The sequence below is a fragment of the Phaseolus vulgaris genome, chromosome 2 (genome assembly GCF_051622355.1).
Source record: "Phaseolus vulgaris cultivar YP4 chromosome 2, ASM5162235v1, whole genome shotgun sequence".
NCBI lineage: Eukaryota > Viridiplantae > Streptophyta > Magnoliopsida > Fabales > Fabaceae > Phaseolus > Phaseolus vulgaris.
The window spans coordinates 19,030,473-19,102,561 of NC_143499.1; the positions used below are offsets into that span (position 1 = coordinate 19,030,473).

Consider the following 72,089-nt stretch of genomic DNA (forward strand, 5'->3'; position numbering starts at 1 on the left):
TTCTTGTTCCTCCGCTTCACAGTCCCCTGCCTGATTTCGCAAATCACGCCGCAACTCTTCATTTGTTCGGTATAGTTCTTCGTTTCTCGCTTGCGACGCAGCCAGATCAATCTGGATGCATTCTTGATCAGCTCTTGATGCTGCCATCGCTTCTTGAAGGCCCTGCATCATCTCCATCACTTGTTGTAGGGTAAGACCTTCGCCCCCAATTGGCGCAGCATATCCTTGCCTCGTATTCCTCATCTTGATCGATTCTTGATGAATCTTGACGGATCTTTTCTGTTATTGCGGTTGGGACAATCGTTTTAGATCGTGACCCACGGTGGGCGCCAAATGCTCCCGCCGGTTAGCCCAAACGTCTTCGTGCACTCACAACAACCTTTGGGTCCAAAACTCCCTCCACTCTAACGGTGCTTTCCTCCTAGTGGATCACCTGAAAAATAAGAGACAAAGGGCGCCCTCGCATCCGTTTGCAGTTCGATGCTCAAGTCAAACTCTGGGCAATGAAACACTAAAACACTCTAAACTCTGAGAGCTCTGTGTGTGTCTTCGCATTAGAATTGCGTACCTTATTATGTTGGTTGTTACCCTTTATATACTTTTTAGTGTTTCTGCTTCTTTCGCTAGGTGTGAATTAGGCTTACTGTAGGTGCGTCTTAGCATCACTATCACCCACTCTTAAGGCATTTTAGTGTGCAAGACCCCTTTACTGGAGTGCAACCTCTGCGGGATGACCACAAAGTTATCACCCACTCTGCACGGACCCTCTGTGACCTTGACTCCTCCCTTACTCAGTGCTGGAATGTGGCTTGGAAACCACCTTTGTTGGCTCATCTTCACTGTTTGGGTTACCGAAGTCTGAGGCCTCCACGCCCCGCGCCTTAATGCCACCACCTCCTCGGCTACCCTCACCCGCGAGCTCCCAAGACTCTGGCCCATCCGTCCAGCCTCCAAGTGGACCCAGTCTTCGGGGCCCCACCATGACTTTGGTCAACACCCAAGTCCGAGGACTGGTCGGTACAAAAGATGAAATAAATAAACTCATAGAATAATGTTTCTAATAGCAATAATGATGGAATCCCATCCAAGCTACTATACACAACAATAAAGAAGAACTATTTGTATAAATAAGTAGAATACACTTGTATAGGATTGGTATTTTCAAATCAAGGTTATCAAACTCTATGGTTAACTCGTAAACCCTTACGAGTTTGAGAGTCTGCTGCAGGGTAGCGAGTCGACTTGGGAGTAAACTCGGAGCAGACTCGTTCAAACTCAGTCAAACTCGCGAGTTCAAGGTCGAGTCAGCGAGTTGTGAAAAAAAGGTTCAAAACAGTGTGTTTCATTAAGATTAGGTTAGATTTTAGGGTTTTTTACCTGGTTCCATATTGTCATCTCATCTTCCTCACCGCACCGCTCGTCACACTTTGTTGTCACCCCTGCACCACTCGTCGCACCGCACCCTCGCTGTCGTGTCGCTCATCATACCACGACTTCACTGTCGCACAGCTCATCGCACCGCGCCCTCGTCGTTGCACCGCTCGCGAAGCACCGTAGAGGTATGCGCGGTTGCTATGGGTTTTTTGTGACTCGTGGAACTTATTAAGGTTGTGAAATAGGACAAATTAGGTTTAGGGTTAGGAGTTTTAAACTTAGGTTGGGGCTTTTTGTTCTCGCCGGTTGACTCGTCTATCGGTTGACTCGAATGACAGACTTTGGTTCACTCATCTCTGCTTGAGGATCGAACTTCTTTGGTTGAAGAATCTCTCACCTACAAAGACAAAGGGCGCCTTGGCGGCCGTTTGCACTCCGACGCTCAAGTCAGTACTGGGAAAAGAAACAGTAAGTGTATAAATTAGTTTCAGTCTTAGAAACGGTGTACCTTGTTAGGGTTCTTAGTGCCCTTTATATAGGTTGAAACTAGGGTTTACCTCTGTTCTGTTACCCATGTCTAGGGTTCCTTGGAGAATGTCCCTGCGTTGCTATTACACAATCTTAGCGTAATCTGGCACATAGAACTTTCCTTTACTAGAGTGCAACGACTAACAGAATGGCCGCCAAGGTACCAACTCATGCACCAATGTTGCGGGGCCATCTGTTCTATGGGTGCCCTAAGTATTCACGTGTCATGCATGCGTTCTATTTTATTTTCATATATACATAATTAAATAAAAATATAAATGTTATTTTACTGGCTAATTCATTGGCAGAAAATAAACAATTACATTTAGTGACCAAAGAAAAATCGATGATTACAAAACAAACATAGTGGGTGGCTGATTCAGTGATATAAGTAAGCAATTACATTTAACGAACGAAAGAAAATCGGTGACTAAAAAATAAACATATTTGATGGCTAATTCGGTGGCAGAAAAATAAACAATTCCATTTAGTGAATGAACAGAAATCGGTGACTAAAAAATAAACATATTCGGTTGCTAATTCAGTCACGAATATATTTTTCCCAATTTATTCAAAACAACCACCACTTTAGCGACCAATGGTTTTGTCACTCTCATGTTCAGTCATTGATTTGATAGTTAAACTAACTAACATCATTAACAATTCATTTGGTCGCTATTTCGGCCGCATATTTGACACTGGGGTATTCAGTGACTATTTTGGTCGCAAATTGCGACTAATCATTTTCGATCGTTGAATTCGGTGACTAAATTTTCTTGTAGTGCATGTTTTTTAACTATGATTTTTGCTACAATTAGCCACTTATCACAATGCCATTAAGGCTTGATATTGTTGTGAAGATAAACAAATGTATTTTTCTCCTAAATTTTGTGAGAATTCAATTTTTGTTTCTTTTTTAATTAATTCCTCACTCATGTTGAAAAGAGAGTAACAAAAAAAACTACCATCTTAAAACTGACTTAGTTGAAAAATAATTTGAAAAACAACCTTCATGGTTACCTTAATTGAAAAACAAAAAGAAATTAAAATACAGAAAACACATAAAGAAGAAGAAAACAAAGTAAAGCAGAAACACATGTTATTGCGTAATATGTTATCAAAGAACATCAATAACAACATATATATACATAGAACACATGTAACCGCCAGAAAAATGGTAACCACCAAACCAGAAAACACAAGAAAGAAAAATAAGAGATAAACAATTTGCACGCTAGATGGTTTGTCCTGAAACACACACGAAATGATGACTCAATTAAAGGTATGGTCATAGATAACAAGTAAATAGAGATTAGCTAATCTTTACCTATATATAAAGGGGATTCTCCATTATAACCATTTTTTAGTGTACACAAATTTTTTTCGATTTTAACCTTATTTTATTAATACAATGGAGTGTTTTGTCATTTCATATGAATTACTTAAAAAATAAATTTTTTTTTTAATTTTTTAAATTAATATTAATGTACAGTTTTAATATGACTCCCCACTTTTCACTTAGTTCCTTATTTTAAGGCAATAACAGGAAGAAAGAGAGAGCATACTCTCACACATTTCCACACTAAATATCACATAAAATAAAATAACCTCCATTTTCAATCACTCTCTCCACTCTAGTTTTTGTTTTTCAATTTCGACTCATCTAAAATTATACCCTTATTTAATATATCTTATTTTATGAATACATCTTATTTTATTAATACAATGGAGTATTTTGTCATTTCATATGAATTACTTAAAAAATAAAATTATTTTTTAATTTTTTAAATTAATATTAATGTACAGTTTTTATATGACTTTCCACTCTTCCCTTGGTTCCTTATTTTAAGGTAACAACAAGAAGAAACAGAGGGCATACTTTCACACATTTCCACACCAAATCTCACCTATAAAATAAAATAACCTCTATTTTCAACCATTCTCTGTACTCCATTTTTGCTTTTCAATTTCAACTCATCTAAAATTATTTTTCTATGTATGTTGCATTTCTATCATCATGAAAATTAAGTAAAAGAGGAAAATGTGGTACATAATGGACCCTATGACATGTCTAAAATTAGTATAAAGAAATGATTTCATAAGTGATGGTATTTTATGGAGAGCTTAGGTATGAAAGGAGGGTCAGATGTAGGAAATAATCAGTTGGGATATGAAGAAGGTTTAATCTTCTTCTTAGACTCGATCTTTGATAAGTTGAGAAAAAATCTCATATAAGTGACAACAAGAACCAAAAGGTAGAATTTAGGGAAAGGAGACAGTAACTCTACATTTGATATCTTTGTTGGCAGCAGAGATCTCGGGATAGCAAAACAAAAACTAAGGATTTAGTGGATTGTTTTCTGGGCTATCTGGTCTAAAGGAAAAAGGAATGATTGATGTCAAAATTTCATGTTATTTGTACCGCCCTGGTGGACGGGTGTGATGACGTGGCATCCTGCTACAGTATAGGCGTGTTGACAAGGCGCCAGGTTGGCAGATGGGAAGGAAGTCGGGAGGCACGTGTGGTCGCCGATTGTTAAGTTGGCGTGTTCCGATTTCCAGTTTACCAGAATAGGCGATCGCCAGGTTGAAGGTGAAGTCGCCAGATGTAGACTCAGGCGACCAGGCAGTCGGAGATCGCCAGAATAATCACATAGCCGAAGATGAAGGAGAAGCAGATTATGAAGGCGGCCGGCGAGACCACAGGGAAGGTGTATGAAGGCCCTAACTCGCCAGTTTCAGTAGAGATCGCACTCATGAGTTAGCTATGCACTGGGCAGTACCATGCATAGGTAACTTAGCCAAAATGAGAGTAGAAGCAGCGCCAAGTCAGGGAGCCTCCAGATGATGGCACGTGTACGGTTGGATACGAGTCACGTGTCCAAGTCTGTAACTGCCAGGAGAGAGAAAATCACCAGGTATATAAGAGCTCTTAACGAACTTTCTGAGGTACGCACGTTCAGTTGATACACTTTACGCTTGCGAGTGACAGAGCTGTTGTGAGAGAGAGTTTTTGCACGGTTCTCGTTCTCAGTATTTGGTGATACCGTCACTGACTTGAGCGTCGGAGTGCGATCGGCCGCAGCGGCGCCGTATCGTTTCTTTGCAGGTTCTTGAGATAGATCCAGAGGAGGAACAGAAGTGAGAAGCGGCGCGCACGTCGATCCTTGACGAGGCATTCTCCAGCGCTCCGGTCAACAGGCAGGATCATCAGGCGCCCACCGTGGGGCCGTGTAAAACGTGCTCCCATCCACAGCGTGAGTTCGTGGAAGTTTTCGAGGTTTTCTGCGCGGTTGTGTGCTGGTGCAACCGTCGTGTGCAGTTTCTTTGAGTTTCGTTCGGTGAGTTTGTGTTTTGTACCGTTTGTTTGGCTTTCAATCGGTGGAGTGAGGTCTTTTGTTGCTTGCGCGCAATCTGTCTGGGGGAAGTTCGAGTTCTTTTGTGGTTTTCTGCGAAGGTTTGCGGTGTTCATGGTTTCTTGCGCAGTTTCTTGAGTTCTCTCCGATTGATCGTTTTTTCGATCGTGGTTGAAGTGTTGGTTGCTGTATTCTTGTGGTTCGCTGAAGTTGATGAGAAAGATGAGAAGCAATCGTTCCAGTCCTGTGGCTCCCGTCGCTGCTGAAGGGGACGCCGCCATGACCATGGCGCAGATGGCAGAGATGATGCGCTCGTTGCAGGCGACTGTGGAAGCCTCGCGCGTCGAGCAGGCAAGGATACATGAGGACCTGGTCGCCTCTCGCGCCAGGAACGAGGAGCTCAGCAAGGTAACTGAGGAGCTGCGACGAGCTCTTCAGGAGCAACAGGGACGTTCTTCTGCTGAAGAGGTGGCACCGTCGACGCCGCCTCGTGTGTTCCCAATGCCTTTTATCCAGGCGATTACCGACACGCCAATCCCCACGAGCGTGGTTCCGGTTAAAGCTGTTTTTACTGGCGTGGAGGATCCAGAGGCTCATCTGACCACGTTCCACACACAGATGATGCTGTCGGGAGGGTCGGACGCCGTCTACTGTAAGATGTTCGTGAGCACGCTCCAGGGAACGGCGATGGAGTGGTTTGTGAGCCTGCCTAATGGCCACATAACCAATTTTCAACAATTCTCGAAAATCTTTGTCGAGCAGTACATTGTGAAAAAGGCACCGCCCAGGGTGTCCTATGATCTGTTTGATATAAGGCAGTACCATGGGGAGTCCCTCAGAGACTACCTCAATCGCTTCGGCGCGCAGATGGTCAGGTCGCCAGCCAAGGATGAAGAAATGCTGGTCTATGCCTTCAAGAAGGGCGTGCAGCCAGGGCCATTCTGCGAGGCCTTGATCAGGGCTCATCCAGCGACGTTTGCTGAAGTCAGGCGACTTGCGGTGGCCCACATCGCCGACGAGAGTGAAGTCGCCGAAAAGAGAGGCAGCGTGGCTCCCGCCAGGCCACACGCCCAGACCAGGATCCAGCCACAGAGGGTGCTGGAAACGGCGGCGGCGGCCAGAAAAGACCAAAGGACCCGCTATCCTTACGATAGGAGAAATAAGGGAAGAAGCCAAGCGCGCCAACCACCAGCACGCCAACAACCAGCACGCCGAGAGTACAATCGCCCGCCTAAGCACAAATTCGTCATGGGACTAGCGGACCTGATCGCTATCCCTAACATATCTGCTAGGTTGAAGGCGCCCGAGAAGGTGGGAGACAAGGTGCTGGGGTCAAAGCCGGACGTTTGGTGCGAGTTTCACCAGTGCTTTGGCCACAACCTGGACTCGTGTTTGTCTTTAGGATACCAGCTCGACGATCTGGTTAAGAGCGGGTTCCTAAACGACTATCTGCTGGACAGAAGGACCGGAGGAGCGTCGAGTTCCCAGCCGGCAGGTGGAGAAGCCCAGCAACACGAGATGCCTATCCATGGGGAGATCCACACCATTGCAGGGGGTTTCTCAGGTGGTGGATGCACCGCATCGCAGAGGAAAAAGTACGCGCGATCGGTGATGTCAGTGGACATGTTTGAAGATCACTCACCGGAAGTGGACATTACGTTCACCAAGCAGGATCTTCGGGACGTTGTGCCTCATGACAACGATCCCATTGTTATTTCGTTGATCACGGCGGGAAGGAAGGTCCATAGAGTTCTGGTGGGCCAAGGAAGCTCGGCAGACGTAATGTTCTGGCCGACTTTCACGCAGCTGGAATTGCCCCTTGACCAGCTAAGGCCCTATGGAGGGTGCTTGTATGGGTTCGCTGGCGACCAGGTGGAGGTCAGGGGGTACATTGAGCTGAGAACCACGTTTACCAATGAGGCTGGGTCGAGGACGGAGAAAATCAAGTACCTCATCGTAAACGCCCCTTCAGCATATAACATCCTGTTGGGAAGGCCCACTCTTAACATGATAGGCGCAATTCCATCGACTCGGCACATGAAGGTGAAGCTGCCGTCCATGGAAGGGGTGGTGATCACGATAAAGTCTGATCAGAAAGAAGCGAAAAAGTGCTATGAAAATAGCCTGAAAAATAAAAGATCAGTGAGCTATGTAACGACCACCCCGCCTCCCGGTGTGAAGCCCAGACCGCCGGTAATAGAGGAGGCCGCCGGAAGGGATGTAGAGATGGTAGATGCTGAGCTGGGGGAGAGGAATGCTGGCCTGGAGGAAGAAGAGGCGCGGAATCGCCCTGAGGAAGCAAGGGAACTGGGGATCGCCAAGGCGGTGATCGCCAGAGAATCCAGGCCCAAACCCGTCGAGCAGTGGCTCGAGAAGGAGATCGGGGGAAAGTTTTCAAGCTCGGAAGATCTCTGGAGGTCGATCTCCAGGACCAGATCGCCAAGGTGATTGAGCGGCATCTGGACGCGTTTGCTTGGTCCGCTTCGGACATGCCCGGAATCGATCCCGACTTCTTGTGCCATCATCTGGCGATGGACAACATGGTGAGACCGGTGCGACAGAGGAGAAGGAAATTTAACGAAGAGAGGAGGCAGGCGATCAGGGACGAGACCCAGAAACTCCTCGCTGCAGGCCACATCAGGGAAGTCCAGTACCCTGAGTGGTTGGCAAATGTCGTGCTGGTAAAGAAGAGTAACGGGAAATGGCGCATGTGCGTCGATTTCACCGATCTGAACAAAGCTTGCCCGAAGGATTCGTATCCTTTACCAAGCATTGATGCCCTGGTCGATAGTGCTGCAGGGTGCAAGCTGCTGAGTTTCCTGGACGCCTTCTCGGGCTATAATCAGATCAAGATGCATCCCATGGATGAAGAAAAAACAGCCTTCATGACGGAGAGGTCGTGCTACTGCTATAAGGTGATGCCGTTTGGGCTGAAGAACGCGGGGGCCACGTACCAGAGGTTGATGGATCGAGTACTTGCACCGATGCTGGGAAGGAACGTGCAAGCCTACGTCGATGACATGGTCGTGACCTCGCAGGAGAAGAGCAAGCACGTAGCAGACTTGGAAGAGTTATTCACGACGATCGCCAAGTTCAAGTTGAAGCTCAACCCGGAGAAATGCATTTTCGGCGTGGAGGCTGGAAAGTTCTTGGGTTTTCTTTTGACTGAAAGGGGAATAGAGGCCAACCCGGACAAGTGTGCCGCCATCTTGGCGATGAGAAGCCCGGCTACAGTGAAAGAAGTCCAGCAGCTGACGGGTCGGATGGCAGCCCTATCTCGCTTCGTGTCAGCGAGCGGAGAAAAGGGACATCCCTATTTCCAATGTCTGCGGCGCAATAACAAGTTCGCTTGGACGAAAGAATGCGAGGAAGCTTTCGTCAAGCTGAAGGAATATCTGGCGAGCCCGCCGGTTCTGTGCAAACCACTGGCGGGAATCCCTCTCAGGTTGTATTTCGCTGTGACTGAGAGGGCGGTGAGTGCGGTGCTCGCCCAGGATCAAGATCAGGCTCAGAAGCCTATTTATTTTGTGAGCAAGGTGTTGCAGGGCCCAGAAACGAGATATCAGGCCCTTGAGAAGGCTGCGCTGGCTGTGGTGTTTTCGGCGAGGAGGTTGCGCCACTACTTCCACAGCTTCACAATACTGGTGATGACTGACCTGCCCATCCAGAAGGTCTTGAAGAAACCTGACGTTGCGGGAAGAATGGTGAAGTGGGCAGTAGAATTGTCAGAATTTGACATTAAATATGAGCCTCGAGGCCCGATCAAGGGGCAAATCTTCGCAGATTTTGTAGTCGAGCTCTGATCAGAGGCAACGCGGGTTGAAGGTGACGACTTCCGTTGGGTACTCTCGGGGGATGGATCATCGAACCAGCAGGGTAGCGGTGCTGGAGTAATATTGGAAGGTCCCAACGGCGTGCTGATCGAACAATCGTTGAGATTCGCTTTCAAAGCCAGCAACAATCAAGCAGAGTATGAGGCGCTGATCGCCGGGATTCTGCTGGCCAAGGAAATGGGAGCCAGAGTACTGATGGCTAAGAGTGACTCGCTGCTAGTCACAGGGCAAGTAACAGGCGAGTTCCAGGCTAAAGATCCACAAATGGCGGCTTACTTGGCGTATGTGCAGGAATTGAAGAGTTCCTTTGCCTCTTTTGAAGTGGTACATGTGCCCCGAGAACAGAATGCCCGAGCTGACTTGCTTGCTAAGCTCGCCAGTTCAGGCAAGGGGGGTAGGCAGAGGACAGTGATTCAAGAAACTCTGAAGACGCCGAGGGCATTTGTAGCAGATCACCTGGTCCTTCAGATAAGCAGGTCGACGGAGAGAGCAGCGAGAAGCCACAAGTCTTTGACGCAAGAAACTCTGAGATCGCCGAGAGTTAGAGCTTGTCGAGGAGAGAAGGTGGACGTGATGCAGGTCTGCGCCACCCATGAGCCAGACACTTGGATAACACAGTACAAGCGGTGCCTGGCAGATGGCCTCCTCCCGCTAGATCCAACAGAAGCTAGGAAGGTAAAGAAAAATTCCAGCAAGTATACCTTGATTGATGGCGATCTGTACAGGTTTGGGTTCACTCACCCACTCCTGGAATGTATACACGGCGAGAAGTGCACGAGAATTATGGCAGAGCTCCACGAAGGAATATGTGGAAGTCACGTCGGGGGTCGAGCTCTGGCCGCGAGGACTCTCCGTGCAGGCTACTATTGGCCATCCATGAGAGAAGATTGCAAGAAGTATGCCCAATGCTGTAAACAGTGCCAGCAGCACACCGATTGGCATAAGGCACCTCCCGAGGAGTTGAAGTCGATCTATAGCCCTTGGCCGTTTCATACTTGGGGAATCGACATCCTGGGACCTTTTCCACTGGCGATCAGGCAGATGAAGTACTTGGTGGTGGCGATTGAGTACTTCACCAAGTGGATTGAAGCAGAACCAGTGGCCCAGATCACCGCGCACAAGATCGAAGGCTTTGTATGGAAGAACATCGTGTGCCGGTTTGGAGTGCCTAAGCGCCTGGTGTCAGATAATGGGACTCAGTTTGCAAGCCACCTGTTGAAGAAGCTTTGTGAAGGGGTTGGAATTCAGCAAGTGTTTGCATCCGTCGAGCACCCTCAGACGAATGGCCAGGTGGAATCAGCTAATCGGGTGTTGTTGAGAGGTTTGAAGAGAAGGCTTGAGAAAGCCAAGGGAAGTTGGGCTGAGGAGGTGCCCCGTATAGTCTGGGCGTACCACACCACCGAGCAGTCCGGAACCCATGAGACCCCGTTCAGCTTGGTCTATGGGTGTGATGCCATGATTCCGGTGGAGATCCAGGAAAACTCGCCGAGATTCCAGAACTTCGTAGAGGAAGACTCGAATGAAGAGAGAAGGCTGAACCTGGATCTGCTGGATGAAGTCAGGGAAGAGGCAAGGCTGAAGGCTGAGGCGGTGAAGAGAAGGGTCGAGCGAAGGTACAATTCTAAGGTGATGCCAAGGCAGTTTAGAGAAGGCGATCTGGTGATGAGGAAGGCCCACCAGTACGAGATGGAGAATAAACTATCACCCAAGTGGACTGGACCGTTCAGAATAACCGAGGCGCTCGGGAACGGAGCCTACCGCTTAGAGACGCTGGAAGGAGGGGCGATTCCTCGTACCTGGAACGCCACACACCTGAAGTTGTACTATAGTTAAGAGCTTTGTAAGTAAAGACAAACACAAATGTTATATTGCAATGTCTCTGCTAAAACAGTTTCAAGGGGGCACTCTTTTTTCCCTAAGGAGGGTTTTTAATGAGGCCACCCAATAAAAGAAGAGTTTTCGAAGCATAAGGTGTTTCCAGATTGCATGTGTGCTATTTTCGAAAGTTTTGAAAAAAGACCTTGTCATTTGTACATGATTTGAGGCAAGAAAAGATATATCGCGTGCTTTCTAAAAAGTTTAAAGTCCTCATCGTCTTTCGGCGATTGGAGGCACCAGTTAAGTTTTTAAGTCCTCATCGTCTTTCGGTGATCGGAGGCACCAAATGGAAGACCTCGACGCCCTCGCGCGTTTTGAGGCAAGTTAAAGACCTCCTCGCCGTTGAGCGAGTGCAGGCGAGAAAGAGAAAAAGTCCTCCGTGTTTCTGGGAGCGAGAAGATGTAACTCCTGGGGCAATGTCGAGGCAAGTTAAAAGACCTCCTCGCCGTTGAGCGAGTGTAGGCGAGAAAGAGAAAAAGTCCTCCGTGTTTCTGGGAGCGAGAAGATGTAACTCCCGTGGCAACGTAGAGGCAAGTTAAAGACCTCCTCGCCGTTGAGCGGGTGCAGGCGAGAAAGGTCCTCAGTGCATCCAGGGGGGAGGAGATGTACACCCTGGGCAAGTTGAGGCACCGGATAAAGTCCTTATCGTCGTTGTGCGAGTCAAGGCCAATTAAAGACCTCCTCGCCGCTGAGCGAGCGCAGGCGAGAGAAAGAAAAGATCCTCAGTGCATCCAGGGGGAGGAGATGTACACCCTAGGCAAGTTGAGGCATCAAATAAAGTCCTTCTCGCCGTTGTGCGAGCTCAGGCGAGTTAAAGACCTTCTCGCTTATATGCGGGTATAGGCAAGATAAAATCCTTCTCGTCTTGAACGAGTTCAGGTATGGCGAAGAGGGTGGAAGAAGCTTGAAAGGTGGCTAAGGTAGGTTCGAAGAGAACGCCTAGCCAGCCGGTTTTCAGCTCTGAAGTTCAGGGGGGTAAAGGAAGATCCCAAAGGGCATTTCTGCCCCAGATAAAGAAATGACTTCCAAAGCATGAGGCTGGGAAAAGCTGGTGTTACCAAGAGGTTTTGGCGATCGTGGGAAAAGTTCAAACGACGGCGAGAAGGTTGAAAGACTTGTTTGATAAAGCAGGTCGAGTGGGACGTTGTTTGAACCGATGATTGAGTTACAGTTCGTTGCTTGGAAACTTTTCTTATGATCAGGTTAGTGCCTCAAGGGTACAAGTTGTTTAAAGCGATCGTTGCTTAAGTTTGAATCGGCTCGAAGCAGTTACGTCAAAGGTCGTGTTTGCAAAATCGCTAAGTTAAATCCGACAAAGTTAAACATACAAAGAAGGCTAAAGCGCTTAAAAGAAGTCAAGTGAGAGAATATCCAAGTTCAGCAATTGAAATAAGTATCTGTTCAAGGCGCATATGCAAAAGTTTTTACAAGGTAAATACAAGTGAATTTATAAAGAAGCAGATGGGGTGGAATTGGTTGAGCCTTCGGCGGGAACGACCTTTCCATCTACTACTTCGTTGTTTAACGACACCATGCTGAGGTCGAGATCAGGGAATAGGCATGTGAATTGTTCCCGAGCGGCATCAAATCCAGCAACCAGAATCTGAGCGGAGCTTAGCTTAAGTTCTTCAATTTGCCTTTGAAATTCTTCAACCTGTTGCTTAAGCTCCTTGTTCTGTTGCTCCAGCTCTTCGACCTGTTTTCGGAGTTGTTTGTTGGTCTCTTGAGCATGAAGAAGGTCGTCAGCAACCTTCTTGGATTCCGCTTGAGCTCGGGTCAACTCGGCAGCCATCTTTTCTTTTTCCTTGTTCGCCTCGGTGAGATCGGCCATGGCGTCATCCCTTGCTTTTTCTACTTGCCCAAGTAGCTTCTCGCGGTCGATTGACCTTTGCTCCAGTTTTTGTACCTTATCGGCATTAGCTTGAATGTGAGCCTCCAGGTCGCTCGCCTTGGTGCGCAGAGGCACGATTTTGCTTTCAAGTTCAACTTTTTCTTGGGCAAGTTCATGGACTTTGCGGCGAAGGTCAGCAGCTTCCTTGCGCGCAAGCCTAAGCTCGGTACTCAGGGCATCCTCTACTCGGGAATGTTCCATTTCCGCGAGCGTTAGGCTGAATGACACCTTCTCCACCTCAACCTTCATAGTGCTATTTTCGGTCTTAAGGTTGTAGAGATCGTCTTGAAGCCTCCTGGTGGAGCTCTCCACGGCCCTCGTTATGATTGATGGGATATCCTCTGCTATGTTTTTGAGTTTGGCAGTCAGAGGTTCCCACATCCTTGTGACTTCAAGGGAAAGGTTGGATGCCTGGAGAGGCGCCAGGGGGGCTTGTGGAGGGTTCTCGCCGCCACCTTCCTTAGCAGGGTTTTCAATGTTTGCTTCCTGGCGTGGCGACGCGACCGGGGACTCGGTAATTAGAATTGGGGAGGTGTGAGCAACCTCATCCCCGGTCGGAACGTTCTCTGCAGCTGAAGCTTTTGAAGGAGGGCCCCCTCCAGCTGAGATATGGGGCGTAGAGGCACTTGGGGGGTCCTCCAGAAAGTTTGGCTCTTGAGCCTCGACTGCTGGTGACGCAGTGGCCAGTGGAGTTGCTTGGACTGGTGGTGAAGGGGCTCGTGGTGTTGGCGATGAGGGAGGAGGGGCAGGTGTTGATGGTGGTGTTGAAGCTGGAAGAGGGGGTGGGGCAGGTGGAGAAGGTGGTGCCACCCTTTTCCTCTTTGTAACGAGGCCATCCTCAGTGACCTCGTCGTCCTCTTCCTCCTCCTCTTGGACGACTTGGGGGGCTTTTCGCTTTGGCCTTTTTAGGACCAATTTCTTTCGTTGGGTGGGCTCCTTGGGCGGTGATCGCCCATGAATGATGGCCTTCTCGACCGCCGAGTTGGGCACCGTCTGGGAACCGGTCGCCAACCCGTGGTTGCGGGCGAGCGCCTTTAAGTCGGCGAGCATGTTCTTACCCAACATGGTGTCTGCATGAAACAAAAATGCATGAGTTAGCTCCGGGAAGAAAGCGATAGGTGTATGAGGCAATGAAACAGCAAAACAGAAAAAACAGGCATATGCAGAAAAGATAAAACCAAAGTCTTGTGCGTGTCGCACAAGACGCCCAGAAACAATATCAGAAGCAGTGTCAAGACAAGAGTGTAGCGTCCTAACCTATTTGGAATTCCAACTGGTCCTCAAAGAACTCGAAGGAAATCAGGGTGGGGGTCAAGAATGTTATGTGGGCATCTGCCACCCTCTTCCAGAATAGGCAAAGGTCTCGATCCAAAGCTCCCATGCTATCAGGACTTCTGGGCCTCCTGAAGCAGCTCTTGGACTCCTTTTTCCCCTTGTCCACCCAGTATAAGGGGAAACCGTCGAGAAGGGAAGTGTCTTTGTCATTTGCGCGAACCTGGATGAACTTCCCCTTCCAATCCTTGTACGACTGCTGGAAGATGGTGAAAATGGATCTCCCAGCAATGGCATTTAGGCTGACCCACAGGCGATCTCCTGGGTGCTTGGCCTCAAACAGGAATAAAAACACGTCCACTGACGCGGGCAACCCCAGGTGGGCGCATGTTATCTCGAAGGCTCGGACAAACGCCCAGCTGTTGGGGTGAAGCTGGGCGGCAGCGATGTTGAGCTCGGTTAAGAGTTCCCTCTCAAATCGAGTAAGAGGGAACCTGAGTTTGACCTTCTTGAAGAAAGTGGTGTAGACGAAGCAGAAGGGCCCATCGGCGCTCACTTTGTCGTCGGAGCACACTGGCAGAGCGGCGGGGCAAGGCAGCACCATCATTCTCTCATCGTGCTCCTTGTGAAACGATTGGTGGACCTCGTCCCCATTGGTCAATCGCAGAACCGCTCCCGCAGTGTTCACCGACGAGGTTTCCTTTAAGAGGGTTGGGTTAGCCCATGGGTATAAAGCCTTGAAGTCTGGCAGAGGGATGGGGGCTCCTCCAGCGTTTGGTGGAGTCGCCTGGGCCAGAGCGGTTTGGGAAGACGCAGGCCTCACAGCCTGCGAAGAGGGAGCACCACGAACTTGCATTGAGTCGTGTGCTTGTGAAGGAGGGTTTCGCGCTGATGGAGGGGGGTTCGGGGTAATCTTGGTGCGAGTCATGGTAGCAACTGCAAAGGAAGAAGAAAGAGAAAGAATAATAATCAGGAGGGTTACAAAGGCTGACTCGATCATAGAAGGAAGGTGAGAGACGAACGAATGTGAGTTCGTTGCGACGATCGACAAAGCCCTAAGTTACGCAGAAGGAGAAATGGAAAAACAGCCCACAGCGTATGCAACAGACAGTTACAGGATTATGCAAATCGGTGAAAATGCAAGGAAACCCAGCAGATGAAGGAAAGTAGTTACCTTTCGATGATCAGGAGAACGTTGAAGGGAGGTGGTGATCTAGAGCGTCGAGGAACGTCGAGAGTTTTCGCAGAAGGAAATAAGAGCGTATGCGAGTGTGAAGAAAGTGATGGAACAGTAGGAGCGTAAGGGGTTTAAGGGTTTTCGAAATAAGTTTGGAAGCGCTAACGGCAGATGAAGAGAGCCGTTGATGAAGCCACGTGTCGAGCGATCGGTGAAGGGTTTGGTGGAGCGTCAGAGCAGCAGAAAGTACGATCGTTTGGAATTCTGCGTCAGTGCCACGTAGATCGGTGTTGACGAGGGCTCTTTCAGTCTTTTCGCTAGACAAGTCTTCGCTTAAGACTGGGGGGCTTGTGTACCGCCCTGGTGGACGGGTGTGATGACGTGGCATTCTGCTACAGTATAGGCGTTTTGACAAGGCGCCAGGTTGGCAGATGGGAAGGAAGTCGGGAGGCACGTGTGGTCGCCGATTGTTAAGTTGGCGTGTTCCGATTTCCAGTTTACCAGAATAGGCGATCGCCAGGTTGAAGGTGAAGTCGCCAGATGTAGACTCAGGCGACCAGGCAGTCGGAGATCGCCAGAATAATCACATCACCGAAGATGAAGGAGAAGCAGATTATGAAGGCGGCCGGCGAGACCACAGGGAAGGTGTATGAAGGCCCTAACTCGCCAGTTTCAGTAGAGATCGCACTCATGAGTTAGCTATGCACTGGGCAGTACCATGCATAGGTAACTTAGCCAAAATGAGAGTAGAAGCAGCGCCAAGTCAGGGAGCCTCCAGATGATGGCACGTGTACGGTTGGATACGAGTCACGTGTCCAAGTCTGTAACTGCCAGGAGAGAGAAAATCACCAGGTATATAAGAGCTCTTAACGAACTTTCTGAGGTACGCACGTTCAGTTGATACACTTTACGCTTGCGAGTGACAGAGCTGTTGTGAGAGAGAGTTTTTGCACGGTTCTCGTTCTCAGTATTTGGTGATACCGTCACTGACTTGAGCGTCGGAGTGCGATCGGCCGCAGCGGCGCCGTATCGTTTCTTTGCAGGTTCTTGAGATAGATCCAGAGGAGGAACAGAAGTGAGAAGCGGCGCGCACGTCGATCCTTGACGAGGCATTCTCCAGCGCTCCGGTCAACAGGCAGGATCATTATTCAATGAAGCAACAAGTTTGGCTATAAGGTGGGAGGATGAAATTCTTAATAAATGGGCACTCTTGGTACTTGACAAAACAATTTGTTGTAAGTTGAGACATTTTGTCTATGACTAGTATTCGGTTTTAATCAATAATGGAAGATCACTACAAAAGATCATGTATAAAGTGACGTTTTTAATATGGCAATTATTAATAACCGCCACAAATTTTCGTATAATACAACATTTAACTAACCACCACAATTATCCTTCAGAATATGTCATTTTGTACTGTCATAATTATCTTTCACATTCCCTCCATACACCATTCCTCGTTATTCTCAATTATTTTTTAAAACTTGGTTTGACTATTCACTTGGGAACCCTTACATTCTTTTTTGAAAACCTCATTTGTGATTTTTCCCTCTCTCCTCCTTTCTCTCTGCTAAACACCCGAACCCTAATGAAATCCTCGTCGAACCCTCCTTACGTCGAGCCTTCGTGAAACCTTCCTTGCGAAACCTTCATCGTGAAACCTTCACCTGCTTCACTCACTCGCGCACCTCATTGCGAAACCCTAACCCGCTTCACTCACTCGTTCACCCTCATCGCGAAACCCCCACCCTCATTGTCACCTTTCACTCACTCGCACACCCTATCCGCCATTCACTATCGCGAAACCTAGCGCTCATTATCGCGCCATTCACTATCGCGAAACCCAGCACTCACTATCGCGCCATTCACTATCGCGAAACCTAGCACTCACTATGGCCCTATTCACTATCTGCCATCGGCACCTCCGCGCAAGGATTTTGTCTAGGTTTGTGCTCACGCGCAAGGAATTAGTGTTGTTGTTCTAGTTTGCCTCACTATTGATTTTTAATTTATTGTTGCCTTTTGCGTCAAGTTGCTATTCAAGTCGATCCGTATAAAATAGCTTGATTGGTAAAATGACCAGGTAGCTTGATTGGTAGATTGACCAGGAGGATTCACCGCCTTTTTCAAAGGATTCTCGCGTCCCCTATATTTGTGTTTTGCTCTTTATTATTGTGTTTTCCAATAATTTTTTGGCTGTGCTTATCTGCCTCACGTACAAATTACTACTGAATTTGAATATTAATTTAAATACTTGAACTTTTCTTGCCTATTCTCTATTTTTGTTTTAGGTACTAGATGCTTCATGGTACATGCCAGATGAGCAGAGGAATCCAATTCAAGAATATCAGGTATCAACATGACTTTTGTTGGAAATCACATTCTTAGGGCTTCAAAATTTTGGAGTAATTGAATGATATACGATATGACTTGAATATGGTCTCTTGCATGTACTTCATTTTATAATTTTAACTTTATTTCATTCGTTTTTATATTTTTGTCAAGCACATTTATGTTAGAGCGGTTCTTATAAATAAACAAGGTTTACATGTCTAGTCAGTCTGTAATATTCTGATCTTTCAGTGGTGTACTACAGAAACTGGATGAAGAGAGAGAAATGACCTTACTAGCTACAAGTTAGTGTGCCAATTGCCAACTGCAAAAGGATATTTTGCAATTTCAGGGATCTTAGAATGATGATTGAATGATATCTATTTTCTTTTGATGGATAGTTTACTATTTCAATTCTTGGGACTCTTTCTTTTTCTATTTATAAATTATAGTTTTTTGTTAGAATATTATGGTCATTCATTTTCTGAAGTTTTGTTATTCGAGTAATCTTATTGGTTACATGGTTGTTGTTTTATAGTATGTTCCTGTCCTGTGTGCTATATGTCCTATTTTTTAATATAATTCATTTTCTCCATTATAGCTAATATGTTGATTGAACTAAGTATTATTGGAAGGAAAGAGTGCAAACTAGCTCTGAAATTTCAGAGATGGCCATCTGTAATACAGAGCAAAACAACAAGAAAAAGGCTAGGTATCTCTTTCGTTGGGTAGGTATCTCTTTCGTCTAGCAAAATGATCTAAAGGTGCATTTCCAAAGTTTCCAATTGTTTCAAGCTAGTAACAAGCAAAATAAAATTTGGAAAGGGGTCTGGACAAATGTCATTAGATGTATTTGGGATCAAAGGAACCTGATTACCTTCCAGCAAGGGGTAGCAGATGCAGAGGAGGTTTTTCAGAGGGCTCAACTTAAGTCTTGGTTGTGGATGAAGCATAAAGCGCTTCTTATTCCTTTGTAGACTGGGTTCTCAATCCAAATATCTGCATCAAAAAGCTGTTAAACGCTTACTTTTTTCCTGGGTTGTTCAGATGTGATGGATATGGAGAAGCTGAACTTTAAGCTCCGGATGGGTTCCACGTGAAGTCTATGGTTAGGTAGGACCCTATAATGGTGAAGGATTGAGTCCCTCAAGGGTTTAAGAGAGTATATCTGGGCAGTGGAAACTGTGATGCTGCAACCCGATTCGGGGTTGTCCTCTTACCATGGTTACTACATGAACCTGATGCAAGTTTTGATAAAGAAGAGCTTATAGGTAAAGTAAGCGAGTATGCTGGTATGGGTGTGGTGTTCCAGCAGTCAAAGAGGGTGTATATGCTAAGAGTGTTGTCCCGAGACTAGTGGCTGCTTAACTAGGCCATTATGGCATAGGTTCAGGGTAAAAAACCCTGTTGGTTTTAGAGTCTCAGAGTGTTATGGAGGTGGCAGCTGCTGCTGGAGCAGAGCCACGCACACCAGGAGTGACAGCAGTTGAAGTAACAGGGGTAGCAAAATCAGATTGGAGTAGTTGTGTGATGTTGTGGTGCAGAGAGAGCAAGGCATTGTTCTGCAGATAGTGTGGGGAGTGCGGAGCATAAGCTTGTGTTACATCATACTCCTAGCTGGTTTGAAGTGGTTGGATATGATCTTAAAGGCTTGGGAGGTCTCTGATTGGAATGGCACAAGATATAGGTGTTGGAGATGGATGGTGAAGATACGAAGAGTTGGAGTTATAAGTAGATGAACCTAAGTTGCGCTGGTGTCCTTTTTTCTGTTTAATCTTTGTTGCTCTCTTTGTTGACCAACATAAAAGCTGGCAAAGAGTGAGGTTTGGAGGCACAATTTTGAAGGCGCTTTGGTATAAAGGAGAAAGGTAGGAAGTAGACGCTGCTGGAGCGGGGTAGGTAGACAGATGAAGGAGAAACCTAAGTTGGTGTAGAGGTGTTGGATGCCAAGGTGCAAGTTGGGGTGCTGCTAGAATGTTGGTGCAGTATTCTTGTTGGAAATTTAGGGGATGCAGAATAGACTTTTCTGGCATGGTATTTGGTTTTTGGTTGCTGCCATAACCTTGTAGGCCTTACTATCATGATGGTGCAAATTTGTTTGTTGTTTTGTGGTTATAGCTTTACTTTATGCAGGTTAAGTCACACATGGGTTATCTTCCCTAATTTCGGAGGAGTAACTATGTGGTTGTTGTATACGCGTTGGGATTTTTTTTTTTATCAGCAATGAATAAATAAAATAACAGGGATACTTCAGGGGTATCCCAACCCATATACAGAAACGAGAGGTGGACTTCCTATATCATCCACAAATCACAAAAGAAACCCTCCTTTATGGTTGGAGCATAACAACCTTAAAGTAAGAAAATCATACCCAAAAAATAACCAACAGCCTCAAAGCAACATTCAACTATACCGAGACACCCAGAACCGAGGCCACCTACATTCACCTCCATTCACCTCGCCACGCGATGAGTTACCCATGCGCGTTGGAAAACGTAGGAGACCACCGACTTCGCACATAAGGAGAACGCCGCTTCCTGGACCGGCGATCATGTTGACCCCTTGCATAGCTTCGCCGACCACCGACTACGCTCGCATGGAGATCGCCGTTTCATCAACCGGCGATCATGTTGACCTTTGCATAACTACGGCGACCACCGACTACACACATATAGAACTCCGCTACCAATCATGTTAGCCCAAGGAGAATGCCGCTTCATCAACCGGCGATCATGTTGACCCCTTGCCTGGCTTCGCCGACCACCGACTATGCACGCTTGGAGATCGCCGTTTCCTCAACCGGCGATCATGTTGCCCTTGTATAACTTGGACGACCACCGACTACACATTTCACCGATCGACGATCATATTGACCAAAGGAGAGCACCGCTTCAACAACCGGCGATCAAGTTGACCTTTGCATACCTTCGACGATCTCCGACTACGCTCACCTAGAGATCGCCGTTTCATCGACCGGCGATCACATTGACGACCACCGACTACACACAATTGGGGACGCCGTTTCATCGATCGACGATCATGTTGACTATGGAGAACATCGCTTCAGCGACCGGCGTTCATGTTAACCTTTGCATACCTTCAACGACCACCGGCGATCTCCAAGACCTTACACCTGCCTCTGCATCATTCATAAGATGAACACAGCAACATGTTGGGCATATTTGAAATGAAGAAAAACGTGTTGGCTGCACTCCTCCTCTATCTGACACAGTGGGCATAGCATAGAATTCATCAGCACTCCTCTTCTACTCAAACACTGTCTTGTAGGCAATCTTCCCCTTAGAGCCCTCCAAGCTGTCATCTGCCAGGTTGTAGTTGACATGGTGGCCCCTAATCTGGGAGAGTCCTTGCTGTGCACGCCATCAACACCAAACCACCATCCACAAACATTTCTTCTGAAAGCCTTTTTTGTGAACCAACCACCTCCCGTAACCCCTCAACATTAGCCTCCACCAAGACTCAAACCATTCACTCCTCTCCGGTCTTTCATACTACCCCACTCTCAATTACCTTCTCATACCTCCCACAACCTCCAGAGTACTGCCTCACTACTTTATACTTTTTACGCAGACAAACAGGTTAAGTAACCAATCCACAAATGAATAAGAGTGAAAAGCAGCTCTATGCTTCATCCACAACCAGGACTTAAGCTGTGCCATCTGCTGAATTTCTTCAGCATCAACTATTTCCTGTTTAAACAGAATTGCATTTCTCTGGTCCCAGATACACCTCACGATAGCAGCCCAAATTCCTTTCAAGACCAGATTTTGTTTGCTACTGGCTTGAGCTAAGTGGAAACTCACAAAGTGGTCCTTGAGGTCGTTGTGTTGGACAAATGTGATACCTAACCATACAAGGCATGAGGACCACACCTGTTGAGCATATTTACATTCTAGGAACAAATGCTGACAAGATTCCTCCTTGACTTGACATAGAACACAGGCTAGTGAACTCATCTGAACCCCTCTTCTACTTAACCCCTCCTTAGTTGGTAACCTGTTAACAAAAACCCTCCAAATTGTTGACAGCACAGAGGGAAACGCTTTAGCTTTCCAAAGGGACTCAAAAGCTGCATGATTTGTACCTCCAGTTCCATTAGAAAGGTTTTTATAGGCTACATTGACTGTGTACTTCTCCAGTTCCTCTGATCCCCATACTCGGATATCATCCGTATTCTTCTTTACATCAGCCCTTACTAGATATTCAAAAAAATGTCCTTCCAGCTCCGATTCCCACTCAAATCTATCTCGTCTCCATCCTAACCTCCACTTCCAGTCCGAGCCTTCCCATACCCCCACATCTTCAACTTTTTGCTCCTGATTAACCGACAAAGAATACAGTCTCTGGAACATGGATTTGAGGCTTGTGTCATCGATCCACACATCCTCCCAAAATCTAACCTTGTCTCCCCTACCAATTTTCCAATGTACCTCTTTTTGGAACCATCCTTCCCCACTTCCCTCCTTACACACCTTTATTAAATCTCTCCACCACCATGATTGATACTTTACTGGTAGATGGGGACATTCTAGTTCCACCCCATACTTTGACTCTAACACCTCCTTCCACTTCCCTTTGTCTTGAGACATGAACCTCCATCTCCACTTCACTAAGAGGGCATAGTTGAACTTTCTAATGTCTATTATCCCCAGTCCACCCTCCTCTTTCGGTTTACACACGTCTTCCCAACTTACCCATACTATCGGCCTATTTTCCTTGCCCCATCCCCACAAAAACCTCCTCTGAATACTAATTGATCCTGCCTGTTGACCGGAGCGCTAGAGAGTGCCTCGTCAAAGGATCGACGTGCGCACCGCTTATCACCTTCGTTCCTCCTCTGGATCTACTTCAAGAACCTGCAAAGGAACGACACGGCGCCGCTGTGGCCGATCGCACTCCAACGCTCAAGTCAGTGACGGTATCACCAAATACTAAGAACTAGAACCGTGCAAAAACTCTCTCTCACAACAGCTCTGTCACTCGCAAGCATAAAGTGTATGAACTGAACGTGCGTACCTCAGAAAGTTCGTTAAGAGCTCTTATATACCTGGTGATTTTCTCTCTCCTGGCAGTTACAGACTTGGACACGTGGCTCGTATCCAACTGTACACGTGCCATCATCCGGAGGCTTACTGACTTGGCGCTGCTTCTACTCTCATTTTGGCTAAGTTACCTATGCATGGTACTGCCCAGTGCATAGCTAACTTAGGAGTGCGATCTCTACTGAAACTGGCGAGTTAGGGCCTTCATACACCTTCCCTGTGGTCTCACCGGCCGCCTTCATAATCTACTTCTCCTTCATCTTCGGCGATGTGCTTGTTCTGGCGATCTCCGACTGCTTGGTCGCCTGAGTCTGCATCTGGCGACTCCATCCTCAACCTGGCGATCGCCCATTCTGGTAAACTGGAAGTCGGAACACGCCAACTCAACAATCGGCGACTACACATGCCTCCCGACTTCCTTCCTAACTGCCAACCTGGCGCCTTGTCAACACGCCTACACTGTAGCAGGGTGCCACGTCATCATACCCGACCACCAGGGCGGTACACAAGCCCCCCAGTCTTAAGCGAAGACTTGTCTAGCGAAAAGACTGAAAGAGCCTTCGTTAGCACCGGTCTATGTGGCACTGACGCAGAATTCCAAGCGATAGTACTTTCTGCTGCTCTGACGCTCCACCAAACCCTTCGCGCATCGTTCGACACGTGGCTCTCATCAACGGCTATCTTCATCTGCCGTTAGCGCTTCCCCAAACCATTTCGAAAACCCTTAAACCCATTACGTTCCACTGTTCCATCACCTTTCTTCGTGTTTGTAAAACGCTCTAACTTCCCTCTGCGAAAACTCTCGACGCTCTTCAAAGTTCCAGATCACCATCTTCCTCCCTCGTCTTCCTGATCATTGAAAGGTAATTACTTTCCTTCATCTACTAGGTTTCCTTGCATTTTCACCGATTTGCATCATCCTGTAACTGCCTGGTGCATACGCTGTGGGTCGTTTCCCCATTTCTCTTCTGCGTAACTTAAGGCTTTGTCGATCGTCGCAACGAACTCACATTCGTTCGTCGTTTCACCTTCCTTCCATGACCGAGTCAGCCTCTGTAACCCCCTGATTGCTTTTTCTTTCTTCTTCCTTTGCAGTTGCTATCATGACTCGCACAAAGATCACCCCGAACCCCCCTCCATCAGCACGAAACCCTTCTTCACAAGCGCACGACCCAACCCAAGTTCGTGGCGCTCCCTCTTCGCAGGCTAAGAGGCCTGCATCTTCCCAAACTGCTCTGGCCCAGGCGACTCCACCAAATGCTGGAGGAGCCCCCGTGCCTCTGCCAGACTTCAAATCACTATACCCTTGGGCCACCCCGACCCTCCTAAAGGAGACCTCGTCGGTGAACACTGCGGGAGCAGTTCTGCGGTTGACAAAGGGGGATGAGGCCTATCAATCGTTTCACAAGGAGCACGATGAAAGGATGATGGTGCTGCCTTGCCCCGCCGCTCTGCCAGTATGCGCTGATGACAAAGTGAGCGCCGACGGGCCCTTTTGCTTTGTTTACACAACTTTCTTCAAGAAAGTCAAACTCAGATTTCCCCTCACCCGATTCGAGAGGGAACTCTTGACCGAGCTCAACATTGCTGCCGCCCAGCTTCACCCCAACAGCTGGGCGTTTGTTCGAGCCTTTCAAATAACGTGCGACCACCTGGGGCTGCCTGCGTCGGTGGACGTGTTTTTGTTCCTTTTTGAGGGCAAACACCCAGGAGACCGCCTGTGGGTCAGCCTGAATGCCATTGCTGGGAGATCCATTTTTACCATCTTCCAGCAATCATACAAGGACTGGAAGGGAAAGTTCATCCAGGTTCGCGCAAACGATAAAGACACTTCCCTTCTCGACGGTTTCCCCTTGTACTGGGTGGACAAGGGGAAAAAGGAGTCCAAAAGTTGCTTCAGGAGGCCCAGAAGTCCTGATAGCATGGGAGCTTTGGACCGAGACCTCTGCCTATTCTGGAAGAGGGTGTCGGATGCCAACATAACATTCCTGACCCCCACCCTGATCTCCTTCGAATTCTTTGAGGACCAGCTAGAATTCCAAATAGGTTAGGGTGCTACACTCTTGTTTTGATATTGCTTCTGATACTGTTTCTGGGCGTCTTGTGCGATACGCACAAGACTTTGGTTTTACCTTTTCTGCATATACCTGTTTTGCTGTTTTTTTTTTTTTGCCTCATACACCCATCTCTTTCTTCTCTGAGCTAATTCATGCATTTTCGTTTCATGCAGATACTATGTTGGGTAAAAACATGCTCACCGACTTAAAGGCGCTCGCCCGAAACCACGGGTTGGCGACCGGTTCCCAGACGGTTCCCAACTCGGCGGTCGAGAAGGCTATCGTTCATGGGCGATCACCGCCCAAGGAACCCACCCAGCGAAAGAAACTGGTCCTTAAGAGGCCAAAACGGAAAGCCCCCCAAGTCGTCCAAGAGGAGGAGGAAGAGGACGACGAGGTCACTGAGGATGGCCTCGTTACAAAGAGGAAAAGGGTGGCACCACCTTCATCACCTGCCCCACCCCCTCTTCCAGCTTCAACACCACCATCAACACCTGCTCCACCTCCCTCATCGCCAACACCACCAGCCCCTTCACCACCAGTCCAAGCAACTCCACTGGCCACTGCGCCACCAGCAACTGAGGCTCAAGAGCCAAACTTCCTGGAGGACCCCCCAAGTGCCTCTACGCCCCATATCTCAGCTGGAGGGGGCCCTCCTTGATGGAGATCAAGCCCAAGAGAACATGGAGGCCACTCATCAAGCTCAAGAAGAGATGGAGGCACAAATGGAGGACGCCCATAGAGGTCAAAGTCCACCTCAAAGGATTACAAGAAGCATGTTCAAAGCCTTGGGAGCTAGAGGACATTTATTTTCTCTTTTTGTAGTGTCTTTAGTTGAAGGTGCTTAGAGGGAAACCTTAGAAACCTCTTTTGTTATAGCATCTTTTTAGGTTTTAGTTAGGAGCTTTAGGGGGGTGTATTAGTAGATAGGTGTAGGAGTAGAATAGGGGGTGCCAAAGTGAAGGAAGGGATCACACCTTCCTTGCTTAGGCAATTAGCGCCGGTTCTAGATAGCTTTTGGAGGGAATTTTGAATTGTTTAGCTTTCAATTTTCAGCACCTTGGGCTATAAATAGAGGTGCCTTCCTTGTAAATTTCAGATTTGAATTTTATCTAAAGAAACTATACTCAAAATTGGAGTGAGCCTTTGGAGAGCTTTTGAGCTTCTACTCTAGTCTTATCTTGAAGGACCATGGTTTCCTCAAGTGGCGGCTTCCACACTCATCTAGGAGCATCCATACTTCTAGTGGCGTGATCATCCAACCTATCTTCCATCTTCATGAGCATTCTCTTCTCCTTCCTTTCTTCTCTTTCAATTACTCTTGTTGTCTTGTGTTCTTGAGCATGTTTTGGTTCGGCTATTCCTTTTTCCAGCATCTATTTTCCATTTGTTCTTAAATCTGTTCGGCTCTTTTGTTTTTTGTTTCAATTTCTGTTCGGTCTCTTCTTTTCTTTTGCCTATGTTGATTCAATTTGACAATATTTGGTTCAACCAAATGAGTTTGGGATTTGGTACTTGTTATTGGTGAGTTCTTGATCTTAGAACCATGATCCAACTTCTAAGAAAGTGCCTCTACATTTTCCAGCTCAAGGTGATTCCTCAAAGTGTCAAGAATCTTGTTCTATGTGGCTATTGGAATCACATCACTCCTTCAAACGCTTCAGCTGCAGAGAACGTTCCGACCGGGGATGAGGTTGCTCACACCTCTCCAATTCTAATTACCTAGTCCCCGGTTGCGTTGCCACGCCAGGAAGCAAACACTGAAAATCCTGCTAAGGAAGGTGGCGGCGAGAACCCTCCACAAGCCCCCCTGGCGCCTCTCCAGGCATCCAACCTTTCCCTTGAAGTCACAAGGATGTGGGAACCTCTGACCGCCAAACTCAAAACCATTGCAGAGGATATCCCATCGATCATAACGAGGGCTGTGGAGAGCTCCACCAGGCGGCTTCAAGACGATCTCTACAACCTCAAGACCGAAAATAACACTATGAAGGTTGAGGTGGAGAAGGTGTCATTCAGCCTGACGCTCGCGGAAATGGAACACTCTCGAGTAGAGGATGCCCTGAGTACCGAGCTTAGGCTGGCGCGCAAGGAAGCTGCTGACCTTCGCCGCAAAGTCCATGAACTTGCCCAAGAGAAAGTTGAGCTAGAAAGCAAAATCGTGCCTCTGCGCACCAAGGCGAGCGACCTGGAGGCTCACATTCAAGCTAATGCCGATAAGGTACAAAAACTGGAGCAAAGGTCAATCGACCGCGAGAAGCTACTTGGGCAAGTAGAGAAAGCGAGAGACGACGCCATGGCTGATCTCGCCGAGGCAAACAAGGAGAAAGGGAAGATGGCTGCCGAGTTGGCCCAAGCTCAAACAGAATCCAAGAAGGTTACTGACGACCTTCTCCATGCTCAAGAGACCAACAATCAACTCCAAAAACAGGTTGAAGAGCAGGGGCAGCAGAACAAGGAGCTCAAGAAACAGGTTGAAGAGCTTCAAGGACAATTTGAAGAGCTTAAGCTAAATTCTGCTTAGATTTTGACTGCTGGATTCGAAGCCGCTCGGGAGCAATTCGCATGCCTATTCCCTGATCTCGACCTCAGCATGGTGTCGTTAAACAACGAAGTAGTAGATGGAAAGGTCGTTCCCGCCGAAGGCTCAACCAACTCCACCCCATCTGCTTCTTTATAAATTCACTTGTATTTACCTTGTAAAAACTCTTGCATATGTGCTTTGAACAGACGCTTATTTTAATCACAAGACTTGGATATTCTTTCTTCTGACTTCTTTTGAGCGCTTTAGCCTTCTTTGTATGTTTAACTTTGTCGATTCTAACTTAGCGATTTTGCAAATGCGGCCTTTGACGTAACTGCCTTGAGTCGATTCAAACTTAAGCAATAATCGCTTCAAACAACTTGTGCTCTTGAGGCACTAACCTGATCATAAGAACAGCTTCCAAGCAACAAACTGTAACTCAATCATCGGTTCAAACAACGTCCCACTCGACCTGCTTTATCAAACAAGTCTTTCAATCTTCTCGCCGTGTTTGAACTTTTCCTGATCGCCAAGATCTCTCGGCAACGCCAGCTTTTCCTGGCCCCGTGCTTTGGCAATCGTTTCTTTATCTGGGGTAGAAACGCCCTTTGGGATCTTCCTTTGCCCCCTTGAACTTCAGAGCAAAAGACCGGCTGACTAGGCGTTCTCTTCGAACCTACCTTAGCCACCTTTCAACTTCTTCCACCCTCTTCGCCACACCTGAACTCGTTCAAGACGAGAAGGATTTTATCTTGCCTACGCTCGCATGTAAGCGAGAAGGTCTTCGACTCGCCTGAACTCGCTCATCGGCGAGAAGGACTTTCACTCGCCTGAACTCGCTCATCGGCGAGAAGGTCTTTAGTGGGCCTTAGTTCGCACAACGGCGATAAGGACTTTATATGGTGCCTCAAATTGCCCAGGGTGTACATCTCCTCCCCCCTGGATGCACTGAGGGCCTTTCTCTTTCTCGCCTGCACTCGCTCAACGGCGAGGAGGTCTTTAACTGGCCTTAGCTCGCGTAACGGCGATAAGGACTTTATATGGTGCCTCAACTTGCCCATGGTGTACATCTCCTCCCCCCTGGATGCACTGAGGGCCTTTCTCTTTCTCGCCTGCACTCGCTCAACGGCGAGGAGGTCTTTAACTTGCCTTAGCTCGCGTAACGGCGATAAGGACTTTATATGGTGCCTCAACTTGCCCAGGGTGTACATCTCCTCCCCCCTGGATGCACTGAGGGCCTTTCATCTGGTGCCTCCGATCGCCGAAAGACGATGAGGACTTTGAAAACTTAACTGGTGCCTCCGATCGCCGAAAAAAAACGATGAGGACTTAAAATCTTTTAGAAAGCACGCGATACGTCTTTTCTTGCCTTAAATCATGTACAAATGACAAGGTCTTTCTTCAAAACTTTTGAAAATATCACATATGCAATCTGAAAACACCTTATACTTCGAAAACTCTTCTTTTATTGGGTGGCCTCATTAAAAACCCTCCTTAGGGAAAAAAGAGTGCCCCCTTGAAACTGTTTTAACAGAGACACTGTAATGTAACATTTGTGTTTGTCTTTACTTACAAAGCTCTCAACTATAGTACAACTTCAGGTGTGTGGCGTTCCAGGTACGAGGGATCGCCCCTCCTTCCAGCGTCTCTAAGCGGTAGGCTCCGTTCCCGAGTGCCTCGGTTATTCTGAACGGTCCAGTCCACTTGGGTGATAGTTTATTCTCCATCTCGTACTGGTGGGCCTTCCTCATCACCAGATCGCCTTCTCTAAACTGCCTTGGCATCACCTTTGAGTTGTACCTTCGCTCGACCCTTCTCTTCACCGCCTCAGCCTTCAGCCTTGCCTCCTCCCTGACTTCATCCAGCAGATCCAGGTTCAGCCTTCTTTCTTCATTCGAGTCTTCCTCTACGAAGTTCTGGAATCTTGGCGAGCTTTCCTGGATCTCCACCGGAATCATGGCATCACACCCATAGACCAAGCTAAACGGGGTTTCATGGGTTCCTGACTGCTCGGTGGTGTGGTACGCCCAGACTATACGGGGCACCTCTTCAACCCAACCTCCCTTGGCTTTCTCAAGCCTTCTCTTCAAACCTCTCAACAACACCCGATTAGCTGATTCCACCTGGCCATTCGTCTGAGGGTGCTCGACGGATGCAAACACTTGTTGAATTCCAACCCATTCGCAAAGCTTCTTCAACAGGTGGCTTGCAAACTGCGTCCCATTATCTGACACCAGGCGCTTAGGCACTCCAAACCGGCACACAATGTTCCTCCATACAAAACCTTCGATCTTGTGTGCGGTGATCTGGGCCACTGGTTCTGCTTCGATCCACTTGGTGAAATACTCAATCGCCACCACCAAGTACTTCATCTGCCTGATCGCCAGCGGGAAAGGTCCCAGGATGTCGATTCCCCAAGTATGAAAGGGCCAAGGGCTATAGATCGACTTCAACTCCTCGGGAGGTGCCTTATGCCAATCGGCGTGCTGCTGGCATTGTTTGCAGCACTGGGCATACTTCTTGCAATCTTCTCTCACGGATGGCCAATAGTAGCCTGCACGGAGAGTCCTCGCGGCCAGAGCTCGACCCCCGACGTGACTTCCACATATCCCTTCATGGAGCTCTGCCATAATTCTCGTGCACTTCTCGCCGTTTATACATTCCAGGAGTGGGTGAGTGAACCCAAACCTGTACAGATCACCATCAATCAATGTATACTTGCTGGAATTTTTCTTTACCTTCCTAGCTTCTGTTGGATCCAGCGGGAGGAGGCCATCCGCCAAGCACCGCTTGTACTGTGTTATCCAAGTGTCTGGCTCATGGGTGGCGCAGACCTGCATCACGTCCACCTTCTCTCCTCGGCATGCTCTGATTCTCGGCGATCTCAGAGTTTCCTGCGTCAAAGACTTATGGCTTCTCGCTGCTTTCTCCGTCGACTTGTTTATCTGAAGGACCAGGTGATCTGCTACAAACGCCCTCGGCGTCTTCAGAGTTTCTTGAATCACCGTCCTCTGCCTACCCCCCTTGCCTGAGCTGGCGAGCTTAGCAAGCAAGTCAGCTCGGGCATTCTGTTCTCGGGGCACATGTACCACTTCAAAAGAGGCAAAGGAACTCTTCAATTCCTGCACATACGCCAAGTAAGCCGCCATTTGTGGATCTTTAGCCTGGAACTCGCCTGTTACTTGCCCCGTGACTAGCAGCGAGTCACTCTTAGCCATCAGCACCCTAGCTCCCATCTCCTTGGCAAGCAGAATCCCGGCGATCAGCGCCTCGTACTCTGCTTGATTGTTGCTGGCTTTGAAGGCAAATCTCAACGATTGTTCGATCAGCACGCCGTTGGGTCCTTCCAATATGACTCCAGCACCGCTACCCTGCTGGTTCGACGATCCATCCACCGAGAGTACCCAACGGAAGTCATCTCCTTCAACCCGTGTCGCCTCTGATGAGAGCTCGACTACAAAATCTGCAAAGATTTGCCCCTTGATCGGGCCTCGGGGCTCATACTTAATGTCAAATTCTGACAACTCCACTGCCCATTTTACCATTCTTCCCGCAACGTCAGGTTTCTTCAAGACCTTCTGGATGGGCAGGTCAGTCATCACCAGTATTGTGAAGCTGTGGAAGTAGTGGCGCAACCTCCTCACCGAAAACACCACAGCCAGCGCAGCCTTCTCAAGGGCCTGATATCTCGTTTCTGGGCCCTGCAGCACCTTGCTCACAAAATAAATAGGCTTCTGAGCCTGATCTTGATCCTGGGCGAGCACCGCACTCACCGCCCTTTCAGTCACAGCGAAGTACAACCTGAGAGGGATTCCCGCCAGCGGTTTGCACAGAACCGGCGGGCTCGCCAGATACTCCTTCAGCTTGACGAAAGCTTCCTCGCACTCTTTCGTCCAAGCGAACTTGTTATTGCGCCGCAGACACTGAAAATAGGGATGCCCCTTTTCTCCGCTAGCTGACACGAAGCGAGATAGGGCTGTCATCCGACCTGTCAGCTGCTGAACCTCTTTCACCGTAGCCCGGCTTCTCATCGCCAAGATGGCGGCACACTTGTCCGGGTTAGCTTCTATTCCTCTCTCAGTTAAGAGAAAACCCAAAAATTTTCCAGCCTCCACGCCGAAAATGCATTTCTCCGGGTTGAGCTTCAACTTGAACTTGGCGATCGTCGTGAACAATTCTTCCAAGTCTGCAACGTGCTTGCTTTTCTCCTGCGAGGTCACGACCATGTCATCAACGTAAGCTTGCACGTTCCTTCCCAGCATTGGTGCAAGTACTCGATCCATCAACCTCTGGTATGTGGCCCCCGCGTTCTTCAGCCCAAAGGGCATCACCTTATAGCAGTAGCACGACCTCTCCGTCATGAAGGCTGTTTTTTCTTCATCCATGGGATGCATCTTGATCTGATTATAGCCCAAGAAGGCGTCCAGGAAACTCAGCAGCTTGCACCCTGCAGCACTATCAACCAGGGCATCAATGCTTGGTAAAGGATATGAATCCTTTGGGCAAGCTTTATTCAGATCGGTGAAATCGACGCACATGCGCCATTTCCCGTTGCTCTTCTTCACTAGTACGACATTCGCCAACCATTCAGGGTACTGGACTTCCCTGATGTGGCCTGCGGCGAGGAGCTTCTGGGTTTCGTCCCTGATCGCCTGCCTCCTTTCCTCGTTGAATTTCCTTCTCCTTTGTCGCACTGGTCTCACCATGTTGTCCATTGCCAGATGATGGCACAGAAAGTCGGGATCAATCCCGGGCATGTCCGAGGCAGACCATGCAAACGCGTCCAGATGCCGCTCAATCACCTTGGCGATCTGGTCTTGGAGATCGACCTCCAGAGATCTTCCCAGCTTGAAGATTTTCCCTCCGATCTCCTTTTCGAGCCACTGCTCGACACGTTTGGGCCTGGATTCTCTAGCGATCACCGCCTTGGCGATTCCCAGTTCTCTCGCCTCCTCGGGGCGATTCCGCGCCTCTTCCTCCTCCAGGCCAGCATTCCTCTCCCCCAGCTCTGCGTCTATCATCTCTACGTCCCTTCTGGCGGCCTCCTCTGTTACCGGCGGTCTGGGCTTCACACCGGGGGGTGGGGTGGTTGTAACATAGCTCACTAACCTTTTATTCTTCAGGCTATTCTCATAGCACCTTTTCGCTTCTTTCTGATCAGACTTTATCGTGATCACCACCCCTTCCATCGATGGCAACTTCACCTTCATGTGCCGTGTCGACGGAATGGCACCTATCCTGTTAAGAGTGGGCCTTCCCAACAGGATGTTATACGCTGAGGGGGCATTTACGATGAGGTACTTGATTTTCTCCGTCCTCGACCCAGCCTCATCTGTAAACGTGGTTCTCAGCTCAATGTACCCCCTGACCTCCACCTGGTCGCCAGCGAACCCATACAAGCATCCTCCATAGGGCCTTAGCTGGTCAAGGGGCAATTCCAGCTGCGTGAAAGTCGGCCAGAACATCACGTCTGCCGAGCTTCCTTGGTCCACCAGAACTCTGTGGACCTTCCTTCCCGCCGTGATCAACGAAATAACAATGGGATCGTTGTCATGAGGCATAACGTCTCGAAGATCCTGCTTGGTGAACGTAATGTCCACTTCCGGCGAGTGATCTTCAAACATGTCCACGGCCATTACCGATCACGCGTACTTTTTCCTCTGCGATGCGGTGCATCCACCACCCGAGAAACCCCCTGCAATGGTGTGGATCTCCCCATGGATAGGCATCTCGTGTTGCTGGGCTTCTCCACCTGCTGGCTGGGAACTCGACGCTCCTCCGGTCCTTCTGTCCAGCAGATAGTCGTTTAGGAACCCGCTCTTAACCAGATCGTCGAGCTGGTATCCTAAAGACAAACACGAGTCCAGGTTGTGGCCAAAGCACTGGTGGAACTCGCACCAGGCATCCGGTTTTGACCCCAGCACCTTGTCGCCCACCTTCTCGGGCGCCTTCAATCTAGCAGATATGTTAGGGATAGCGATCAGGTCCGCTAGTCCCATGACGAATTTGTGCTTAGGCGGGCGATTGTACTCTCGGTGTGCTGGTTGTTGGCGTGCTGGTGGTTGGCGCGCTTGGCTTCTTCCCTTATTTCTCCTATCGTAAGGATAGCGAGTCCTTTGGTCTTTTCTGGCCGCCGCCGCCGTTTCCAGCACCCTCTGTGGCTGGATCCTGGTCTGGGCGCGCGGCCTGGCGGGAGCCACGCTGCCTCTCTTCTCGGCGACTTCACTCTCGTCGGCGATGTGGGCCACCGCAAGTCTCCTGACTTCAGCAAACGTCGCTGGATGAGCCCTGATCAAGGCCTCGCAGAATGGCCCTGGCTGCACGCCCTTCTTGAAGGCATAGACCAGCATTTCTTCATCCTTGGCCGGCGATCTGACCATCTGCGCTCCGAAGCGATTGAGGTAGTCTCTGAGGGACTCCCCATGGTACTGCCTTATATCAAACAGGTCATAGGACACCCTGGGTGGTGCCTTGTTCACAATGTACTGCTCGACAAAGATTTTCGAGAATTGCTGAAAATTGGTTATGTGGCCATTAGGCAGGCTCACAAACCACTCCATCGCCGTTCCTTGGAGCGTACTCACGAACATCTTGCAGTAGACGGCGTCCGACCCTCCCGACAGCATCATCTGTGTGTGGAACGTGGTCAGATGAGCTTCTGGATCCTCCACGCCGGTAAAAACAGCTTTAACCGGGACCACGCTCGTGGGAATTGGCGTGTCGGTAATCGCCTGAATAAAAGGCATTGGGAACACACGAGGTGGCGTCGACGGTGCCACCTCTTCAGCAGAAGAACGTCCCTGCTGCTCCTGAAGAGCTCGACGCAGCTCCTCAGCTACCTTGCTGAGCTCCTCATTCCTGGCGCGGGAGGCGACCAGGTCCTCATGTATCCTTGCCTGCTCCACACGCGAGGCTTCCACAGTCGCCTGCAACGAGCGCATCATCTCTGCCATTTGCGCCATGGTCATGGCGGTGTCGCCTTCAGCAGCGACGGGAGCCACGGGACTGGAACGATTGCTTCTCATCTTTCTCATTAACTTCAGCGAACCACAGGAATACAGCAAACAACACTTCAACCACGATCGAAACAGCGATCAATCGGAGAAAACTAAATTAACTGCGCAAGAAACCAAGAACACCGCAAACCTTCGCAGAAAACCACAAAAGAACTCGAACCTCCACCGGACAGATTGCGCGCAAGCAACCAAAGACCTCACTCCACCGATTGAAAGCCAAACAATCGGTACAAAACACAAACTCACCGAACGAAACTCAAAGAAGCTGCAAACGACGGTTGCACCAGCACACAACCGCGCAAAAAACCTCGAAAACTTACACGAACTCACGCTGTGGATGGGAGCACGTTTTACACGGCCCCACGGTGGGCGCCTGATGATCCTCTGCCTGTTGACCGGAGCGCTAGAGAGTGCCTCGTCAAAGGATCGACGTGCGCACCGCTTATCACCTTCGTTCCTCCTCTGGATCTACTTCAAGAACCTGCAAAGGAACGACACGGCGCCGCTGCGGCCGATCGCACTCCGACGCTCAAGTCAGTGACGGTATCACCAAATACTAAGAACTAGAACCGTGCAAAAACTCTCTCTCACAACAGCTCTGTCACTCGCATGCATAAAGTGTATGAACTGAACGTGCGTACCTCAGAAAGTTCGTTAAGAGCTCTTATATACCTGGTGATTTTCTCTCTCCTGGCAGTTACAGACTTGGACACGTGGCTCGTATCCAACTGTACACGTGCCATCATCCGGAGGCTTACTGACTTGGCGCTGCTTCTACTCTCATTTTGGCTAAGTTACCTATGCATGGTACTGCCCAGTGCATAGCTAACTTAGGAGTGCGATCTCTACTGAAACTGGCGAGTTAGGGCCTTCATACACCTTCCCTGTGGTCTCACCGGCCGCCTTCATAATCTACTTCTCCTTCATCTTCGGCGATGTGCTTGTTCTGGCGATCTCCGACTGCTTGGTCGCCTGAGTCTGCATCTGGCGACTCCATCCTCAACCTGGCGATCGCCTATTCTGGTAAACTGGAAGTCGGAACACGCCAACTCAACAATCGGCGACTACACATGCCTCCCGACTTCCTTCCTAACTGCCAACCTGGCGCCTTGTCAACACGCCTACACTGTAGCAGGGTGCCACGTCATCATACCCGACCACCAGGGCGGTACACTAATGATGCTTTTATAGATTGACTCTGGCGCTTTGAAAACCGAGAGATAGAAAAGAGGTATTGTATTGAGAACAGACTTGATAACACACGTCCTTCCTGCCATTGATAAAAACCGCCCCTTCCACATACTTAACCTTGTTTTGAGCTTATTTATCACTGGTTCCCAAAAAGATTTCTTCCTTGGGTTCGCCCCCACTTCTAAACCCAGGTATTTGAAAGGTGTTCCCGACTGGTTACAATTCAAAAACTTCGAATAACAAAGAAGATTGTTAGGTTGCACATTCACACCTGCTAGCCTTGATTTATGGAAGTTGATCTTTAGACCAGAAGCTAACTCAAACCCCCTTAAGATGGACTTCATTATTACGACATTACTCCATGATTCCTCACAGAAAAAGAGGGTGTCATCTGCAAACTGAAGAAAAGACACCTCTACCTCCTTGTTTCCCACCTTAACTCCAGACATAAGATTAGCTTTCATTGCTTGTCGTACAAGGCCAGCTAGGCCTTCCGCCACCACTATAAAAAGAAAAGGTGCCATGGGATCGCCCTGCCTTAACCCTCTCATGGGTTGAAACTCCTCCGTGGGACTCCCATTAACAAGCACCGATATTGTGGCTGATTCCAAACATCCCCTAATCCATTTTATCCATACACTGTGGAAACCCAACCTACTGAGCATGTCATACAAAAAGTCCCATCGGACAGAATCATATGCTTTTTCAAAATCTACCTTCAGGCATAGGCCCCTCTTTCTCCTCCTTCTAATGTCCTCAATCACCTCATTTGCCAAGAGCAGGTAGAATTTTCTTTATTCTCCCAGCTAAAACTTTTGAGATGACTTTGTAAATAGCTCCCACTAAAGAGATGGGCCTATACTGATTGAGATTACAAGGATCCCGTATTTTAGGTACTAATGCTATGAATGAAGCATTGCACCCCTTCGGGATAACGCCTGTTTCATGGAAGCATTCCAACGCTGCTACAAAATCGGTTTTAAGACTATTCCAGCTCTTCTTAATGAAATTGAAATTAAAACCATCAGGGCCCGGACTCTTCGTACCCTCACATTGCCAAACCGCTTCCTTAATTTCTTCCTCACTAAAGGCCTCAATCATGCTCAGACTTACATCTAGTGATAAGGATTTAAACTCAACTGCATAAAGCCTCACCCCAAAGTCTTTCGTTGCTTTAAACCTGAATTCAAACAACTTCTTTGCTTCAAGCCGAACTATGCATGGTTCCTCGCACCATAAACCCCCTACCTCCACACCCTTCACTTCATTCCTTAGTCTCCTCCATCTTAATGACGAATGAAAGAACCTAGTGCATGAGTCACCATATCTAAGCCAATTGGTTCTAGCCTTTTGACGTAGAAGAGATTCAATCTTTGCATCATTCTCCCAAAGCCTTCTTACCAAATCTAATCTAAGCTTCCTCTGCCTCTCCTCTAAACATCTGTGACTGTCCTGACAATCCAGATTCTCAATATCCTGCAAAATAGACTGCTTGGTAGAATTTAAATTCCCAAACACATCCTTATTCCAAATTTTTAAATCCGCTTTAAGAAGTTTAAACTTCTCCTTAAGCACTTTTATACCATTTCCTTGACCCTCATAAGACCTCCACTTCTCCTCTACCATCCCCGGAAAACCACTCTCTAGCCACCAAGCATCAATTGATCTGAACGGTTTGGGACCCCAATCCTTATCTAGACATTTAATCATCAAAGCACAGTGATCTGAAACTTCCCTTCGTTGGACATATTGCTTACACATAGGCCATCTCTGCAGCCACTCCTCTGAGACTAAGACTCTATCAATCCTGCTCTTCGCCATACCGTTTGCTTTAAACCATGTATATTTCTTCCCCACAATAGGCACATCTAATAACAAGTTTGACTCTATAAAGTCATTAAAGTCCTTTATCTCACTGGTGAAGTTCCCCCTGTCTACCCCTTTCCTTTCAGACCTACTTCGAATTGCATTGAAATCTCCACAAAAGCACCACACTTCGATCTGGGAAGCTACTTTGAGTCTTGAAAGTTCCTCCCAGAGAATTTTCTTTTCTCTCAAGTTGCATGCTGCATAAACATTTACCACACAACACCTTTGGGTTGTTTTCACATGAATTCCCAAAGTAGCTATGTAACCCTTACCTGTGGAGTGACTCTCATAGATGAAAGTTTCTTTATGCCACATCGACAAAAGACTTCCACTTCCATTAACCCCTTCATTATGAATCCATCCAATGTTGTTGTCCCCCCACAGCGAAAAACACCTAGCATCTGTGACTTCTACTGTCTTTGTTTCCTGAAGGCACACAAATTCGACTTCCTCTGATGATATACACCTCCTCAGATATCTTACTTTTACGCCTCCCCCAGTCCTCTTATATTTAAATTAAAAATCAACATAAAAAACCCTTCAGATTACCCCCCGCTATGCTCTTCATAAACTCCAAATCTCTGTCTTCCATACATTGATACTCTTGAATCACCTCCTCTTCGTCCCCACGGCATTGTAGCCCAATCTGTTTTCCTTGATTCCATAACTTAACGGTTCCTCCCTGATTCCATTATCCCGAAAACGAGAATTGCAATTACCAATATCCCCATCAGAAATTGACATGGATAACGAACCTTCTTTAGCAAGCAAATTCTTCCTTACTTGCGCCGACTTCTTACTCAATCGTACAGGCCTCCTTGGATGGGTACTTGGCTCCACCAAGTGATGGATCCCTCTTATCTTTCTCCGGCGGATGGGTGTTTCGCACCTACTTCCGAAACTCGTCTCCTCCGCAGCCAACGAGCATTGCAAATTCAGAGTCGGTTTCATCCTTATCTCCTCTGTAATCTCAATTACTTGCTTTGTTGATGTTATGGTTCCTGGGACGCTTCCTTCTAACTCAGAATTGCATAAACCCACCTCGTCACCGCATTTACCTTCCTCTTCCCCTTCCTCCCTTCCTACTGGGCAGGGGGGTTGCGACTTATCCATACTAGAGTCTTCACCTGTTCCTTCTTGTTCTTCCTCTAACCCTTCTTGTGCCAACACTTCTTTATATTCTGTTCTCACTCCCTTACATTCGTCATCCACCATAACGGTGATTTTACTCTCTTTGTTGCCTGCAATCGTGGAAAACAAATCACTCATATTTTCACATACCAACAATTGACTACCACTGGACTCCGTTTTCCAAACCAAATCCGCATCTACTCCTTCCCCTGACCCACAATCACCCTTATTTCCCAAATGGGCTTGTTGGCAACTATCGTTGGGATGGGCCTCTATTGATTTGGGCCTATCGTTCAAATTGCTTGATGTCTCCACCAACTCTACTAAGTTAGCCAATGATTTTTGGATTAAATCACACGCATCAGAAACTTTTTGTTTTGCAGACATAACTGACCCATCTACAGGTAGGACCTGCTTACTCAATTCCTTTCTTGAGTAAGATAAAACCTTCTTTTTCTGCAAACCCTCCACACAGTCTGAACCTACCTTTTCCCGTCTTTCCTTCGTACCTGACGTTGACCCATCCCTTACCTCTCTGTACGTCTTCTCCGGCCGCCTCCAGATCACCCCTTCGTCCCCACCCTCTAGGTTATCTGAGTCAACGGAAAAAATGGTATTTTCGACAAAGGTTTCTGATGACGAAACACTGTCCGACGAGCTTTCGTGGTTAAGGGTGCATTTGCATACTGGACCTTCTCCCCCATAGGTCACCACCTCCACCACTATGTTAATATTAACCACAGCACCATTAATCTGAAACTTCTTCGACATCTCTGCCTTTGATGACTGTAGCAAGCGTACCCGCAACCGAGCATACTCCAAGCATTCCCACGCCAGTGTGGCTTCATCAACCTCCACCAAAGTTGCAACTTCCCCTACAATTTTTGAGAAGCACTCCTTGCTCCACAAAGGTAGAGGTAACCCATAACACTTAACCCACACTACTTTGTAACCTGCTACACATGAAGCTGACCACGGTTTTATGTCGTCGAAAAACCGCTGAAACCATTCATTATTTAGCTTGACAATGTCTTCCATACTTCCTGCAGCTTTAGGGGTCATGAGGACAAGATTATCCCCCAAATATCTTACCATAAACATGCTCATTCCTCCCTTAAAGCACTCTTCCTGTAGGAATTCGAAATTAAGCTCGGCTATCATGCGCCCAACCAAGCTATTTGTCATCCATGGCAGCGTAATTGCTTTGGTCGTTAGGCTCGGGCCTTCCCACTGGTCTTGTATACGTTTTCTAACTACATCTGCATATGACTAAGTAACCTTGTCATTCGTATGACCTTCCTTCCCTCTTTTCACCCTCCACACCTCCTTTCCCTTCCTCAGCCCATTATGATAGACATCTCCACCGCCACTTCCTAACCCTTTCCACTCCCTAGACTCATCATCTTTACGTTCATACCCATCTCTGTGATACCTAGGAAGGTTAACATACAACTTCCTATTACCAATGTAACAACTGTCTAGATCCCTCTCCAAGCTCGCCACATTTTCAATATTGAAAAATCTTACAAAACCAAACCTTCTACCCCACCGATTCAGACGCCTTGATATGAACACTTCTTTGACCCTTGCCCACCTCTGAAACAGCTTGAGCATCTCATATTCACCATGGCTATCTGGAAAGTTAGAAAAAAAGAACGTGGTGGACGAACTTGATGAAGAGTTTTGTTTACGTTCCACCGATCTCCCCCCAGATTTCTCCCCCATCCTACCTCTCCTACCACGGACCATTCTCTAGAAATTGGGAGTGTTGTTAGAACATAGAAATCAAAAAACCCTAAACCCTAAATCATATATATATATATATATGCATTGGGATACCCTAAAATATTTCTCTTAATTTTATTTATTTATTACTGATAAAAAAATAAGAAAAAGGCTGCAAAATAGATACTCTAGGGTTCCAAATACAACGGAACTCCAAGACTCCTCCCAATTGAAAATCAGAGCAGCCTAAAATTCCAAGGTACAATTCTCTACTGGTAACTGGTGTTGTATGGGTAAAAGAATCATCATAGAGATATATGGGAAAAAGGTGTTAGGAAAGTTAACTAATAAAGAAGTCACTGTTAGCTTTTTTCTATTTTGATTTTCTCTATCATATCCATCTCTTTTGAGTTTTCACATGTTGTAGAACAGTTTATTTATATTAATAGAAAGATGTTTAGAAATTCAAAAAATAAAATAAAATCTAAGATTATTTAACCTTGTTTTAATATAGTCCCAGCATGTTACCTCTTCAAATCTGTCACAGTGTTTGGATTAGTTTCAAGATAAGATAACATTATCTATTTTTTATGATGAAGACAAAACAATAGATAGTTGCTTCTTTTGTTTTAGGATATCACCTTCTTTATGGAGTAGAATTCATTTCTGTGTGTTATCTAAATGCACTATAATCCCGGTGTAGATAGTTTATATCAGATTTTAGGTTTAAATTTTATTGTATTCACTATACATATCTATATATATAGAAAAAGCTAGCAAGACACTTGTTCATTAGGTGAAAAAAAAATCTTAAAAGAAAAAGCTTGCAAGGCACTTGTTTTTCTTATTTCTTTACTATAAGTTGGTATCCTTTAAATTTGAACGATGAGCCTATTTTTAGCAATGCTGGTTTACCTGCATGGTAAGTTATAACAATCATTGTTTGAAGCATTGCTGTCAGAATTGCAATATATTCTACTCACAGAATTGCATGATCTTGCAAGTTCACATCTTTAATTTTTTCCCTGCCTAGCTTCTAACAAAAGGGATCCACTGTCTTCTGGTGACAATGGTATTAGTTCTTTATAATCGGATACTTTTTTAAAATAAAAATATATAACAGGTTAAAATTATGCTGAACATATTTGAACCAGAAAAATTGTTCAGAATTCTCTTTTAACTGCTTTCCAGGAATACCTAAAAAAAATCAATGAATTCACAAAGAGGAGAGATAAAACAGAGCAAGATATTTGTGAACAGAGAATATAAATTTTAATTTCACTGCTGCTTTTCAAATAAGAGTACAATCTCTCTAAATAGTCTTACAATAGACTTCTCAAATTCTACCTTCTCTATTATAAAACCTATACTATAATTTACATTTAAATCATAGTATAAATGACATTCAAAACTAGAATTAAAGATAATAATTATTGGCTATTCAAATGGTAAAATAAAACTGATGACGGCTGACGGCTTTGAGTTTAATGCTAACAAATTCTCCCTTAAACTCAAACCTTTAATATTTTTCATTCAGATTAGCTCACACTTCCAATTTTATATTTTTCCTTACCCCAACTGCCTCCAATATTATATTTTTCCAGTAGTCACCATACTATCCTTGATTAGAAGCAACTTCAATTTTCTTCATTGCACCAATCCGTGCAGAATTTTGAATTGAATTACTTTTAATTTTCCAAACAAAATTTTCTCCACTTTCACCCTTTGAATTAAAAGGATTTAAGAAAGACTTTGACTTCAATGAGCTTTGAAGATAATGATTATACCATATTTCCCTTTCAGATGATGTCTCAACACCATTCCATTTATGGTCTTCTCCTAAATCAAAACCACTATTTTCAAGTAAAACACATGAACCAAAAGGGGCTTTTAATTTGAATTGTAATTCATTCACCTTTTCTTTTTGTGCCAAAAGCAACAAATGGAGTTCTTGAACTTGATTGACTCTACTTTCCTTGTCTTTCTCCATATCAACATATTTTTCTTCCAATTTTGTAAACCTTTTTTCCAGGTTATCAAATTTTGTTTGAACACTCTCCAATAATTGTCCCATACTAAGAATATTATTCTTCAAGTCAGGTTCATAAATTTCTGTGACACTTTCTTTGGATTTAAAGGCCATGTGTTCCTCCTCCATTGGATTGAGAGCAAAACTTTTTCCTTTCATTTCAACTTTAAACAAATCTCTGTCATCAACATCTTTGATTAAGCAATGTTTATTTTCAAACATCACTTTATAGCCTTTTTCCAACAATTGACTAACACTCAAAAGATTTTGATCAATCTCTGGCACAAAAAGAACATCTGTAATGATTTTTATACCTTTATAGCTTGTGATAGCTATTGTGCCTTTTCCTTTTACTGCAAGGTGTTCACCATTTCCAATCATCACCCTTTTAATATCAGTAGTTCTCAATTCCTTGAAGAGTTCCTTGTCATGTGTCATGTGGTTGGTGCAACCATTGTCAATTAGCCAAGATGCACTTGAAATATTGCTGCAAAAACCAGTTTCAATGAAAAGTACATCCTCCTCCTCATTTTCAATTTGAGCATCTACATCGTGTTGCTCACTTTGGTTTCTACAAATGATTGCTTCATGCCCAAGTTGATTGCACTTGTTGCACTTAGCATCAGGTCTTCTCCAACACTTAAACGGTGGATGACCTAACTTGTTGCAATGCTTACAAGGAGGATAATTTCTACCTTTGTTTCTCCAGCCACCTTCATGTTTGACTAGTAAGGCTCCTTCTACTGCTCCATCTTGTCTCATGGCTCTCCTTTGTTCTTGTGCTTGTAAAGCATTTAAGAGCTCTGTAAGAGAAATCTTTGATAGGTCCTTTGTGTTCTCCAGGGTTGTTATGGTGGCTTCAAACCTCTCTGGAACTATTACAAGCAGTTTTTCTACAATTCTTGAATCTTTTAACATAGATCCAAGCAACCTCACTTTGTTGGCAATGCTTAGAAGTCTGTCTGAATACTCTTTTACGGATTTCGACTCCTTCATTTTCTGCAATTCAAACTCTCTGATTAGATTCAGGGTTTGTATTCCACGAATCCTCTCATCACCTTCATATTCTGTCTTGAGGTAATCCCAGATTTCTTTTGCTGACTTTAAGGACATTATCCTTGTGAATACCATAGGAGATACACCTGCAAATAAACATGCTTTTGCCTTTGATTTCTTCATCTTTTTTTCCTTCTGTGATTTTATTTGTGCCACCGTAGGGTTTTCTGGAAGGGACTGAATATCATACTCATCTTCTACAGCTTCCCATAAATCCAATGCTTCTAGGTAGGTCTACATACAAACAGCCCACATTTGATAATTGTCTCCATCAAAGACAGGTGGTGCCATTGCTGAAAAATTTGATCCTCCCTCCATTGGAGCACTCTACTAACCTCACAGATCCCTCAAGAAAATAGCTCTGATACCAATTGTTGGTGTTGAGGGAATAAAACAGAGCAAGATATTTGTGAACAGAGAATATAAATTAATTTTATTTCACTGCTGCTTTTCAAATAAGAGTACGATCTCTCTAAATAGTCTTACAATAGACTTCTCAAATTCTACCTTATCTATCATAAAACCTATACTATAATTTACATTTAAATCATAGTATAAATGACATTCAAAACTAGAATTAAAGATAATAATTATTGACTATTCAAATGCTAAAATAAAACTGATGAAGGCTGACAGCTTTGAGTTTAATGCTAGCAAGTTGATATTCTTTAAATTTGAATGATGAGCCTATTTTTAACAATGCTGGTTTGCATGGTAAGTTATAACAATCATTGTTTGAAACATTACTGTCAAAATTGCAATATATTCTAGTCACAGGATTGCATGATCTTGCAAGTTCACATCTTTAATTTTTTCCCTGCCTAGCTTCTAACAAAAGTGATCCACTGTCTTCTGGTGACAATGGTATTAGTTCTTTATAATCGGATACTTTTTGAAAATAAAAATATATAACAAGTTAAAATTATCCTAAACATATTTGAACCAGAAAAATTGTTCAGAATTCTCTTTTAACTGCTTTCCAGGAATATCTAAAAAAAAATCAATGAATTCACAAAGAGGAAGATCCAAGGGGCGATGGTTCAAGCAAGGGAATAAAAAAAGTTGACTCTCTATGGGGATCGATCAAGAACTTCTTGAGGTATATCCTAGTTGTGCTATATGCTAATGCTGATGGAACAATCATGAATATTTTTAGATGACTATTTAGATATTGGACTTTGTAATTTATCTTAAACAAAGTAAGAAAACTGCACTATCATCCTTCATGAATAACATAGATAAGACTCTTACCAATCTTTTTATGTACAGTGGAGAACAGTCCGATGAAAGGTGTGCTTCAATTAGCATGGATACATCAGCATTAATACGGAGATATGATGACCAAAATCCGTCTGTCCTTAATTCCTTTTTTGTTGTTTTCGTTATAACATGGACTTTTGCCTCGATAGGAAAGTCTAAGTACTCGATGCTTCAGAAAAGATTTGAGTCCTTTAATAGAACACAGTGAAACGAAATTAAAGGCATGCTTGGTTAGAAAAGTAGAAAATGGGTGGGGAGTGAAAGTGGAGTGGGGTGGACAGGTTTTAATTGTTCAGACCTTGATGTTTGGTGGAAAGATGTGTAAGTGAAAAGTGGGGAAAGAATCAGTTTAAGCTTATTTTCAAACCACAATAGACTAGAATTGAGAGTAGAGTAAGGATGAGTTCCACTACACTAAACACCCCAAACCATTGTTAGTAATTTTCTTCCAAAATTCTCTCCTATTTATTTTTAGCTCTAGTACACCCCTAAACATTCTGTTTGAGCCAAGATTGCTGATTTGAACTCACCTTTAGTAACCATGGCAGGGCAATCAAATTAAACTGTTTGCTCCCATTGTTTTAAGCAGTTGAAGTTGCATTGAAATTTTCCCTTCAAGTTGGCATGCAGGGTGAATCCTTAACGATAACAAATTTGCTAGAAAGTGGGGAAAAGAGTTAATAACTATGCAACTGCTTGGCATTGTTCTATATTGTCATTGGATTTGGTAATTTGTTAAGTTTTTAATCTAGTTTGTTTCCATTACTAACATTTTTTTATCAAAGCTGAAGATTTAATATGACGAAATTATAAAATTTATAGTTTGTATTAAAAAACTGCTTCATTAAATTGCGATAACAGGTGTTCTAATTCTCATTAGTGAAACATATTTATCATGATAATATGATTGATTCTGTTTTTAGCTTCATCGAAGTGTCAATTAAGTTTCAGGGAATTTTCATGCGAAGAACTCATCCTGATGGAAAACTAAATTTGTGTTTGGGTGCGGATTTGTAAAATTAATTTTGAATTAAATTTTGTAGAATTGATTTTGAAGTAAATTGTTATTGTATTTTTTTATTTCTAAATTTAGTAGTCAAAGGAGTTTAAAAAAATGCATCCAATGCATTATCTATTTATAGTCGTCATAATTCAAAATTAACATGAACTAAATAAATTTCACTTTCTAAAAATAAACATATGAAAATTTACGTAAAACCATGCAGTGTTATTCTAAATATTTATTTAAAATTATATTAACTGATATTTCAAAACAACTTTGACCATTGAATCTAAACATGCAGTAAATACAGCAAAATAAAGTTGTGGATGGGGTTCAATACTTCAATAAAGTTTAAAAAAAGATTTAACTTTGATGTAACCATTGTTTCTTTACAATCTGGCACATAAATGTTGGCATTGGGTCTGCAGATAATGATTTGGCCATGTCCCATTCTTACCTTTCATTGAAATAAAGCTGCATCTGAACCTCTCCACACACAACTGGTTAGTATTCTTGTACCCTCCCTGCATTCAACAATCTAGCATCAACAATTGGAACCACTCAGGACCCTTAAACATCCATCAATAAATGTCTTATAAATCAAGCTACACAAATGGAACCACTACCTCTAAAGACATCACAGCACATAGTACTTAGCTGGCAAAATAATGGTTTGAACAAATCCTGATGCAAAAGTTTTCCATCTCAACTGAGATTAGACAGTGCTAAAGCCCTTAACGTTATTTACTCACTCAAAAGCTATATAACTTTGTCACTTGCAATCATTAGAAACTTTCACATTTACCATATCTTTAGCATTAGTGGTAAGGGTGGGAAAAAATCCAAATTACACAATCCAATCCATATTGGATCCAAATCTATATTAGTTTTAATCCATTTAAATGGATTTATCTTAAATTCAAATCCATATTTTTGGATTTTAAATCCAATCCATTTAATTGGATATGGATTAGATACATTTTTGGATAATCCAAATTGCATTTTGGGTTGGGTTTTGACTTGGCCCGATCCAAGTTGAGCCAAGACAATTCAGGTCGATGTCGAGCAGAGCAAGCCCGAACCGATGTTGAATCATTCGGGCCTGGGTCGTTGTCGAGTGTCCGGACCGAAGTCGAGTCGTCCGGGCCGAGGCCGATTTCGAGCTGAGCGGGCCAAGGCCGATATTGCACCGAGCGGGCCCAGGTCAACATCGAGTCAAGCGGGCCCGGGCTGATGTTGAGTCGAGCGGGCTCGGGCCTGGGCCGATCTCAAGCGGCCTTGGGACGTTGTCACGGACCCATACTGATGTTGAGTCGAGCGGACCCGGGCCGATGTTGAATCGAGCAGACTCGGGCCAATGTCGATCCGAGCGGGCTCGGGCCGATGTCATTCCGAGCGGACACAGGCCGATGTTGAGTCGTACCGGCCCGGGCTGATATTGAGTCGTAAGGGTCGGGACCTATCTCAAGTCGTACGGGCCCGGGCCAATGTCGATTTGTACGGGCCCGGGCCGATGTTAAGTTGTACGGGCCTGGGTTGATGTGGAGTCGTACGGGCCCGGGTCGATGTCGAGTCGTACGGGCCTAGGTCGATGTTGAGTCGTACAGGCCTGGGCAGTCTCCGATCATACGGGCTCGAGTCGATGTCGAGTCGTACGGGCCCGGGTCGATGTTGAGTCGTACGAACCCGGGTCGATGTAGAGTCGAACGGACCTGGGCCGATCTCGAGTCATACAGGCCCGGGCCGATCTCGAGTCATACAGGCCCGGACCGATCTAGAGTCGTACGGGCCCGGGTCGATCTCGAGTCATACGGGCCCAGGATAATCTTAAGTCGTACGGGCCCGGGCCGATGTTAAGTCGTACGGGCTCGAGCCAATGTCGAGTTGTGCGAGCCCGGGGTAATGTTAAGTCGTACGGGCCCAGGCCAATGTTAAGTCGTACGGGCCCGGGTCGATGTCGAGTCGTGCGGGCCTGTGTCGATATCGATTCGTACGGGCCTGGGCAGATGTCGATTCGTACGGGCCTGAGTTGATACCAAGTCGTACGGGCCCAGGCCGATGTCGAATCGTACGGTGCCAGATTGATGTTGAGTTGTATGTGCCTGGACTGATGTCGAGTCGAACGGGCCCAAGGTGATGTCGAGTCGTACGGCTCGGGTCGATGTCGAGGCGTACGGGCCCGGGCTGATGTTAAGTCGTACGGGCCCGTACCGATGTTGAGTCATACGGGCCTGGGCTGATGTCGAGTTGTCTGGTCCCGAGCCTGATGTCTTACCATCTGGGCTCGGGTCGATGTCGAGCAAGAGGGCCCGGTCGATGTCGAATCGTCTAGGCTTGGGCCGATGTCGAGTCGTTCGGGCCCGGGATGATGTCGAGTTGTCCATGCCCGAGTCGATGTTGAGTCGTCCGAGCTCGGGTCGATTTTTGGTCGTCGGAGCCCGGACCGATGTCGATTCGTTCGAGACCAAGCCGATGTTGAATGGTTCGGGCCCGGGTCGATGTTGAACTGAGTTGGTCCGCGTCGATCCGCGTCCAAGTTGAGTCGGATTAGACCCAGTTCGAGCCAAGTTAGTTTGTGTCCATATCAAAATGTATTTAATGTATTTGACAAAGTGGATTTAATCTAATTAAGAAAGTGGATTTAATCCACTTTAAATGGATTTAAGAAAAATCCAAATAAATTTGATATAGTTAAAATGGATATGGATTTTAAATCCAATCCATTTATTTGGATTTAGATTGGATCTAGATCTAAAAATCCATTCCATAACCACCCTAATTAGTGGTGGTAGTTGTGTAAGCTACTTTCCCTTTTCTCCCTCTGTCATTTTGTTTCTCAGTTGTATTGTATATGAGCTAGCAAGTTGATCACACAATTTTTTGATTAAGATATGCCCCCACAACTTATTTGTGTATGGTCACTCCAATTCCCACTATAAGATCACGTTCAAAAATATTCTGCGCCATATTTTATCTATCATTAGGAAATTCAATGTAATCATATTTTGCAGTAGGGTTTCAACCGTTTCATCGAAGTTCTGGTTGAAATTAGAAATCGATTTAATGATTGAACCACCTCAAAACCTATAGTTTCTTTCTCTAAAAAAAATACCCGTAGTTGTCAATTCCTTTATGTCGTTGAAGTCAAGTTGTACGACTTAAAATTATACTTAATTTTAAGTATAATTTTCAGTACGCATTCATCTCCCTGTTAGCAAGAGGAAGTCAGCCCATTATACTGTAAATTGATTTCAGCAAGTATTTTACGTCTAGCAATGCCTACCACTTTAAATTTAAATATTTATTGGTGTCTTTTATTTTATAATTATATACATACAAATTTATTAACTTAAAACTATTTATTTCAGGCATCAAATTATGGAAGTGGTGTTCCATCACCTAATCAAGTAATAGGATCAAGTGTTGGAAGCAAAACTGATTAGGGAAATGTGTTTTAATTTTAAATTTGATTAGGGATTTGTGAACTTTTGAACAATTATGTGTTGTAATTTTAAACTTGATTAGGGATGTATGAACTTTTGAACAATTATGTGTTGTAATTTTAAACTTGATTAGGGATGTATGAACTTTTTATGTTTTTTAATTTTCAATTACATATAAACTTTTGAACATTATTATGTGTGCTTTAATTTTCAATGAAATGAATGGATGATTATAACTTTATACATTATTTTATTTTATTATGAAAAAGTGGTGGTTAAATTTTATAATTGTATAAAACAGATTATAAAAAAGATTATAAAAAAGTGGTGGTTAAATTTTATTTATTCAAAATTAAAATTACGTCAGTTAAAAACGCCACTACATATGTATATTATAGCGTCAGAATCTTATTCAATGAATGTAAATTGCGACAGTTATAACTGACACTACTTACATATAAAAACTGACACTACTTACACTATGTTTAAAGTGACGGGTGTTGCGCCGGGTAGTGTAAAACCGTCACATTAAACTTTGTGACAGCCAGTTCTATGGCGGTTTGGGAAACCGTAACAAGTGTATATTGTGGCGGTTATAAACGCCAGTTTATACAAAAATAACCGCCACAATATACATTTTTTTTTGTAGTGGATGTTGTTTGTCATTCCCAAAAAGGAACAAACTAGTATTAGTTAGAGGTGGCAAAAGGGTGTAGACTCTTCTCCCTTTAAAGGTCATGTGCTAATGATTATGTTGCAATGGTTTTTCATGAGGAATTGTCCTGGATGTCAATTTCCAGCTAACTTTTATACATTCATGTTGGTGCTTTGAGTGATAGATTTTATGCATTCAATTTGGTGTTTTGTTTTGTGGTTTGGGAGTACTATTAGTATATGTGTTTTCTGGGTTAGTAAGGTAAGATTGGTTAGTTAGGTTGAAAGAGTTTATTGTCCAAGTCTTTTGTATACAGTTAGATTATCGTGAAATGCTAAAATTTATTAGATAAAAAATTATTCACGAAGAACTAGGTGTAGAAGATTTATAGATGAATTACATGTTAGACCACTTATCTTAAAATACACTAAAAAAACTCAGGTATAAATTATCTATAAACGAACAATATGCTAGATTATCTATATTGAAATAAAAGAAGGAAAGGGAGTTTATTACTCCTAAGTAACCATCAAGTTTTGGACTTTTCTGTTCTGTTATGTTCGTAGTAGGTATGTATGTAGGGTGTTCTATGTAGTATCCGTCTGATATGCGGGGCAAGGGAGTGTTAAGAGATCTATCTTTTAACCGTGTTGTGTTTTTTGTCCGCCTAAGCTAAGAGTGTTTTTGTATACAGGTTGGGACACCCCTTAAGTGTCCTATTTTATTTCATTAATTCATTGCTGATAAAAAAAAATCTATATTGAAACATACACTAAATACCAAGTGTCGATAGTCTACTGACAAATTACTTATTAGACGGTCTACTTTGAAATACATGACTGACCGTTAACATATAAAACACAAACTAAATCCATACTAGTATCTATCCATTAACAAACACTGGATTATTTATCCATTATCATACACAATCTACCATAATTTTTTAAAGTAAAAGAAAAGATAATGATATACAATCACATTACAACTCCCAATACTATTATTTTAATATATTTTTCATGTTATTTAATTAAAAATTTATTTTTTATTATATATATTTATATCTAAACTCGTTACATATATTAAGAGTTTTGTATACAACTCTTAGGCTCTGTTTGTTTCAAGGGTTGTACTGTTCAAGAGGAAGGATGAGAATGAATTATACATGATTTGAATCAAGGGATGTGCAGGGAAGGGAGAGAGTGGATCTGCTTGGAGAGTGATTTCTCTCATCCTCTTCATATACAAAGATTTGAAGGAAAAGCCACCTAGGACGGTGGTGTTTTCCCTTTTTGACATTCCTTTTTGTTTTTTCATTTATGCAATAATATATATAATAACACCTTTTATTTTTATTATTTTTCCATAACAATTATCATATTATGATATTTCATACTTTATTCTATATATTTTCTTTTCTTTATAAATAAATTTGTTGTACAATTTACTCCATATATAATATTTTTTTATTATAAAATATCTTCTAAACTATCTACATGGTTGTATCTACATACAATCTAAATCAATGAATATAAAAAACTTTCAAAATGTATAAATAAATATAACAATAAATTTGTATATGCTTAAATAATATTATTTTTATGATTATTTTCATATTTCAATAATATTAATTAGTAACTCGTATTTTTTTCAAAAATAATTATTTAGCGGTATCGAAATAACTTATTCAATTGTAAAAAAATAATTTAAAATATTTCAATTAACTGATCAAATCTACATAAAAACACATCATATTTTATTAATTAAATATTTTTAAATACAAAAATAAATTTGTAAAGTTACATTTTACTCTTATTAAAAAAATTAAAAAAACCTCAACCATTTCATCACTCCAAACAACCTCACTTCCTTCACACTTTCTTCTCATATTCTTACACATTCACTCTCTCAAATCCTCACACATGAACAACACAATTCAAACAAACTACTCAATTCAAACAAACACTTAATTTGTAAAAGCAATCATCATTTCCCTAAAGAAAAATGATATTAGAGGGGACGCATAATCTCTTCAACCTGCAATTGTATTTGCAATTTTAGACAGTGCAACGTAGGACGAACCTCCCTCCGACAAAGCTTTCATTCCACTTTGTTGTACCTCTTTCATTCTCTCTCTCACGCGATTGCTCTTCACACTTTCCTTCACCATTTCTGCTATCTCCTCCCTACGCACCACCTTCTTGATCGGCAACACCCTGTGCCGAACCGCCACGCCCAGCTCCTCCGCCAACAACGCCGCATTCATCCTTTGCTCCGCATATAAAGGCCACGCAATCAACGGAACACCGTTTGTTACACTTTCCAGCGTGGAACCCCATCCACAATGTGTAAGAAAACCTCCAATAGCACGATGCCCTAGTATAGTCACTTGTTGGGCCCATTCAGGAACCAGCAGTCCCACTTCGTTAGTCCTTGAAACAAATCCTTCCGGCAAATACTTCGCCACCTCATCAATTCCGCTACTCCCAGTGGTGAAAAACGCCGCATCCGCATTTTTTTCTATGGGCGCGCGTACCACCCAAAGAAATCTCTGTTCACTCAGTTCCAACCCCCAAGCTAGCTCCCTCATTTGCTCAGACGACAGCGTTCCTCCGCTGCCAAACGACACGTAAACCACAGACTGACTCGGTTGTTCGTCGAGCCACTTCACCAGCGACTCACTTGAAGAATTGGTTTCTAACTCGGGCTGTCTCACGAGAGGTCCCACAGCATACACTGGAATCTTCATATTTAGGGCTTCACTTAACAAACCTCCCTCCCTTAGCGCTTCAAGTTCTTCACGTTGAAGCTCCTCCCATGTGTTCACCAAAACACCGTCGCTTTGCAGGAACCCGTTTCCTATTGCAAGATACTCTTTATACTGTCTGTCGTTCCGGTCCAGCATGGGTTCGATCACGTCCTCCGGTTGAACCGGTTTGCAGCCGGGAATTTTGAGCGGTTCCTTTTGGTCCACGTATTGTCCTTCTACTAGTTCATCCAGCACCGGGGAATAGATGACCAACGCGAGCATCCAAGCGTGTGAAGCAACGAAGACGTAGCTGATAATGTTGAGTTCTCTTGCTATGGGTATGGCCTCCGTGCTGAAAATATCAACGATGAGTGCGGAAGGGCGAGGGGTAATTTCGGAAAGAATTGACCGGATGGCAATTTTGGCTTCGCGCATTACGACGCAGAGGCGAGTGAAGACGGTATCGTTTTGGGCAACGAGGGCAGTGATGTCTGGTGAAGGAATATCGATGAAGTGGAAGAGGGAGGATGTAAGGGCTGAGTTGAGGATCTGAGTTTCGGCGCGTGAAGTTTGGGATGTGACGGCGAGGATTGTGACTTTGAAGTTGTGGTGAAGGACGAAGCGCTTGGCCAGCTCAATGACTGGAATGAGATGGCCCAGACCTGGACATGAAACAAGAACCACGTGCGTGGGTTTTCGTGTCTCCATGAACCAACCCTGAGAACGTCGCCCCAGATATTACTTCCTACCTGAGACGTGCTGAACTAAAGTTATACATATAGATAGATATATAGATGAATCATTAGAGTATTGTTTTTGAATTGACTAGTTGTTTTCTTATTTTTGTCTTTAATTAAAAAAGAATATTTTAAATATTAAAAATTAATTTTTCACATCCATACTTACACATCAATAAATAAAAATATTTTAATTATTTATAATTTTTTTAATTTTAAAATTTATTTTAATATTTTACATTTTGATTATATTTTTATTAAAGATTTTTTTATTTTTTTAATTACAAATATTAATATTTTGTAATAGGTGTAAAATGGATGAGGTGTAAACTACTCAATATTTACTATTTCCACTTTTATAAGAAAACTTTTAAGTTGTGTGGAGGAGAAAGTTTTTGCAAGTTCTCATGATGAGGAGATAAAGGGATTTGGATTTAGACTACATAATTTGAATCATGTCACGTGAATGAATTTGAATCATATGACGTGACCAAAGTCTTGCACAAGTTGGCTCTTCTGTTTATGGATTACAGACTTGTGATGATAAGACCAAGGGACATTCATTTTCAAAAGAATTTTCGACATATTAATAAGAATTTAGAAAAATGTGATAGTATTTAAGTGACTCAATAAAATTGAGTAATTATTGAGTAAGTACTATGAAGAATAAAGTTATTTTTATAGGTTTTTGGGTTTTTTTAAAATATTTTATGAGGTGATTACTAAATATTGGGTTTATTAATCTGTTATCAAATATTAGATATCAATTTTTAAATGAATCCAACACTAGTACAAATTACTTCATTAACAACACCTTTTAAAGATGGTTTGGAAACAACTATCGTAATAAGTGAGGTGGTGGCAGTTCTGTAATTTTTTTGACTTTTTTTGCCTTTTTAATGACGGTTCCTGCCTAAACCGTCGTTAAAAGTGAGACCGTGAGGATACAACAACGATTCTCACCAGAATCATCGTTAAAGTTAGAGAATCCACGACGGTTACCTACAACCATCGTTAAAGGTGGGACATTTTTTTATTTATTTTCAGCACAGCACAACACTTGCCTCCATTTCATTTTCACACAATCGCTCTTCTTTGTCAAAGGTTCATCTTCATTCTCACACCGTTCACCGTCGCGCCTTGCCACCAGCCACCGCGTTTGCCCCACCTGCGCCACCACCATCGCGACCTCGCTCCGCGCCATCGTGTCGCACGTCCTGCATGTTCTGCGTCCCACCACGGCGCACGTTCTGTGTGCCACTGCACCGCACGCCTTGCACGCTCCGCATGCCCTGCACGCCACCGCATTGCACGCCCCACGCGCCACCGTGCCTCACGCTTCCGCACCACGATCGCGCGCCCCACACCATCGATGTCGCGCTCCTTTCCCATCGTGCCAGCGCTGCCTTCTTGCTACCCCGTTCGTTGACAAACTTCCCGCTCGTACGCGCGAGGTTTTTTTCAGTTTCGTTTAACTTTTGAGGTTAGTATATTTTTATTTATTATTTAATTATATATTAAATATTATTAACTATATTTTGAAAGTGTTTGTTTTGAGTAAGATATTGATTTTATATATTGAACGCACTAAGTTTGAGTCTGATGGTGTCCGACCTTCGGCAATCTGAATTTAGTTTTTAATCATTAGATATTGTTTCTATATATTAAACAAACTGATTCTGAGTCCGAAGGTGTCCAATCTTCGGCAATTTTGATTTAGTTTTTAATGATTATATATTGTTTTGACATATTGAACGCACTGGTACTGAGTCTGGAGGTGTCCGACCTTCGACAATTTTGATTTATGTTTTAATGATTACATATTGAACTCATTTGTTATGAGTCTGCACTGGTTCTTAGTTTAGCAGTTCCATGGATCGGAGTTGGATTAATACACCACGGATAAGTGATACGTACGAAAAAGGTGTGGAAGAATTCATATAGTTCGCAGAACATAATGTCGTTAATTGTAATAATGGAGTAAGAATAAGGTGTCCTTGTGTCAATTGTTTAAATGGAAGGATATTTAGTGTTTCTGAAATTAGAGAACATCTTTTGTGTGATGGATTTTTGAAAAGTTATTGTACCGTCCCGTATCAGGGCGTTGACTAAGTCAAAGTCAACGACCAGAAAGTCAAAGTCAACTTAAGGTGTCGCCCAGGTGTAGAGACGCCAGGAGGAAGCGTCGCCAAGATAGGACCAGGCGTCGCCAAGGCAAGGCGTCGCCAAGGCAAGGCGTCGCCAAGGCAAGGCGTCGCCAAGGCAAGGCGTCGCTAAGATAGGACCAGGCGTCGCCAAGGCAAGGCGTCGCCTGGGTGAAGGCGTCGCCTAGCCAGGGCGTGGCCAGATCAAACAGTGTAAAGGTAAGGCAATCACAGTATGGTTCCCCGATACCCATGGGTAGGAAATACCATGGAGGGAGCGACGCCGTGGGAAGCCTCAGGACCCGATATCTCGGGAAAGTGATAAAGAGAAGGAAAAGGTGGCTTCAAGGCCATAATGATAGTACCAGTGAAGGGCAGCCTGACTCGTGAAGTACCCCTGCCGCCCTAGAGACGCCTTCGGGACAGATACGACCCAAGAGGAAGGTCACGCCCAGGATAACCGGGTGCAGGGTGCGAGAGGAAGGCAGATACGCTCTCAAAGTAAGTGGCTAGATACTTGGGGGCATGAGTTGGCACCCAAAAAGTCACCCCTAGCGCAGTAGCACTCCCCAACAGGAGGACTCACACGTAGAAACGTCCCCAGGTGGGCAGAAGCGCCCCCAGATGGGGTCATGGCGTCGTGAGGCCCTCCACGTGTATGACAGCAATGCCGGAATAGAAACACCCTCTAGTCAGGTGCCAGGTAATTAAAGATATTCAATACAGTTTCCCTTTCGAGCATTCAGGTACTATTAGGGCTCCCGAGCGTTTCAACGTCTTAAATGCGCTACGTTTCGTAATTAAGCGCTTTAATGAGTGCGTTACGTTTGAGATTAAAAGCGCTTTAAGGCGCTTTAAATGCTGGGGCAGCTTAAATAGCGCGGAGAATGTCGGAAAAAGGGTTGGAACCTTTGGCAAACTTACGAGAAACTCTTTGGTTGCTTGCCCGTGCTTTAAGGTTGCGAACAAGTGACTGGAGAATATTTTTGCCTAAAGGGGACAACACACACACACACAGATACACAGTTCTTTTACCACCTTCATAGTGCCACACGCGGTGCTCAGATACGTGGGTGGACAGTTTTTTGGTGTTTCTTGCTGGCTGACTTGAGCGTCGGAGTGCAAACGGCCGCTAGGGCGCCTCTTTGTCCTCTTTTTTGCAGGAATTCACAGGCAATCAGTGGGAAGGAGTCCTTAGCTGACGGTCGAGGTCGCGCACGAAGACGTCCCGGTCAACCGGACGGAACATTTGGCGCCCACCGTGGGGCACGATATAAAACATCAGTCCCATCACAAGTTCGAGGAGAAGTTACCAAGCTACAGTAACGTTGAAGGAGGTTGGAGTGACAATGGCCCCCACCAGATGAAGAGCAACGCGCGCAGCCCCAGTAGACCTATCCATGCAGCAGGTCCTGGAAATAATGAGGGGGCTGCAGCAGGACATGGCGGATTCGAAGATGGAGCAGGAGCGCATGCAGGCAGATCTTGACGCCTCGCATGAGCGCAATGAAGAGCTCCACCGTGTGAATGAGGAGTTGCGCCAGGGCCTGAGAAACGATCGGAGGCGGCCTGGGCAGGACGAGACGGAGAACCATTCCCCGCCAAGGGAGTTTTCCACTCCTTTCTCGCAGGAGATCCTAGATGCAGCGATCCCGAACACGTTCGCGGGACCCAAGGTAATCTTCACTGGGATGGAGGACCCAGAGACGCACCTCGCTGCATTTCACACGCAGATGGTCCTGATAGGCGGTTCTGATGCTGCCAAGTGCAAGCTCTTCATGAGCACCCTGACAGGGATGGCTATGGACTGGTTCATTAGCCTCCCCGAGGGCCATATCACATCTTTCCGCCAGTTGTCGCGGTTATTCAGAGAACAGTATTTGGCCAACAAGGCCCCTCCGCCGGTCTCTTACGACCTGTTTGACGTGAAGCAGTATCAGGGGGAGACCCTGAAGGAGTATACCAATCGCTTCGGGGTCCAGGTCGTGAAGGTTGGTACAACAGAGGAGCCTATGATCGTGTACGCATTTGTGAAAGGCGTATGCCCCGGCCCCTTTGGAGAATCTATTATCCGCAATCGCCCTAGGACTTTCGCTGAATTACGGCGTAGGGCGGTAGAGCATATTGCTTCGGAAGGGGAGGTATGTGTGAAGCGCACCAGCGCCGTGCCCTCACGCCCAAGGGGACCAACGCGAGTTCAACCCGTCAGAGTCAATGAGACAACGACGGGGAGAAAGAAGCCAGAGGCCAGACGCCCCTACGAGGCCAGAAAGCCCCAGCCTCGGGGCCCCGCCGGAGGCGAACGCCCCGCCAGAGAAAGAGCAAGACCGGCGAGGTACAACTTCGTAGTCGAGTTGAAGGATTTGATCGCCGTACCCAACATAGCCGAGAGGCTGAGGCGACCGGCGAAGACCGACAAGGTGTTAGGGCTCCGCAAAGACTCTTGGTGCGAATTTCTCGAGGCTTTCGGGCACCAAATTGATAATTGCCTGTCGTTGGGCTACCAGCTAGATGAGCTGGTGAGGACTGGGTTTTTGAAAGATTATGTCGCAGAGTCCACCACGACCGCCACCCTGCCGCCGTCGGCAGATGAGCCAGCACACGAGATGCCTGTGCTTGGCGAGGTCCACGCCATTGCTGGAGGTTTTTTCGGCGGAGGACCCACCGCCTCCCAGCGGAAAAAATACGCGAGGGGGGTGAATTCAATCGAAGAGAGGCTCTCGGGAGAGCCCTGGGAGTCAGATATTGTGCTCACAAGAAGAGACCTCCGAGATGTGGTGCCCCATGACAACGATCCCGTTGTCATCTCGGTCGTCACGACTGGAAGGAAGGTCCACAGAGTGCTTGTTGATCAAGGAAGCTCGGCAGACGTCATGTTTCTGTCGACCTTTAATAAGTTACGGTTGTCCCCCGATCTGCTAAGTCCCTATACGGGATGCTTGTATGGGTTTGGGGATAACCAGATAGAGGTCCGGGGGTACCTGGAGTTAAGGACTACGTTCACAGACGGAGAGGCTTCCCGAACAGAGAGCATTCGGTACCTCGTCGTGAACGCCAATTCCGCCTACAATATTTTGCTGGGCAGACCGGCGTTAAACCGTCTGAGCGCAATATCCTCCACCCGTCACATGAAGATGAAGATACCGGACCTCAGTGGCCGGGTGATAGTCATCAGATCAGACCAGGAGGAGGCGAGGAAATGCTACGAAAACAGCCTGAAGACGAAGAGAGGCGTTTTCATGGTGTACGAACGTCCGCCGAGTGCGGACGCAACGATGATTGAGGCGACGCCCGCTGGGCTGACGCTTGAAGAGGCCATAGCAGAAAGGGCGATGCCCGAGGCAGATGTGCCAATGGAGGAGGCACCCGTGGAAGAGGCGGTGCCCCCCGAAGAAGCGGCGCCCGTAGAAGAAGCGGTGCCCGCCGAAGATGATAATAGGGAGCAACCCGCAACTAATACCCTAGAAAGGGAGATTGGCGGCAAAGCTTTCAAGTTAGGAAGCTCGCTAAGTCCAGAAGAACAGGAAGGGGTGGCAGAAGTGATTTCGCGCCACCTGGATGCCTTCGCATGGTCCGCCTCGGATATGCCGGGCATCGACCCCGATTTCCTGTGTCACCACCTCAGCATGGACGCCACGGTCCGCCCCGTGCGTCAGAGAAGGAGGAAGTTCAATGAGGAGCGACAACAGGTGGTGAAAGACGAAACGCAGAAGTTGCTGAGTGCTGGCCACATCAGGGAGATTCAGTACCCTGAGTGGCTCGCCAACGTCGTCTTGGTGAAAAAGGCGAACGGAAAGTGGAGAATGTGCGTTGACTTCACGGACCTGAACAGGGCGTGCCCAAAGGATTCCTATCCGTTGCCCAGCATCGACGCCCTAGTGGACAGCGCGTCTGGCAGCAAAGTGTTAAGCTTCCTGGACGCCTTCTCAGGGTATAACCAAATCAAGATGCACCCCAGAGACGAGAGCAAGACTGCGTTCATGACTGAAACATGCAGTTATTGCTATAAGGTGATGCCCTTCGGGCTCAAAAACGCGGACGCCACGTACCAGAGGTTAATGGACAAGGTCCTGGCGCCAATGCTTGGGAGGAACGTATACGCCTATGTAGACGACATGGTGGTGGCGTCGCAGAACAGGGTGCAGCACATGTCAGACTTGGAGGAGTTGTTCAACACGATATCCAAATACCGCCTCAAGTTGAACCCCGAGAAGTGTGTTTTCGGGGTAGAGGCCGGTAAATTCTTGGGTTTCCTGCTCACCGAGAGGGGGATAGAGGCGAACCCCGACAAATGTGCGGCTATTATCGCCATGAGGAGTCCGACCTCGGTAAAGGAGGTTCAACAGTTGACAGGGCGGATGGCGGCGCTCTCGAGGTTTGTTTCCGCCGGAGGAGAAAAGGGGCACCCGTACTTCCAGTGCCTCAATAGAAACAGTCGCTTTGCATGGACTGAGGAATGCGAAGCGGCTTTCGCTAAGCTGAAGGATTACCTGGCGACGCCTCCAGTTCTCTGCAAACCGGTAACGGGCGTGCCCCTCCGGTTGTATTTTACTGTAACAGATAGGGCCATCAGTTCTGTGTTGGTCCAAGAGCAGGACCAGAGTCAGAAGACCATCTACTTTGTAAGCAAGGCCTTACAGGGAGCTGAGACAAGGTACCAAGCACTGGAGAAGGCGGCGCTGGCGGTAGTGTTCTCGGCTAGGAGGCTCCGTCATTACTTCCACAGTTTTACGGTGGTGGTAATGACCAACCTCCCTATACAGAAGGTGCTGCAGAAGCCCGATGTGGCAGGACGAATGGTACGCTGGGCAGTGGAACTGTCAGAATTCGACATACAGTACGAGCCTAGAGGATCCATCAAAGGGCAGGTGTATGCGGATTTTGTAGCAGAACTTTCGCCCGGAGGTGAGCAAGAGGTGGAAGCAAGGTCACAGTGGCTGCTCTCAGTTGATGGCTCCTCAAACCAACAAGGGAGTGGCGCGAGAATAGTGCTGGAAGGACCCGACGGCATACTGATCGAGCAGGCCTTGCGTTTTGCCTTCAAGGCAAGTAACCACCAAGAAGAATATGAAGCCCTGATTGCAGGAATGCTCTTGGCCAAGGAGATGGGCGCACAGAATCTCCTAGTGAAGAGCGACTCCCAGTTGATTACGGGGCAGGTGTCGGGTGAGTTCCAGGCGAAGGACCCCCATATGGCGGCGTATCTAAAATACGTCCAGTGTTGAGAGGGGCGTTCAACGCTCTTGAGTTGATACACGTCCCGAGAGAGCAGAATGCCAGAGCTGACTTGCTCGCAAAGCTGGCCAGCTCAGGCAAAGGGGGTAGACAGAGGACAGTGATCCAGGAGACCCTCAAAGCTCCGCGTCGATTCGTGGAAGACAACAGGGTGGATGTCCTCCAGATTTATGCATCAAGGGGAAGGCCGAGGAGTCATTCCTCATTAACCCAAGATACGCAGAGGACGCCCCGCATCAGTATATACGCGGGTGCGTCTGAGGAAGAGCAGATGCAGGTTTGTGTCCTGTCCACGGGAGACACTTGGATGATGCCCTATAAACGATACCTGGCGGATGGGGCCCTTCCAGTGGACCCTGAAGAGGGTAAGAAAATCAAAAGGAACGCCGCAAGATATACCTTGGTGGATGGGGTGCTTTTCAGACACGGTTTCGCTCACCCTATCCTAACATGCGTTAGTGGCGATGAGTGCACCAGGATAATGGCGGAGCTGCACGAAGGCATCTGCGGAAGCCATGTAGGAGGAAGGTCCTTAGCCTCCAAGGTAATACGCGCAGGTTTCTTCTGGCCAACAGTGAAAGAGGATTGCGCACGGCACGCCCAGCGGTGTAAGCAATGCCAAAAGCACGCCGACTGGCACAAAGCGCCGCCAAAAGAGTTGCGGTCCATATACAGCCCGTGGCCTTTCCACACATGGGGAATTGACATCCTGGGCCCTTTCCCACTAGCAATCAGGCAGATGAAGTATCTGATCGTCGCCATCGAATACTTCACTAAGTGGATAGAGACAGAACCCGTGGCACAAATCACTGCGCATAAGGTACAACATTTTGTGTGGAGAAACATCGTGTGTCGCTTTGGCGTACCCAGGCGCCTGATATCTGACAACGGGACCCAGTTCGCCAGTCAGCAGTTGAGAAATCTGTGCGCTGAAGTGGGAATCAAGCAAGTGTTCGCGTCGGTCGAACACCCCCAGACCAATGGACAAGTAGAGTCAGCAAACAGAGTTCTGCTGAGGGGGTTAAAAAGAAGGTTAGAGAAAGCCAAAGGGGCGTGGGCGGAAGACGTGCCAAGGATTGTGTGGGCATACCACACCACGCCCCAATCCTCTACTATGGAGACGCCGTTCAGTTTGGTGTACGGGTCGGACGCGATGATTCCAGTAGAAATACACGAAAGCTCACCGCGTTTTCAAAACTTTGTGGTGGAGGAGTCTAACGAGGAGAGACGGGTAAACCTAGATCTACTAGAAGAGGCTAGGGAAGAAGCTAGAATAAAAGCTGAAGCGATGAAGAGAAGAGTGGAGCGGCAATATAGCTATAAAGTAAAGCCGCGACAGTTTCAGGTGGGCGACCTAGTGATGAGGAAAGCTCACCCGTACGAGTTGGAGAATAAGCTGTCTCCCAAGTGGACCGGGCCCTTCAGAGTTACTGAGGCTAAGGGCAACGGTTCGTACAACCTGGAGACTTTAGATGGAGGCCCTATCCCGCGCAGTTGGAATGCAGCCAACTTAAAATTTTATTTCAGTTGACCCATGTAAGCAGCATGTAACAATTTAGTTGAAGGGGACGCTCTTTTTCCCTTTTGGGGTTTTTTTTAATGAGGTCACCCTAATAAATGGAAAAACCAGTTGAGAAAAAGAAGTGCCTTGGTTTTCAGCCTTTATCTTTCCTTGTTAGAAGTAATGTGATGCGCCGCCTAGGCCATGGTGTCGCCAAGGAAGAAGGCGTCACCTAGGTCTTGGCGTCGCCCAGAAAGAAGGCGTCGCCCAAGTAAAAGCATGCATCGTTGGCAGAACGAGACGAAAGGAAGTCGCGCGGTATATGAAGCATATGCAAAGTAAAGTGGCGTTGCAAAAGAATTATGATATTGAAAGTTGTTACAAGCAATGTTCAGTACAAAATGCAAAAACACAAACAAGCCACTTCTCAGCGCTCATCAGAGTCATCACTGGAGGAAGGCGAAGCCCCTTTCCCAGCCCGCAGCGCTCGAGTAAGTCGTGTCCTCTTTTCTTGGCCTATTTTTGAACTTGCACAAAAGGAACAGATGTATTAGCGACACCGTGAAGGAAGACAGGCACAGTTAGAAAGTAACAAAGGCCGAAGTTGCCCAAGGCGGTGGTTCTCACATATGTACTTCTCAAGAGTCTTAGCGTTGAACTCCAAGTTGATCACCGTAGCAGAGTCAAAGCCTCCCGCCTCAGCAAGAATCCGACAAGCTATTTGATCACTTGGAGCCAGATTCTTGAGGGGTTTGGCTTTGAGGGCCTTTTCCTCTCTCACCCAGTATAGTGGAAACCCATCGAGGGCGTCAGGAACAAGATCGGTACAGCAGATCTTGAAGAACCGGCCTTTCCACCCCATGAACGAGCTTTGGAAGGGCGTGAAGAGAACTCTTCCGGGCACATTGCTGAGAGTTACCCAGAGGTTGTGTCTCTGTCTCTTCACCTCAAAAAAGTGAAGAAAGAGGTCAACCGAGGGTGCACAACCCAGAAACCCAAAGAGGACATCGAAGGCCTTGACAAAGGCCCAGCTGTTGGGGTATAACTGGGCTGGAGCCACGTTGATCTCCGTCAGCAGTTCCTTCTCGAACCAGGAGAAGGGTAAGCGCACCCCGATGGTCTTGAACACCACCTGGTAAAAGTAAAAGAAAGGGACCCCGTTGTTGGCCCGTTCGTCGCCACACACTGGCTCCCCCAGAGTGCAAGGGAGCACAGCGATGTCGTCATCGTGCCTCCTCGCGAAGGCCCGGTGGTCATAAGAACACGACTCCCCTTTGTGTTCCCGTACGACCCTGGTGGAAAGCAAGCACGAATACTCATCAAGAAGTTCGCTCGAGGCCCAAGGGTACAAGTCTTTGGGACGAACCCTAGGGGAAGCATCGTAAGAAGACATTCTTTAGCAAGATCAGGATGGCTAGAAGTGCAAGGGTTGAGCGTGGGGAGCGAAGGTTAGAACAGCCTTTCGGCAGTGGAGAAAGGGTGCAAGAAGAAAGAACGCAAGTAGGTTATGGGAAGTGAGAAAACGATGAAGATAGTTCCAGAGCTTGAAGAGTTAAATAAAGCGGTTAGAGCGCCAAACGACGTGAATGGATGCACCGCACGATTGATACACGTGGCAGAAGATGAAAGGACAACGCTGGCATCTCTGGTTTAAATCAGAAAATGTCCCGTCAACAGAATATCCAATGGTACGATCCGCCGTCGAAGATGAGCCAGGGGTACAGCAGGAGTCAGAAAATGAAATGACTAGATACCCCACCAACCATGTAAGCAGCGCCACGTGGATCAAGTCGAATGACAGAAGGTCCCATCAGCTATACAAGGAGCGCCGCGTGGACGGCACAGGCAAAGCCTTGGGCTCTTCGCTGTTATCAGGCGTTGACCAAGGCAAGGATTAAGGTCAATAACGAAGTAAAGGTAACGCTCGAGGCGTTGCCAGGAAGGACGTAAAGGGCGACGACAGACGAGATGTCGCGGGCGTCGCCAACCCAAATACCGACAGGCGTCGCCTCCCCGATACCCACAGGTAGGAAAGACTGTGGAGGGAGACGAAAGCAAAGAAAAGCAAAGTTAGTCGCAGGCGTCGCCTCCCCGATGCCCACAGGTAGGAAAGACTGTGGAGGGAGGCGAAACCGCCGAACGCCAGCGAGTCACTGGCAGGGTGTTCCCCGATACCTATGGGCAGGAAAGACCATGGAGGGAACAAAAACCCCACAGCACTCAGCGTTTTAGACACCCGGGGACGATACGGTGCTGCTTTAGCAGGCCTCTCCTTAGGCGTGGGCGCCGAGCGTTAAAAGATCAAAGAAAGAACCTTTCGGTATCAGAGACGTCCCGTGGACGATACGGCACCACTTAGTGAGCCTCTCCATGGGTGTAAGGGTTGGCGGGCGACCTTACCCAATCATACCAAACCGCCCAACGAAGTGTGAGAAACGGGCAGAACACGGATAAAATAATTGGAGCGTATGAAGGGAAAAGATGAGAATGAGATTGCATAGGCAGAATCGTATGTGAAAAAGAAATAAAGACAACCGTGCGAATGTCCTAAGACAGTAACAAGAGTGCGGATAGTTCAAAGAATTACAAGTTTTGGCAGATAAAATCAAAAAGCGAAGGTAAAGAATGAAGAGTTAAGCTTGAAGAGGAAGGTGGCGGATGAGGGGCAGCAGTTCAGTCGTTCAAATCCATGGGCACGACCTTCCCGTCGACTACGTGGTGTGTGGGGTCGCAGTTTGAAAGGTTGACGCCAGGATTCTCGCAGGACGCCTGGGACAGGGCCTCTTGGAACCCCTCCTCGAAGGTGCCCGCCATCTCCTGGATAAGGGACTTTTTCTCCTTCTCCAGTTCCTCAATGGCGGCGTCTCCAGAGGCCACCTGCTTCTCCAGAGCCTCTTTCTCCACACGAAGCCGGCTAACCTCAACCTGCAGTTTGTCGTAGTCAACTCGGAGAAGGTCCATAGCTTTGGCCTGCGTGGCCATTTCCTCCTCCATCCGCTCCACCTTGGCAGCCTGTTCACAGCAACGGTCCTTCAGGTCTTTGTGAGTTTCTGCATCCGCTTTGACCACTTCCTGAAGACCCGCCACCTGTACTTGGAGAGCGACTTCACGAGCGTAGAAGTCAGCCTGGAGCTCCAAGGCCTCTGCCAGTTTCCTCTCAGTTTCTGCCCTTGACTCTTGTGCTTGTTTCAGGGAGGAACAATAAGCCTCGTTCTGGCGTCCCAGGATCCTCATCTCCTCCTCCAGGGTAGATGCCTTCGTTTCCAAGGCCTGGAGGGTTTGAGTTTGCAAGACAGCGTTTCTGGCCTGGGAGCGCCATTCGAGAGCCACCGCCAAGAAGGCCCCCAAATAGAAAGGCATACCTTCCCTCCTGTCGGTACCTTCTGGCATAGTCCCGCCACTGAAACCCCTCATCAGATGCATGATTGGAGGGGGAATGGCAATGAAGTCGGGGGCGGCAGCGTTGGGAGCCGGGGAAGCAGTGGTTTCTGGCGGCGGCAGAGGCGACGCAGATTCAGCACCTTCGCCCCTTTCCTCTTGGAGAATCATAGGAGGGAGTGAGGTTGCGCTTGGAGGGTTGTCCATAAAGGGGTTCCCTCCCTGTGGCGACGTCTCTACCAGAAGAGGAACCCGCGCGGATTTTCTCCTTCTGAAGGGCGCCACACCCTCCGATTCCTCATCGTCCGACAGAATCTCCAAAACCCTTTTCCCTTTGTCAAGAGGGGGTGGAGCCGGTGACGAGGCTGCAGCTAGGGGAACCGCGGCGATAGGCGAAGCAGAGTTGGGGGTTGGAAGCAAGTCGGAGCCAGGTGGAGACGTCGGAGATGGCCTAGAAGCAGCTTCAGCAGCGACTGGAGGCGGCGGTGTCGGGGCCGGTGGGAGAATCGGATTGGCAGCAGGGCTGGAGGAGACGCCTGCCTTGGCGGCACGAGCCTCCTTCAGTGCTTTCGCCAACATTATTCTTTTGGAAGCGCCCATCACTGATCCTACATCAAGACGAGCCAAACAACAAGGATTAGTACTAGAGCAGTTATGTGGATTCACAATACAGGAAGAGATGCGAAATGCAAGTAACATTGTACAGTGAAAAATGGTAATGCAGATAACCATAGCAACTAATGCATCATAAATCGCCAAGAGCAGATACCGAAGTACGTAGAAAGCCCGTGGGCATTGAATTCGTTCGCGATGAGCTTGGCGGTATCGAAGACTATCCCCAGTCCCGCCAAGGCTTTGCATATATCCCGGTCAGGCGGGGCAAGTTCGTCCAGAGCCAAGGGCTTCATAGTTATGGGTTTGTCTGTCCAGTACAGGGGAAAGCCCTCTAGAATGGTAGGATCGCGCTTGGTCGCGCGTACGTTGAAAAACTTCCCCTTCCAGCCTTTGAACGAATTCTGGAAGAGCGTAAGGATGATGCGCCCGGCGATCCCAGAAAAGCTCATCCAGAGGCTTTTCCCTTGCTTCTCTACCTCGAAGAAGTGGAGAAAAACGTCCACAGAGGAGGGAACACCTAGATAGCCGCAGAGAATTTGGAACCCCCTCATGAAAGCCCAACTGTTGGGATGGAGTTGGGCGGGAGCAGTGTTTATCTCTGTCAGTAGCTCTTTTTCGAAGGGGGTGAGGGGTAGACGCAGGCCCACCCTTTTGAGCACCATCTGATAGAGGAAGAAGAAAGCGCATCCCCCAGTATCCCGTGAGTCCGCGCAAACGGGCATCCCAGGTCGCACTCGGCTTACCAGGACTTGGGAGTCATGACTTTTGTGGAAAGCATTGAAGTTATAGAGAGCAGGGTCCCCCCTGTGGGCCTCCACGTCCTCAACAGAGTTCAGGAGGGAACATTCGTCCAGAAGTTCGTCGGGGGCCCAGTCATATTCGCCCTTATAATGAGACTTGGGGAGCGGGGGAGGCGCGGTGGTCTTGGTTTTTGCCATCAACGCCAATGCTGAAGATCAAAAGAGAAAGAAAGGGTTCAGAGAAAAGGGGTTTGGAGAGAAGAAAAGGGGAAAATGGAAGAACCCTAGGAGCGCCCTACCCGCAAGAGAACGAAGGGAAGCGAAAGGAACAACGAAGCATACAAACAATATCCAGAGAAGTACGAGAATAACAACAGTCCCAGGCAGTTTCCTATAATGCGACAACAGTGAAGAGTTGAGAGTGCTCGAAACCATACCTTTGCTGTTGAAGTGGAGGAGGTAGAAGAGCGCAGGAAGGGGAGAATCGCAATTGCAGAGAGAAGAGGTTTTGGAGGCGATGAACAGGGCAAAGTAGCAGAGTGAATGAATGTAACAGTAGGGTGAGCGCGGGGTTTGGAGTAACTTAAACGTTACATTTCGCGACTCAAGAAGCGCTAACTAAGGGCCGTAGGATCAGGCCACGCGTCAGAGGGTCGATTGCCCAGGGGAAGTGCAGGGGTCTCTAAAGGAGGGCCACGCGATGGGCCACGTGGCGCGCGATCAAGGGTAGCCCAAAAGGTGTAATCATCCCCATTTCAGGGAATGTCCAATCGCTCATTAAGAATACCCCTGCGGTTCAGAAAATGTCGCGTCAGTAATTCGAAAATTTGCTGAGTCAGTAGAGAATGACACGTCATCAGGAAGGCACGCGGATGGTGGAGGCAAGGCTTTAGTCTTTGTGCTGAAGACAAGTCTTCGGCTTAAGACTGGGGGGCTTGTGTACCGTCCCGTATCAGGGCGTTGACTAAGTCAAAGTCAACGACCAGAAAGTCAAAGTCAACTTAAGGTGTCGCCCAGGTGTAGAGACGCCAGGAGGAAGCGTCGCCAAGATAGGACCAGGCGTCGCCAAGGCAAGGCTTCGCCTGGGTGAAGGCGTCGCCTGGGTGAAGGCGTCGCCTAGCCAGGGCGTGGCCAGATCAAACAGTGTAAAGGTAAGGCAATCACAGTATGGTTCCCCGATACCCATGGGTAGGAAATACCATGGAGGGAGCGACGCCGTGGGAAGCCTCAGGACCCGATATCTCGGGAAAGTGATAAAGAGAAGGAAAAGGTGGCTTCAAGGCCATAGTGATAGTACCAGTGAAGGGCAGCCTGACTCGTGAAGTACCCCTGCCGCCCCAGAGACGCCTTCGGGACAGATACGACCCAAGAGGAAGGTCACGCCCAGGATAACCGGGTGCAGGGTGCGAGAGGAAGGCAGATACGCTCTCAAAGTAAGTGGCTAGATACTTGGGGGCAAGAGTTGGCACCCAAAAAGTCACCCCTAGCGCAGTAGCACTCCCCAGCAGGAGGACTCACACGTAGAAACGTCCCCAGGTGGGCAGAAGCGCCCCCAGATGGGGTCATGGCGTCGTGAGGCCCTCCACGTGTATGACAGCAATGCCGGAATAGAAACACCCTCTAGTCAGGTGCCAGGTAATTAAAGATATTCAATACAGTTTCCCTTTCGAGCATTCAGGTACTATTAGGGCTCCCGAGCGTTTCAACGTCTTAAATGCGCTACGTTTCGTAATTAAGCGCTTTAATGAGTGTGTTACGTTTGAGATTAAAAGCGCTTTAAGGCGCTTTAAATGCTGTGGCAACTTAAATAACGCGGAGAATGTCGGAAAAAGGGTTGAAACCTTTGGCAAACTTACGAGAAACTCTTTGGTTGCTTGCCCGTGCTTTAAGGTTGCGAACAAGTGACTGGAGAATATTTTTGCCTAAAGGGGACAACACACACACACAGATACACAGTTCTTTTACCACCTTCAGAGTGCCACACGCGGTGCTCAGATACGTGGGTGGACAGTTTTTTGGTGTTTCTTGCTGGCTGACTTGAGAGTCGGAGTGCAAACGGCCGCTAGGGCGCCTCTTTGTCCTCTTTTTTGCAGGAATTCACAGGCAATCAGTGGGAAGGAGTCCTTAGCTGACGGTCGAGGTCGCGCACGAAGACGTTCCGGTCAACCGGACGGAACAGTATTTGTATCTCCAATTCCTTGTGTTGTTTCGGTTCATTGTGGAATGGCACTCAATCTTGAGTTTGGTTCATCTATTAGAAGGTTTTGTACTTCAATGATGATTCCTTAAGTTCCTCTACTTGTTCCTAATTGTTTGTCCTTGTTTTCATCTCTTAATTGTTGTCTTTCTTCACATATATTGTTGTGTTCATGTGCTGAAAAGTGTCTATGCTTGATTCAACTCACATCACCTTCTAAGGTGCTTATTTGCTGGACTTCCTGCTGGACTTCTGTTGTGCTGTCTGTGGTGGTTCGAGGTGTCCTCAGGGTCTCCTGTATGACTGTCCTCTGTTTGCCCCCCTTGCCTGAACTGGCAAGCTTTGCTAGCAAGTCAGCTCGGGTATTCTGTTCTCGAGGGACATGTACTAACTCGAACACCGCAAAAGTCTCCTTTAGAATCTGGACATATTGGAGGTATGCGGCCATCTGGGGGTCCTTGGCCTGGTATTCTCCGGTAACCTGCCCCGTTACCAACAGGGAGTCACTCTTCACTAGCAAACTCTTTGCACCCATCTCTTTGTCTAGTAGCATTCCAGCTATCAGGGCCTCATACTCTGCCTGGTTGTTATTGGCCTTGAAAGCAAACCACAAGGCCTGCTCGATCAACAACCCATTTGGTCCTTCCAAGATGACACCAACCCCACTACCCTGTTGGTTAGAGGACCCACCTGAAACCTGCTTCCTCATGGTGCGTGGCTGCCGAGGAGAGCTCTACTTCGAAATCAGGATAAACCTGGCCTTTAATAGGTCATATTGGTTCGTACTGCACATCGAACTCTGATAGCTCAACCGCCCAGTGCATCATTCGTCCCACCACATCGGGTTTCTGTAAGAACTTGTGAATGGGAAGGTCCATCATCACTATCATGGTGAAGCTCTGGAAGTAGTGGCGAAGTCTTCGCGCTGAAAACACTACTGCCAGGGCTGCTTTTTCTATGGCCTAGTATTTCACCTCAGGCCCTTGCAACACTTTGCTCATGAAGTATATCGGCTTTTGCACCTGGTCCTACTCCTGAACCAGGACCGAACTGATCGCCCGATCTGTGACTGCGAAGTATAAGCGAAGTGGGGGTACCTAGTTGTGGCTTGCACAGTACCGGTGGGCTGGCCAAGTATTCCTTCAACTTGTGGAACGACTCCTCCCACTCCTTGGTCCATACGAACCTGCTATTTCTCTTTAGGCACTAAAAATAGGGATGCCCCTTATCTCCTCCTGCCGGAACGAATTTGGACAAAGCCGCCATACGCCTTAGTAATTGCTGCACCTCCTTCACTAAGATCGGACTGCGCATGGCTATGATTGCAGCCCACTTCTCGGGGTTCCCCTCTATCCCACGCTCAGTGAGTAGGAACCCTAAGAACTTGCCTGCCTCTACCCCAAACACACACTTTTTAGGGTTCAACTTTAATCTATACTTAGCTATTGTGGTAAATAGCTCATCCAAATCAGTGACGTGTTGATCCTTCACCTGGGAGGTGACCACCATGTCATCCACGTACGTCTGGACATTTCTCCCTATCATTGGTGCAAGTACTCTATCCATCAACCTCTGGTAGGTTGCCTCTGTGTTCTTGAGCTCAAAAGGCATCACTTTCTAATAGTAACAAAAGAGCTCCGTCATGAACATTGTCTTGCATTCGTCCCTGTGATGCATCTGGATCTGGTTCTATCTATAGAAAGCATCCAGGAAGCTAAGAAGTCTACATCCTGAGGCACTATCTACTAGGGTGTCAATGTTGAGCAGCAGGTAAGAGTCCTTCGGACAGGCTTTATTGAGATATGTGAAGTACACACACATCTTCCACTTCTCGTTGGCCTTCTTGACCAATACTATGTTCGCCAGCCACTCCGGGTATTGGATCTCCCTGATGTGGCTAACGCTCAGCAGCTTCTGGGTCTCTTCTCTGATGATCTGATGCCTATCATCATTGAACTTTCTCCTTCTCTAGTTGACAGGTCGGACCTGTGGGTCCATGGTGAGGTGATGACACCGAAAATCGGGGTCGACGCCATGCATATCTGAGGCTGACCATGCGAAGGCATCCATGTGTCGTGCTATGACCTCGACTATCTGGTCCTGTACCTCTTGGCCCAAAGACATGCCAAGTTTGAACTTCTTACCCCCGATCTCCCTCTTCAGCACTTCTTCTGTAGGCTCGGGTCGTCTCTCCCGGGCAATCTCGACACGGGCGACCCCTTCTTCCTTTGGAGGTTGGGTGGTGACTGCGCACACTCCTCTCTTGGTTTTGAGGTTGTTCTCATAGAACCTTTTAGCCTCATTTTTATCAAACTTCATGGTGATCACCGCTCCTTCAAGGGAAGGCAACTGCATCTTCATATGCCTTGAAGAGGCTACTGCTCCAATCCTGTTCAAAGCAGGCATGCCCAAAAGTATGTTATAGGCTGAGGGAGCATTAACAACAAGGTACCTGATGTTGGTAGTGCGGAAAGTCGTGCCATTAGTGAAGGTTGTCCTCAACTCTACGTGTCCCCGCACTTCTACCTGGTCTCTCGCGAAACCATACAAACAACCATCGTAAGGCCTCAACTGGTCAAGAGACAGCTGCAGTTTGTTGAAGGTCGACCAGAACATCACATCGGTCGAGCTTCCCTGGTCTACAAGAACGCGGTGCACTTTTCTGCCCACCGTCACCACTGAGATCACCCCTGGGTCATTGTCGTGATCCTGCAAGTCGGTCTTGGTGAAGACAAGGTCGGGCTCGGGTGTCTGGTCCGACTTCTCTGCTTCTACTGTCATCACTCCTATGGCATATTTCTTACGCTGGGACGCGGTGCACCCTCCTCCTGAGAATCCTCCAGCGATGGTGCTGATCTCTCCATGAATGGGGACCTCGTGCCCCTGATCTTCTGTAGGGGCCGCTGACGTCGGGGTCCCCTACAGTTCTTCTAGGTATTCCTTCAAGAAACCATTGGCTAGAGATTTTCAATCACTCTTGTAAGAATTGATGGCTTAAACAAGAAGGGGGGTTGAATTGTTTTCTAAAAGATTTTCGCAAATACTAGGTTTAGAATGAATCTTTAACAAACAACTTAGATAAGAACTTAAGAAGACAATCAAACAATCCAACAAAACAGATATCATAATTT

General features: G+C 46.6%; 2 protein-coding genes and 1 pseudogene across 2 annotated transcripts; all 3 read right to left on the bottom strand.

The window, feature by feature from the left end:
- Positions 1-41,834: 41,834 nt before the first annotated feature.
- On the bottom strand, positions 41,835-43,622 carry LOC150029039 (uncharacterized; annotated as a pseudogene).
- An 8,064-nt stretch (positions 43,623-51,686) lies between these two features.
- LOC137810842 (anthocyanidin 3-O-glucosyltransferase 5) lies at positions 51,687-53,193 on the bottom strand. The gene has a single exon (XM_068612307.2). It carries the CDS (start codon positions 53,117-53,119, stop codon positions 51,695-51,697), a length of 1,425 nt encoding a protein of 474 aa, XP_068468408.1. The 5' UTR covers positions 53,120-53,193; the 3' UTR covers positions 51,687-51,694.
- Positions 53,194-70,164: 16,971 nt separating this feature from the next.
- Positions 70,165-71,739, bottom strand: LOC137809189 (uncharacterized). Its single transcript, XM_068610327.1, has 2 exons — positions 70,945-71,739; positions 70,165-70,575 (listed from the first exon to the last, which is right to left on the bottom strand). Exons 1-2 carry the CDS (start codon positions 71,737-71,739, stop codon positions 70,165-70,167), a joined length of 1,206 nt encoding a protein of 401 aa, XP_068466428.1.
- Positions 71,740-72,089: the final 350 nt, after the last annotated feature.

What these genes read in the sequence shown, in the direction of transcription:
- LOC137809189 (XM_068610327.1), bottom strand. Translation starts at nt 71,739, where the DNA reads ATGACAGTAGAAGCAGAGAAGTCGGACCAGACACCCGAGCCCGACCTT. An exon ending in ACCTCACCATGGACCCACAG is followed by an intron (nt 70,576 to 70,944) that starts GTCCGACCTGTC and finishes TGTTACTATTAG; the next exon opens with AAAGTGATGCCTTTTGAGCT.
- LOC137810842 (XM_068612307.2), bottom strand. Translation starts at nt 53,119, where the DNA reads ATGGAGACACGAAAACCCACGCACGTGGTTCTTGTTTCATGTCCAGGT.